Source organism: Dendrobates tinctorius, unplaced genomic scaffold (genome assembly GCF_039654945.1).
Source record: "Dendrobates tinctorius isolate UK_male_01 unplaced genomic scaffold, ASM3965494v1 ptg000071l, whole genome shotgun sequence".
NCBI lineage: Eukaryota > Metazoa > Chordata > Amphibia > Anura > Dendrobatidae > Dendrobates > Dendrobates tinctorius.
In genome coordinates this window covers 14,032,478-14,104,566 of record NW_027361739.1, presented here as the reverse complement: position 1 = coordinate 14,104,566, position 72,089 = coordinate 14,032,478, and the positions used below count along the sequence as shown (strand labels likewise).

At 44.9% G+C, this 72,089-nt stretch overlaps 1 protein-coding gene across 2 annotated transcripts; it reads left to right on the top strand.

Annotated features, from left to right (window-relative positions):
- Positions 1-22,203: 22,203 nt before the first annotated feature.
- On the top strand, positions 22,204-60,493 carry OSER1 (oxidative stress responsive serine rich 1). 2 transcript variants are annotated; one of them, XM_073582417.1, is made up of 5 exons: positions 22,204-22,433; positions 24,011-24,064; positions 53,310-53,436; positions 53,811-53,924; positions 58,986-60,493. In XM_073582417.1, exons 3-5 carry the CDS (start codon positions 53,354-53,356, stop codon positions 59,662-59,664), a joined length of 876 nt encoding a protein of 291 aa, XP_073438518.1. In that variant the 5' UTR covers positions 22,204-22,433; positions 24,011-24,064; positions 53,310-53,353; the 3' UTR covers positions 59,665-60,493. The 2 variants fall into 2 exon arrangements, with proteins under 2 accessions (XP_073438518.1, XP_073438517.1); XM_073582416.1 differs by lacking the exon at positions 24,011-24,064 and having other exon boundaries at positions 22,206-22,433.
- Positions 60,494-72,089: the final 11,596 nt, after the last annotated feature.

Here is a 72,089-nt window from a genome sequence, read left to right as displayed (position 1 = left end):
TGGTACTGACCCCAGGCCTCTCTTAAAGGGATCTCCGGTATGGAAGTTAGGGTAAATCCCTCAGTGCTCTGATTTTCACCTCAGGCTTCTATTAAAGGGATCATTGGTATGGAAGTCAGGGCAAATACACTCAGCCCTCTGGTTCTGATGCCAGGCCTCTCTTAAAGGGATCCCCAGTATGGAAGTTAGGACCGTTCCACTCAGCGCTCTGGTTCTGACTCCAGGCTGACGGGATGATGTGGGATATTAGTGGTAGGTGTCTGGTGGCTCTGGCTGATGTGGGATATTAGGAGTAGTAGTCCAATGGCTCTGGCTGACAGAATAATGTGGGATATTATGGGTAGTAGTCCGGGAGCTCTGGCTGATGGTATGATGTGGGATATTAGTGATATTAGTGGTAATAGTCCGGTGGCTCCGGCTGATGGGACAATGTGGGATATTATGGGTAGTAGTCCGGTAACTCTGGCTGACGGGATGATGTGGGATATTAGTGGTAGCAGTCCGGTGGCTCTGGCTGACGGGATGATGTGGGATATTAGTGGTAGTTGTCCGGTGGCTCTGGCTGATGGGATGATGTGGGATATTAGGGGTAGTAGTCCAGTGGCTTTGGCTGACGGGATGATGTGGAATATTAGGGGTAGTAGTCCGGTAGCTCTGGCTGACGGGATGATGTGGCATATTATAGTGAATGTGGCTATGTGGAGTGTGCGGGGCTCTACCCTCAGCTTTATATATATAGATATAATCATTATAATTTGTTATAACTAACCGTAGTTGGTTACTATGCCCGGGCAGCGCCGGGCTCTTCAGCTAGTAATTCCATATTATTTAGTATTAATTTATTGATAATGACATTTCCTTTAGTTATAGTATTACTGTAGTTCTTTCTAATCCTCCCGCCTGCCTCCCACCCCCCCCAAGCCATTTTCATTTTTCTGTCTACATACCTTTATGAGGGTTCTTTTTTTTGCTGGATGAGTTGTAATTTTTCATGACACTATTTATTTTGTATAATATATAATATTATATAAGATATGGAAAAAATGGGAAGAAATTCCAAATGAAGTGAAATAGTGAAAAAATCACATTATTCTGCTAATGATTTGGGTTTTGTTGTCACGGCTTTCATTGTGCGGTAAAAAAACTGATCGGCCGTGTTTCTCCATGTCAGTACAGTTACGGCGCTACTATTTTTTAATTTATTTTAGTGGTGAAAAAAGTGGTTTGTGTAGCCATTTTCTGAGGTCCATAACTCGATGGAGATGTGTGAGAGCTTGTTTTTTCATGTCTTGCTTTGGTTTTTAATGGTACCATTTTGGGGTGTATACGACACTTGGATTACTTTTTGTTACATTTCTTTGGGGGGAGGTGTAGTGACCAAAAAGATGCCAATTGTGGTGTTTTGGCTCTTTTTTTCTACCAGAAGAGTCAAAAAATGTTTTTATTTTCAAGTATAAGACCTAAACCATACCTTCCCACCGTCCCGGATCTAGCGGGACAGTCCCGATTTTGACCCTCAAACCCGCTGTCCCACCCGGGAGTCTATTTTTCCTGCAGTTCACTGAGATAAGTTGCATGCCCCCCATCCTCGCCCTCCCAGAGAGACCCACTGCAACCCCTCACAGCCAGCAATGATGTCGCTAGGCTGTTCTCTTCTGTGCACACAGGACCTGTGATGAGGTCACAGGAGGGGAGGAGTCAGGGGTCACATGATCGGTGGCCTCGGTGTAGGCAGGACTGTGCTGGTTGGGGAAGTTTATGTGTGGGGTCAGGAGGCACTTACATGGTGGATGTACCTGAGCTGTGTGTGTATGAGGTGTACGGAGCGGAGATGTGTAAGGAGCGGAGCTACGTGTGTACAAGGTGTACAGAGTGGAGATGTGTAGGGAGCGAAGAAGTGTGTGTAAGAGGTGTACGGAGCCACGTGTGTACGGAGCGGAGCTACGTGTATATGAGGTGTATGGAGCGGAGCCACGTGTGTGAGGTGTACGGAGCAGAGATGTGTACGGAGCAGAGCCGCGTGTGTACAATGCGTACGGAGCAGAGCCGCGTGTGTACGAGGCGTACGGAGCGGAGCCGCGTGTGTACGAGGCGTACGGAGTGGAGCCGCGTGTGTACGAGGCGTATGAAGCGGAGCCGCGTGTGTATGAGGTGTACAGAGCAGAGCCGCGTGTGTACGAGATGTACGGAGTGGAGCCGCGTGTGTATGAGATGTACGGAGTGGAGCCGTGTGTGTACGAAGTGTACGGAGTGGAGCCGCGTGTGTACGGGGTGTGCGGATCCACATGTGTACGGGGTGTATGGTGTGTACGGAGCGGAGCCGTGTGTGTATGGGTTGTGCGGAGCCGCGTGTGTACAGGGCGTACGAAACGGAGCCCTGTGTGTACCAAGTGTACGGAGCTGAGCCGTGTGTGTACGGAGTGTAGTTGTGTGTGTGCGGGGTGTACGGAGTGGAGCCATGTGTGTATGGAGCGGAATTGCGTTTGTACGACGTGTACAAAGCGGAACTGCATGTGTGTGAGGTGTATGAAGCAAAGCCGCATGTGTACAAGGTTTACGGAGTGGAATCATGTGTGTACAAGGTGTACTGAGCGTGGCCGCATGTGTACAAGGTGTACGAAGCAGAGCCGCATGTGTACGAGGTTTACGGACTGGAGCCATGTGTGTACTGAGTGGAGCCGTGTGTGTGCATGAGGCATGCAAAGCGGAACCGTGTATGAGGTGTGCGGAGCCATGTGTGTACAAGGTGTATGGTGGGGAGCATTCATACCTCCCAACCGTCCCGAATCCAGTGGGACAGTCACGATTTTGAGAGAGATTCTGCCCCACTGCCCCAGCCAGGAGCTTACTTTTCCTGCGGAGACAGGAGTACATAGCGGAGCCCGGAGGAGCACTTTAAAATTCGCACGTGACGTGCTAGAAGCTGACCGGAAATTAGGTAATTTCAGGAGGAGATTGTGACGGAACGATGTAGGCACTTCAGGGAATGCTTCAGATCCATCACTGTGTCCTCCTCCGACAGCGTGGACAGCAGGATCGCCTTGGACTCGGGGATGTCGGCCTTGTGAGCGGATCATGATATGTCCTGCATCGGGAGGCTCAGGTGGGCACTACAATGGGAGCCGGGCTGCTATAGTATCTTTATAGAATCTTTCTTTCTTTGTTTCTTCTCTCTCTTCTTTCTTTCTCTCTCTCTCTTCTTTCTTTCTCTGTTCTTTCGTTATTTCCCCTCTTCCTTTCTCTCTCTCTGTTTTTTCTTTTGCTCTGTTCTTTCTTTCTTCCCCTCTTTCTTTCTATCTCTGTTCTTCCTTTCTCTCTCTGTTCTTTCTTTCTCTCTCTGTTCTCTTTCTTTCTCCCTGTTCCTTCTTTCCTCTCTTTCTCTCTCTCTGTTCTTTCTCTCTCTGTGTTCTTTCTTTCTCTCTCTGTTCTTTTTTTCCCATCTTTCTTTCTCCCTGTTCTTTCTTTCTTTCTCTGTTTTTTCTTTATTTCCCCTGTTCTTTCCCCTCTGTTCTTTCTTTCCCTCTCTCTGTTCTTTTTATTTGTACACTCTTTCTTTCTCTCTCTGTTTTCTTTCTTTATTTCTTTCCCCTCTTTCTTTATCTCGCCCCCTCTGTTCTTTCTTTCCCCTCTTTTTTCCGCCTCTCTGTTCTTTTTCTTTCTTTCTCTCTGTTCTTTCTTTCCCCTCTTTCTTTCTCTCTCTGTTCTTTCATTCTTCCCCCTCTTTCTTTCTTTCTTTACCCTCTTTCTTTCTCTTTATCTCTGTTCCTTCTTTTGCTCTATTTTCTTTTTCTTTCCCCTCTTTATTTCTCTCTCTATAATCTTTCTATCTCTCTCTAATCTTTCTTTCTCTCTCTGTTCTTCCTTTCTTTCTTTCTGTTCTTTTTTTTCTCACTGTCCTTTTTCTTTCCCCTCTTTCTCTCTCTGCTCTTTCTTTACCCTCTTTCTTTCTCTCTCACTGTCTGTTCTTTCTTTCCCCTTTTTTTCTCTGTTCTTTTTTCTGTCCCCTCTTTCTTTCTCTCTTTGTTCTTTCTTCTTTCTCTCTCTCTATCTCTCTGTTGTTCTTTCTTTCTTTCTTTCCCCTCCTCCTTTCTTTCTCTCTCTGTTCTAGCTTTCTTTTCCCTCTTTCTTTCTTTCTCTGTTCTTTCTTTCCCCTTTCTTTCTCTCTCCTTCTGTTCGTTCTTTCCCCTTTCTTTTTTCTCTCACTCTTCTTTTTTCCTGTCCCCTCTTTCTTTCTCTCTCTGTTCTTTCTCTCTCTGTTCTTTCTCTCTCTGTTCTTTCTTTCCCCTCTTTCTTTCTCTCTCCCTCTCTGTTCTTTCTTTCTCCCTCTCTGTTCTTTCTTCCTCCCTCTCTGTTCTTTCTTCCTCCCTCTCTGTTCTTTCTTTTTTCTCTCTCTCTCTGTTCTTTTTTTGCTGTCCCCTCTTTCTTTCACTCTCCGATCTTTCTTTCACTCTCCGATCTTTCTTTCACTCTCCGATCTTTCTTTCTCTCTCTGTTTCTTTCTTTGTGACCTGTAGAAGCGCTGTTTAGCGTGAAACGGCCGTCGTCAGCACCTGCAACCGCACGCTGCTGTCCTCAGTCTCCTGGCCATGATGATTTAATCGCCTCTGAATAAAGTATGGAACTTTTTAAGGATTCGTAAGTGATATCCATTTTCTTTCTTCAATGGAATATATATATACATGTGTGTGTGTCACTGACATCTATACATCTATGTATTCTATGTGTTATATCTTTTCTATCTATTCTATTCTAACCTGTCACGCTGTGATATTACTGTATGCGGCACATGAATTGTCGGCTTTTCTTCTACCTATCTATGTAATATATATACATGTATATGTGTGTGTGTGTCACTCACATCTATATATCTATGCATTCTATGTGTATATATCTATTCTATCCTTTTCTAACCTGTCAGTGTGATTTTACTGTATGCGGTACATGAATTGCCGGTTTTTCAAAGGACACAGGTGCATAAAAATCAGATAGCACTCGCATGGTCCAAGTACTATGCGTTTTTTCTCTCGCACCCATTGGCTTACACGCACACTGAATACTCATGAGAAAATAAACGGTGATGGGAGCTACCCCATAGATTAACACTGGACCCAGTGCTATGTGATGTTTTCTCGCATAGCACTCACCCGTATTCTACGTTAGTGTGACGCCGGCCTAACCCATAGATCTGCATTGGTAAGTTTGATCAATGATTTTGTTCAAAATCAGCCATTCTGGTTTTTTTTTTTTGCAGACACTTGATCCACAAGAAAATGGACAAATAAAAAGCCCCATAGACTATAAAGTGCTTGTGTACTATCCATGAAAAATGGAAAGAACACGTACGAGGAAATCGGAAGATTGAAATTAGACTGGGTTGTAATACCAGAAAAAGGGTGGAAACAAAAACAAATTGTGTCCTGAAGACTTTAACCGTGATAAGAGTACGTACATGCTGCTGAGTCAGTTTTAATGAGCCTATTATGATGCTATTTTGTTCGAAGATGTTTCCATTTTAGTGATGAGCGAACGTGCTCGGATGAGGTGTTCTTTGAGCATGCTCGTGTGCTAACCAAGTGTATTCAGTGTGCTCGAAAAATATGTTTGTTAGGCAATCCCTGCATGTGTTGTGGCTGTCAAACAGCCGCGAGACATGCAGCCGCACGATGTCACAACGACGACTTTGCTGGAATGGCATCAGTGCGGAAGGTGACTACGGTATTTGTTATTTTTATTTTATATTTGGAAATATAGTATTTAAAGTACGGGTTTTCTGAGTAGTGGATAACTCAGGTAAAAGGGTTTTCAGGACTGAGAAATTGTGACAATGTGATGCGCACGCTCTCACGACTCCTCTGTATTTCCCCGTAACTATAAATATGAAATTTTCGTAGTTGTTGTCATGTGCCAAATAGAATCTCATCCAGCTTCTCAATGTTCCATTAAGAGAAGAGGAATGTCTGCCCGAGACCACAAATATGTAAATCGCATACATGTGGTCACATGACTGCCCAATCATGGGGCATGCAGGGAAATCACAATAGTGTGCACATTGCTCTGCCATGATTTGTCAGTCTTCAGTCACATAGAGTGTCTCCAGACTTTTGTCCTCAGCCAGGAAAAGCCCTTTAAGCTGGTCATATGAACAAACGAAAGCATTCATGTGTTTTCAACAAGGATAGGGGCATCTGGCAGCAGTTTATTTCTTTTGAAATCAAATATATTGTCCATCTGAATTCACCATCTCTCGGGAGGCCACCACATACGTCAGATGAGTGGCAGTTCAGCCGACTTTCATCCAATGGGTATGGGGGCCTTTATGTATAATTATTGGTTCAGCACTGTAATTTGTATGCCCCCTAGTGGCCTGAATGATACTCTGCACGCACAGATTTGCAGTTTATATTACAGAATACTGCGCGTTATTTCTTCAGCCGTTTACGCGGCCATAAATATCTGGTAGGAACATTTCCATGACGTGTCACCCTGAAGGGACCTTAGGACTGGGAGCCTGTATTACCCAGCTGGCACACACACTGCTGAGGCAAGCTGAACATGAGAGACTGACTTTCCATTAAGTAACAGCAGTTGTGACTGAGCAGCAGGTAATGAGGTGACTGGCGATCATCTTCCTGTTATAGAAACGTGACATGCCATTACAGTCATCTTGGCATGACACCTTGTGTAACTGGAAGTCGAGCCCTGAGTAATAACGTGTAGATTAGGTATGAAGTATAACAGGTCCAGTTGTGATTTGCTGAGAATTGACAAATGTCTTGTGCTGGGCATGAGGGGGATGGCACATGACAGAAAATTAGAGCAAACAGAAGAGAGAATCCCTGTCTTGCCAGCGTCCTCAGACCCTGAACACCGGTTGTATAGGGAGGGTATACAATCTATACAAGCGTGTTACCTCCATCGACAGGGCGGCACTGACTACTCTGAATGAACACATGGCATCCATGCCCACTTCCTTGCCAGCATTGGTGCCTAGACTTTAAGCTGAGCACCTACTGAATGGATTGAGTGGGTTCAGTCATTAGCAGTTTTTCTTCGAATCAAGACTTGAGTCGTCTCTGCCTATCTTGGGTGCAAATTCCCCCTGTAGGATGGCAGCTGGGTACTTAGATTTATTCATAAAATATTATGATAAAAGTAGGTACATAAGGCCAAACGTGAGATGAGAAGAAGTATAGACAGTTTTTTTAGGTGCTCTCCTAACAGTGATAGCTACTCTATCTGATAACAATGGCATCCACAAAGTTCCCTTATCAGTGACAGCTTTAAGCCCCTGTCACACATAGCGATCTTGCTAGCGAGATCGCTACTGAGTCACAAGTTTTGTGACGTAACAGCGATCTCACCAGTGAGATCGCTGTGTGTGACAGCTATCAGCCCACCTGCCGGGTATCGCTGATAACTATGGAAACCTCTGGACATTTTTGTGGTCGCTGGTCTCCCGCTGGCCAACACACATCACTGCGTGTGACAGGCGGGAGACCAGTGACCAGGAGCTGGTAACTAGGGTAAACGCAGGGTTTCTAAGGGGCGTGCAGCGCCTAGAAACCCGATGTGTACCTTAGTTACCAGCGCTCTGATGCAGGGAGCTGGTAACCAAGGTACACATCGGGTTTCTAAGTGACACACGCCCCTTAGAAACCCGTTGTGTACCTTAGTTACCAGCTCCCTGCATCAGCGCGCTGGTAACTAAAGTACACAGCGACGCCGCGCGCTCGGCGTCTCTGCTGCTGATCGCTGGTGAAGCTGTTTGACAGCTCACCAGCGATCATGTAGCGACACACCAGCGATCCTGACACATTGATATCATTGTCGGGATCGCTGGTGAGTCGCTATGTGTGACAGGGCCCTTAGATTCCTCATCAGGATAGTGCCACACTTCGACTTTGGCCATATCAGCTGACATCTACATAATGGTGCTTTCCAACCGAGTCTGATCTTTTACAACTTGCTTTTATGTAGTAGCGTAGGTGTCTCAATGCGATCTAGTTCACATCTATAGCTACACGAGGGAGCAGCGACACTGAACGACAGCTGACGTGGCCAAAGTCAAAGCTATCTTCGGTTAAGTTGCCGTGTAGCACTAGCCTGAGAGCTTGTTCACACAACTGTATTTTCGATCAGAGTGCTTTCAGTAAAAAAAAAAAAAAAAAAAAAAAAAGACAGCGCTTGCAGATGAGCGTTTTTTTTCCACTGACCGAATCTGCATGTGAAAAAAATTGCAGCATGTGCTAGTTTCTTCTGTAAATCAAATGAGACTTGGCCATTCAAGTCTATGATAGAGCAAATAAAAAAAAAAATCAGATGCCATACGGAGCCACAGTATAGTCTATGATTTTTACGGACATATTGCCATTCTGTAAAATAGGAAAATGTACAGTAAATGGTCTTGTAAATGATTAATCGCTGCTGCTCTAAAAAAAAAAAATGGATTCTACACGGATGACAAGTGAGAAAAAAAAATTGTCCACGTCTTCTGGATGACACTTTGAACAATTTTTTGATCCTACCCAAACAGTGCGAGCCTCAGTATCCTCATCACAGTGATTCCTTCTAATGCATTATTAAACTGACAGTCTCCGAGCCCCCATAACCATGACAGAGTGCCCTCATGATGCCTTCGTTCACACATTCAGTATTTGCTCTGTATTCAGTAAACCAGGAGAGGAACAATCAGAGGAAAAGTATAATAGAAACCCGTCACCACTTCGTGACCTAACATTCCTGACAGCATTAGTTCCCTCATTACAGCGAGAGCCACAGAGCCCCATAAGGATGACACCCACAATACCCCAAAATAATGACTGCTTCAGAGCTTTCATCACAGCAACAGCCTCAGTGCCCCATTAAAGTGACTATTTCGAATACTTTATTACGCTTATGTGGAGCCCCTGAGGGTTCAGTCGCCACAGAGGTACTGCACCTCCTCCTGAGGTGTGGTGCCCCACCATTTAGGTAAGGTGGAGACCCCCAAAGTTGTCATTGTTTACACTGATTCACATATCAAAAAGGTCTTTGAGTATAACAGGTATCCCTTTATGGTGCTAAGGCTGGAGTCACACATAGCGACTCACCAGCGATCCTGACAATGATATCAACGTGTCAGGATCGCTGGTGAGTCACTATGTGATCGCTGGTGAGCTGTCTAACAGACAGCTTCACCAGCAATCAGCACAGCGACGCCCAGCGCCCGGTGTCGCTGTGCACGCTAGTAACCAGCGCGCTGATGCAGGAAGCTGGTAACTAACGTACACATCGGGTATTCAAGGGACGTGCGTCCCTAGATACCCGATGTGTACGTTAGTTACCAGCTCCCTGCATCAGCGCGCTGGTAACTAACATACACATCGGGTATCTAAGGAACGCATGACCCTTGGATACCCGATGTGTACATTAGTTACCAGCAGATCGCTGGTCTCCCGCCTGTCACACGCAGCGATGCGTGGTGGCCAGCGGGAGACCAGCGACCAAAAAAAAGTCCTGGCCTTTCCTGCAGCGATCAGCGATACCGGCAGGGGGGCCGGTCGCTGATCGCTGTCACACACAGCAATCTCGCTGGTGAGATCGCTGTTGTGTCACAAAAATTGTGACTCAGCAGCGATCTCGCTAGCGAGATCGCTATGTGTGATGGGGCCTTAAATAGGAGTGAGAACAATATGTTTCTACCTTGCAGACACCATGTGTAGAACAAGTTGTTGATGGGAAGTACCACCACCAAATTTGCAAATTGTATAAGCTGGAAAGTCCCATAAGAACTTCAAAAATTATATAAGGAAGATCAGACTGTATCCAGGTTGGAAGAATAAATAACTGTAGCCACCAGGGCTATAAAAGACCCAAAGAGGGAGATGCTAAAGGGGCATTCTAAAATGACCATATTAAGGAGAGATACCTGGGTGTGTGACTAGGGCAACTGAAGGAACTAGCTTAAAGGGGTCCTCCAGAAATGTGATAAAAATGGAAGCCATCACATATTTTAAGTTACAACCTGTCTTATCAGGACAGGTTGAAGCCTGAAAAAAATACAGCTCGAGACGTGTCCATAGTCAGACTGAGGAGCAAGGTCATGAATAAACATATCTGATTTGCTCACCTAGCTGTGGAGTAGGGCTACAGCAGGAAAAAAAGAAAAACTTTGTCTGATTGAGCAGAATGGGGTTTGTTTTTTTCTGTTTTGCTTTTTTTTTTTATATTTTGTGCATTATACAATTTCTTTTTATACACTTTTGCTAGCGTATTTGCTGACCATCCTTTAATATCTATGGGGAAATACTGTTATTGGTTGGTATTTTTATGTTTTTCATATCAATATCCTATGTCGTTATTGTCACAGTGGGACTGTGGGATAGCAAGTGTGTTCCTATACTGACCCTCAGGCTAAGGGTTCCCTATCTATCCCTGTCCCCAGGATTACCCCTGAAAGTGGATATGCCTGGTCCTTACTATGCACCAAAACAGCACTAGTCAGTAAAGCGTGTGGGGGAAATACAAACAAGACAGACAAAACAGAAGCACAAATACACCGCACGCTCTCACAGAAATACACTAAACAATTAAAGAGGAAAGCCAGTGAGGCAAATAAGCAACATGAAGATATCTAGGGAAAAAAGAAAGGGCTAAGCAAACACAGCTCACAACTTTAGAAATAACCACTAGTAACCAGGATATGTCCACCTTTCCAAACCAGGATAGAGAAACTATTGCTGGTGTGGCGGCCCAGGAGTACGGTCCACAGTGGCCTTACCTCCCTCCTAGGGAGAGTGATGTCATGCCTGAAAGCAAGGAAAGGAACTCTTTATCAGGTAACATAGTAAAATAGTAACATAGTTATTAAGGTTGAAGGGAGACTTTAAGTCCATCTAGTTCAACCCATATCCTATCCTAACTTGCCCTAACATGTTGATCCAGAGGAAGGCAAAAAAAAGTGCATGACCTTACTTTTATCCCCATTAAAGCTCATTTGCCATTTATCAGCCCAAGCTTCTAGTTTACATAAATCCTCCTGTAATATAAAATTGTCCTCCTCTGTATTGATTACCCTGCAGAGTTTAGTGTCATCTGCAAATATTGAAATTCTACTCTCTATGGTAGTTCCAGCATACAACACAGTTCCTACTCCAGGCCAACAGAGGGAGCTCTAAACCCATCTTCAGGGGAGCTGCTCTTTCTGGTCAGGGGGAGGTAGTTAATTAGAGTGTGGACAGGGAAGCAAGAGGACGTGTGGAGAAGAGCTGGAGATTTGAGCTATAGCAGAGCTCATCTCCAAGCTTAAGCGCCAGAAACCGGACCCCGGAGTCCGATGCTGTGTGGATGCTAAACGTCCCACAACAGAATCCAGAGGAAAAGAGGCTGCAAATCCTCTGTTCCCAACTACGACTCGACGACACAGCAGCACGTGTAAGCCGGAGATGCCATAGTGAAGCGGTCACTGAAGAAGGCTACAGCTGCCTGTCATGCAAGTGGAGTTCTACCTAAGTAACAGACAGAAAGAGGAACTTGAGTGGAGTTCACAACTTCAAGTACCTCAGAGAATAGCGCTAGAGAGGAGACCTCACAACCCACCTGTATAGAGAGATTCCCAAATTGCTTTCAGGCTAACCGACTCCACTACTAACTGTTACTTGAGCCCTGGACTGTACCTACAAAGCACCATAAAAGGTAAAAGAGACTTCACTCTGTTGTGTCCTTTGAATTTTCTCAGCAACACCTTCTCAGCACTGCTACATCTCTTGCTAAATACTACATCACCATCTTCGTCAACATCTTTCATCTGCCCTTGAACAACAGTTCTGCCTGTGGAGAGCTCTACCAACTCTGCTGCATCACCATCTGTCCCAGCAGATCTGCACTGCAGCGCTGGTCACTTCTGATCAGATACCACAGATGGCGTCACAAACACTAATTACAAAAACTCTTTATTTTCATATCCCTTGTAAATATACCCCTTTTTTTGGACGCCCAGGGCCACAGATCGGGCCACCGCTGCTGTGACACTGCCCCTTTAAGAAGCGGCCCGATACCGAGTACCCCACGGTCCTGGCGGGCGCCCAACTGGCATCACTTGTAAAGCAGAGCCAGATTAAATAGGGAAATAGAAGACATGACTGGTTCTCCCACAGCATGTGACTAAAAGAATGGGGTCTCACTGCGACCTGCTGGGTATTGCAACCATGACAAGCAAATCACAAAACAATGCAACTGGTTCTGACTTTTTGCAACTTGCATGATGCAGTACATTGCAGGTCCAGGGCGCAACTGAAAACACATTCACATGCTTTACGTTGCAATGTAGCAGCAGAGAGATCTTTAACCCCTTCCTGACATCAGACGTACTATCCCGTCCATGGGACCCGGGCCCCTATGCCCATGGACGGGATAGTACGTCTACCGCGATCAGCGACGCCCACGTGGTGAGCGCCGCTGATCGCGGCCGGGTGTCAGCTGATTATCACAGCTGACACCCGGCACAATGTGTCAGGGGCGGTCACGGACCGCCCCTGACACGTTAACCCCTTGCACACCGCGATCAAACATGATCGCGGTGTACTGGGAGTTAAAGGGAAGCATCGGCAGGGAGGGGGCTCCCTCCGTGCTTCCCTGAGCCCCCCACGGCAGCGCAATGTGCAATGCTGCTGCGGGGGGCTCCTTTCCTCCAAGATGGCGACGGGGGCCTGGAGGAAGCTGGCTTCCTCAGTGCCTGCAAAGCGCAGGCAAGAGGAAGTCTTCTTCAATGCCTGTGACAGATTGCTGATCTGTCACAGTGATCTGTGATGTGACAGATCAGCGATCTGTCACAGGACAGAGATGTCCCACCTGGGACTATGTAATAAACTAAAAAAAAAATAAAAAAAAAGTGTAAAAATAATTTTTAAAAAATCGCCAAATAAATTAGTAAAAAAAAAAAAAAATATTCCCCAATAAATTCATTTTTTGAAAATAAAAAAACCCCAAAACAATAAAAGTACATATATTAGGTATCGCCGCGTCCATAACGACCCGCCCTATAAAACTGTCCCATTAGTTAACCCCTTTAGCGAACCCCTTAAAAAATAAAAATAAAAAACAAAGCAAAAAATAATGATTTATTATCATACTGCCAAACAAAAAGTGTAATAACGCGCGATCAAAAAGACGCATATAAATATCCATGGTACCGCTGAAAACGTCAACTTGTCCCGCAAAAAACGAGCCACCACACAGCATCATCAGCGAAAAAATAAAAAAGTTATAGCTCGCAGAATAAAGCGATGCAAAAATAATTCTTTTTTATATAAAATAGTTTTCATTGCATAAAACCGACAAAACATAAAAAAACGACCTAAATGAGGTATCCCTGTAACCGTACTGACCTGAAGAATAAAACCGCTTTATCAATTTTACCGCACGCGGAACGGTGTAAACGCACTCCCCCAAAAGAAATTCATGAAACGCTGGTTTTTGTTCATTCTGCGTCCCAAAAATCGTAATAAAAAGCGATCAAAAAATGTCACGTGCCCGAAAATGGTACCAATAAAAACGTCAACTCGTCCCGCAAAAAATAAGACCTCACATGACCCAGTGGGTCAAAATACGGAAAAATTATAGCTCTCAATATGTGGTGATGCAAAAACTATTTTTACAATAAAAAGTGTCTTTTAGCGTGCGACAGCTGCCAAAAATAAAAACCGCCATAAATAGTAAATCAAACCCCCCTTTATCACCCCTTAGTCAGCGAAAAATAATAAAATTAAAAAAATGTATTTATTTCCATTTTTCCACTAGGGTTAGGGCTAGGGTTAGGGCTAGGGTTAGGGCTGAGATTAGGGTTAGGGGTGTGTTGGGGTTCGGGTTGGAGTTAGAATTGGGGGTTTCCACTGTTTGGGCACATCAGGGGCTCTCCAAATGCAACATTGCGTCTGATCTCAATTCCAGCCAATTCTGAGTTGAAAAAGTCATATGGTGCTCCTTCCCTTCCAAGCTCTGCCATGCGCCCAAACAGTGTTTTACCCCCACATGTAGGCTATCAGCCTACTCAGGACAAATTGCAAAACAATTTTTGGGGTCCAATTTCTCCTGTTACCCTGTTTATCCTGTTAAAATAAAAAATTGGGGGCAAAAATATCATTTTTGTGGAAAAAAATGATTTTTTTATTTTCACATCCGAGCGTTATAAACTTCTGTGAAGCACTTGGGGGTTCAAAGTGCTCACCACACATCTAGATAAGTTCCGTGGGGGGGTCTAGTGTCCAAAATGGGGTCACTTGTTGGGAGTTTCAATAGTTTAGGTACATCAGGGGCTCTCCAAACGCAAATGACACCCGCAGACCATTCCATCAAAGTCTGCATTCCAAAATGGCACTGCTTCCCTTCCGAGCCCCGACGTGTGTCCATACAGTAGTTTTCTCCCACATATGGGGTGTCAGCGTACTCAGGACAAATTGGACAACAACTTTTGGGGTTCAATTTCTCCTGTTACCCTTGGGAAAATAAAAAAATTGGGGACTAATTGATCATGTTTGTGGAAAAAATACAATTTTTTTATTTTCATGCCCGGGCATTATAAACTTCTGTGAAGCCCTTGGGGGTTCAAAGTGCTCACCTCACATCTAGATAAGTTCCTTAGGGGGTCTAGTTTTCAAAATGGGTTCATTTGTGGGGGGGTTTCCACTGTTTAGGTATATCAGGGGTTTTCCAATCGCGACATGGTGTCCGATCTCAATTCCAGCCAAAAAACGTCAAATGGCGCTGCTTCCCTTCCGAGCTCTGCCATGCGCCCAAATAGTGATTTACCCCCACATGTGGGGTATCAGCATACTCAGGACAAATTGCACAATAACTTTTAGGGTCCTGTTACCCTTGGGAAAATAAAAATTGGGGTGAAAAGATCATTTTTGTGGAAAAAATATGATTTTTTAATTGTACCGCTGTACGTTATAAACTTCTGTAAAGCCCTTGTGGGTTCAAAGTTCTCACCACATATCTAGATAAGTTCCTTGGGGGGTCTAGTTTCCAAAATGGGGTCACTTGTAGGGGGTCTCCACTGTTTAGGTACATCAGGGACTCTCCAAACGTGACATGGCGTCCGATCTGAATTCCAGCCAATTTTGCATTGAAAAAGTCAAACGGCGCTCCTTCCATTCTCAGCTCTGCCATGTGCCGAAACAGTCGTTCCCCCCACAAATCAGGTATCAGCGTACTCAGGACAAATTGCACAATAACTTTTGCAGTCCAATTTCTCCTGTTTCCCTTGGTAAAATAAAAAAAATTGAACCTGAAGTATTTTTTTTGTGAAAAAAAGTTAGATGTTCATTTTTTTTTAAATATTCAAAAAAATTCCTGTGACGCACCTAAAGGGTTAATAAACTTCTTGAATGTGGTTTTGAGCACCTTAAGGGGTGCAGTTTTTAGAATGGTGTCACTTTTGGGTATTTTCTATCATATAGACCCCTCAAAGTGGCTTCAAATGTGATGTGGTCCTAAAAATAAAATGGTGTTGTAAAAATGAGAAATCGCTGGTCAACTTTTAACCCTTATAACTTCCTAACAAAAAAAAATTTTGGTTCCAAAATTGTGCTGATGTAAAGTAAACATGTGGGAAATGTTAGTTTATCAAGTTTTTTGTGTGCCGTATCTCTGTGATTTAAGGGCATAAAAATTCAAAGTTGGAAAATTGCGAAATTTTCAAACTTTTTGCCAAATTTCCATTTTTTTCACAAATAAACGCAAGTTATTTGAATGAAATTTTACCACTAACATGAAGTACAATATGTCACGAGAAAACAATGTCAGAATCACCGGGATCCATAGAAGCGTTCCAGAGTTATGACCTCATAAATGTACAGTGGTCAGAATTGTAAAAATTGGCCTGGTCATGAACGTGCAAACCACCCTTGGGGGTGAAGGGGTTAAAGATGTTGTTGCATCTTCATTCTTCAAGATGGCACAGCTCTCCTGCAATGCTGCTTGCTGAGGGAGGTGGGTGCAGTGCGGTCTTGATGATTCATAGTTCAGAGTCCACAGGCATGGTTGATCCACTAGCCTGAGCTGTGTGCTGTCCCATACTACTAGCAGAGACAGCTTTGAATGTACGACCTGTGTCATGACCAAAACCATCTGTGCACCTTGCTTTAGACTTGCTGTTGTGTGACTATTTTACAAAAACAAATATCCAAATCATGGACAAGTTGATGAAAGTGACAGTCACATGCGACTTTGAAGTCTGTAGCAAATGAGTCCCGTGAAACTTGTAACCAGTGACAGAAAATGTAAAACATTTCGAAACATTTGCAACTCTGTGTCACTGTCACAGTAGGTTGCAGGTTGTAAAATGAAAACCAAAAGATGCACTGACACATTACGAGACCGCAATGACACACAAAACACGTCACCATGTAACCCTGGCATTAGTCTTCCATCAGCAGTCACTGGTGGAGACAGGCAAATGAGGACTCCTGTGCAAGAACAATATATGGGCTCTTTGAGGTCCAATGACTCATCATAATGCAAAAATCCACTTGCTTTCCGGGAGGTGGTCTTGAACCCCCTTAAAGGGGTTGTCCGGGCTTTTCACATAATCTCAGTACATATCTGGGCTGCAGAATTATGACAATAAATAATTTACTTTCTGTCACTAGATTGCACGGTTTTCTAGATATTCTGAACAGAACGTCCAAGGGGGGGGGGGGGGTTGTTATGGCATTGAAATGAGAAATAGTCGTAACCTCCTACTCTACTCCAAACCTGCCCTCTATAGCAACAACTCCACCCTCCATAGCTACAGGCCCTCCTCGTCCACATGAAGCAGCCCTCATCACACAGTAATGAATTCTTCCCCTCCAGCAGTATCACTGCAGAGAGCAGAGAGCTACTCCTCCCCCAGACACACACTGAACAGTGATCTATGGAAAGTGAAACTAGTGAGGAGGGAAAATCATCCTGTATTCTGGGCCACTCCATGATTACAATACATAACTCATTATCAGTAATTCCTTCCCTCACTGTCCCAGGCTGCTGGCAGCAGTGAGAACAGAGTGTGTGATGGCCAGTGATGGGGGTCTGCAGCTTCTAATCTGCACAGGGGATGGCAGTCACTAATGTAATCTGTTACACACACCCCCTTGGACGTTCTGTTCAGAATATCTAGAAAACCGTTCAAACTAGTGACAGAAAGTAAATTACTTATTGTCATAATTCTGCAGCCCAGTTTCCTCCTCATTGTCTTTTTCAAGCATCTATTAAAAGGAGCTTGTCAGACGATTCATGTTATTGTGGCGCCCCTGAGGCTCAGTCGCCACAGAGGTACTGCACCTTCTCCTAAGGTGTGGTGCCCCACCATCCAGGTAAGTTGGAGGCTCCGTACCACGCTCCAACACTCGCACCCCACACAATAGAGTAGTTCAGCAAAACCACATTGCGGCTCCTTGCTTAGAGAGAAGCAGAGCACCTTTGGTGGTTCCCTGCTTGGAACACTAAACGTGCTGGGAGGTGGGTGGAGTTGAGAATACACATAAAAGAGCGGGAAGGTTTTAGGATTAGGAGTCAGTCAGACGGGGAGTCGGAGAGAGGAAGCCACTCGGAGAGGAGTGGGGATCCCTGGAAGAGGGATGGAAAGAATGCTGCTGCTGCCTCAGTGATCTGAGCTAGCTGGCACGGGAAAGGAAAGAAGGAGAAAGACATTGAACCGAAGCCTGAGCTTCCATAGGAGGGAAAGACAAGTACGGAACGTAGGAGTGAAAGGGAACACAGAGGACGTGGGTTAGAGGAAGAACCCTGCCTAGAAGTTCTAAGCACAAGGCCGGGGCCCGGTCCCCGAGGTTGTATGGACACTAATGGTTCTGCAGCAGACACCGGTGGAGTAGTGGGCTGTAAATGCACTACTCCCATCTAAGGCTTGAGGGCACTACAGCAATTTGGATAGGGAGCCGGGACTCAGGAGTAGAGAGTCCCCGAAGCAGGCTACAGCTGTCTGCCGTACAAGTAGAGTTCTTGGGAACATCTGTCAGGAGGAACTCCAGTGTAACTCAGTACTAGGAGATCTTCACACTTAAAGGCGCTATAGAGGAGACGTTCAGAAAAGGCACATAAGTTGGCGGAGTGTTGGAAGGGAGCATTCCATCTTGCCTGGAGGTTGACTGAGTCCCTGACCCGGAGGACACGGCACAGAAGCGGGCACTACAGACTGTGAGTAAAGCTTTGGAACTACATGCCCTGGTGTCCTCCAATCATTCCTGCGTCCGTTCGCCTGGCACTGCTACATCCCATGCGCCAAACACTACACCATCTAAGTGACTCTTCACCTATCCTGCCCTGAGACAACAGCCCTGCCTGTGGAAGGCTATAACATCATTGCTGCACCACACCATCTGTCCCGGAGGATCTGTCTGCAGCGTCAGCTTAACACCTCCCTTGCCGAACACCACAGGTGGCGTCACGAACTATTCCATTAACTACATTCCACCATTTCTGTTCCCCACCATTGCTTGGGCGCCCGGGGCCACAGACCGGGTCACCGCTGCTGTGACACATCCCGCTGACACCGGCCCGGTACCGAGTACCCCACGGCCCTGGGAGGGCGACCCATTATCCTACTTACCACAGGCAGCTTGAATCAGACGTAGGTTGTGCAATTGCAGCCTGGTATGTTTTCTCTGTAACGCTTCACATAGTTGGAGAACCCTTTCAAGGAACATAGAAAGAGAAGTGACTCGTCCAGTTAAGCCCCAGGAGAGACCTGCAAGTCATCTGGAGGAGAAGCCGGCAGAGGACTGCGCCGGACTAGTCAGACATCTTCCCATGGTCCCTGGATGGATTTTCAAATGCTGTTTTCTCAGAAACGGTGCAACACTTCAGAAAGAGACGATTCCAGTAACATGTTCCCATTAAAGATGCCACATCTTAAGAGTGGATAAGGCCTCGTTGCATGCTACTGATTACTGACAGTTCATGACAGAGGTATGGTTGAGTTGACGTCCTGAGCTGTGCGTTGGCCCATGCTACTAGCAAAGGCAGCTTTGCCTCTGCAGCATCGGATGAGTATCGGGGCACTGAAGCTGAACGGTTTCAGCAATTTAGCCCCCTTAGGGCTCGTACACACAACTGTATTTTCAGTCCAACTGTTATCCGGTAAAAAAGAAACAAAACTAATCTCATGCAGACCACTGTGATTCAATGGGGCAGTGCAGAGGAACAATATGTTTTACTGACTGAATCTGCATAAGAACAAAAATCACAGCCAGCTTGATTTTCCTCTGAAAATCAGATGAGACTCACTTATTCAAGTCTATGTGTGAGCAAAATAAAAAAAATGTTGCCATACGGAGACACAGTATGGGTATGTTTCCACGGTCCGGACTGCAGGTGCTTTAGAGCAGTGGTCCCCAACCTTTTTTGCACCAGGGACCGGTTTCAAGCAAGACCATTCTTCCAAGGCCCGGCAGGGCGGGGATGGAGGTGTGGCAGGGGCGGGGCTTTGGTCATAAGGGGGCGGGGCTATGGACACGGTTGTAGTGTAGCAGTGCATACTTATAATTAAATAACATTTATAATGTGACTCCACTCACCATAGGTTTTGAATGAGTGCTCCATCACCCCCTTCTCCCCATCATTGCCTTCACCCCATCACTCCCCTCTCCCCATCATTGCCTTCACCCATCACTCCTCTCTCCCCATCATTGCCTTCACCCCATCATTGCCTTCACCCCATCACTCCCTTCTCCCCATCATTGCCTTCACCCCATCACTCCCTTCTCCCCATCATTGCCTTCACCCCATCACTCCCTTCTCCCCATCATTGCCTTCACCCCATCACTCCCCTCTCCCCATCATTGCCTTCACCCCATCACTCCCTTCTCTCTATCATTGCCTTCACCCCATCACTGCCATCTTTCCATCATTGCCTTCACCCCATCACTCCCTTCTCCCCATCATTGCCTTCACCCCATCATTGCCTTCACCCCATCACTCCCCTCTCCCCATCATTGCCTTCACCCCATCACTCCCTTCTCTCCATCATTGCCTTCACCCCATCACTGCCATCTTTCCATCATTGCCTTCACCCCATCACTGCCATCTTTCCATCATTGCCTTCACCCCATCACTCCCTTCTCCCCATCATTGCCTTCACCCCATCATTGCCTTCACCCCATCACTCCCTTCTCTCCATCATTGCCTTCACCCCATCACTGCCATCTTTCCATCATTGCCTTCACCCCATCACTGCCATCTTTCCATCATTGCCTTCACCCCATCACTCCCTTCTCCCCATCATTGCCTTCACCCCATCACTCCCTTCTCCCCATCACTCCCTTCTCCCCATCATTGCCTTCTCCCCATCATTGCCTTCATCCCATCACTCCCTTCTCTCCATCATTGCCTTCTCCCCATCATTTCCTTCACCCCATCACTCCCTTCTCTCCATCATTGCCTTCACCCCATCACTGCCATCTTTCCATCATTGCCTTCACCCCATCACTCCCTTCTCCCCATCATTGCCTTCACCCCATCACTGCCATCTTTCCATCATTGCCTTCACCCCATCACTGCCATCTTTCCATCATTGCCTTCACCCCATCACTCCCTTCTCCCCATCACTCCCTTCTCCCCATCATTGCCTTCACCCCATCACTGCTGTCTCTCCATCACTCCCCTCATGGCCTTCTCCTCATGTCCCCATCTCCTCCAGGGCCAGGCTACACAAACACAGACCAACACACACACACACACAGACATACATGTACACACACAGACATACACACACACCACCTCTCTCCTCTCACCTGTCGCAGCATCGCCCGCACTTCCTCGCTCTGACACAGCTGCGGCCGCACTCTCCTCTCTGTGTCAGTCAGAGACAGGAAGCGCGGGCGGCGGGCAGGAAGCTGGACGGGTCCTTGCAGCTCCGCTCCTGCTATTCCCTCTTGCAGGCAGCGGAGCTGCTTGGATCGCTCCCTGGCTGCCGCTAAGAACTGCTGCGCGCCGCCCCAGCCCCCGCTACGCCACTGACCGCCCCTGGCTCCCCTTGTGTCCGCGGACCGGCAAGGGCACTGCAGCGGCCCGGTGCTGGGCCGCGGACCGGCGGTTGGGGACCCCTGCTTTAGAGGAGCGGAAACCCAACTCCGCCCAAAGCGCGGCCCCCTTTCTACGCACGATGATTGCACAAGTGTTCATTGAACACACGCGGAATCAGCTCCATAGACTGTATTATTTATCTTGCGTAGACTGAGCGTCTCCACAAGATAAATAGACATGCTGCGTTCTATAAAGGTGCGCCTCATGTGCATATATGCGGGTGTGTGACCTGCGTTTTAGTACACATAGTGGAGACGGGATTTCTTAAAATCCCCTCCACTCTGCTGTAACATCTGGACGCTGCGGCTGTACGCAGCATTCAATCTGTAGCTAATCCTGATGTAATCCTCCGGCCCGTGGAAACATACCCTATAACATCCGATTTTATGGATACATTGCAATCCTGTAACACAGCAGACTGTAAATGGTCCTGTAAATGAGTAATAGCTGCTGTAAAAAAAATGTATTATATACGGACTGCACACGGATGACAGGTAAGTAAAAAATGTCCTACTTTCAGAACGATTCTTTATACTGTCTTGTGACCCGAGCCTAAAGCCCAGCATTTACAAGCTGTACAGCAACTTGTAAGCGTGCGCTCCATGCCTAGACTGGCCACTACTGACAGACTGGAGAGGAGGCTAGAGACATGGGCAGCAACCAGAAAATCCCTCCATTCTTGAGAACATAGAGGACTGTTACTAAGATGTAAGTCCGCTTTTCTTCCTCGAGCACTTTTACCCACTCAAGATGAGACGACCCCTTTGTCGAGATTAATGAACCTGTCATAAAAAATGTGTTGCCTATAGCAACCGAAGTACAACTTTTAGTTTGTAGTTTCCTCATTAATACTGTAGTGTGATTGGTTGTTTTTTCAGATAGGTTTCCCTAAATCCGTCCCACTGTACTATAGCATGGGCCTGACTCGCGCGTTACACTACTATAATGCCAGTCCTCGGGTGACTTTAAAACACAGCGAATAACAGACAACAGTCTGAGCTACATCCACCTTACAAATAGCCACCAAAAATGTCTGGATGCAACAAATTTGCAGAATAAAACCGATTACTATGGTGTCAAACGTTAAAAATGGCCACTTTCCAACGTAAACAGCAATATGGCGCCCACTCCATGCGTTCCACGCCTGACACGCAAGCTAGTCACATGACCTGATACGCACATCGCTCGGCACTCTAGCCTGTGTTTTGTCACGTCTCTATGGCCGCAGGCCGATGACGTCATTGGCAGCAGGGTTGCAGAGTCACCGCCGGGTGTTCTGCGCAAACAAGGAGTCTCCGACGAGGACGGTGCTCAGTGTTTGCCTCACGGTCACCGGAGAGAACGTGGACGGAGAGAGGGAGCTGGCCCTCATGGTAAGTGAGGAGACTGGTAAAAGCGCGGGAAGACTGGGCAGTGGTAACTGCCTGGGGTCGGGGGTTAGTGTGGGTGCGCCTGAGGGGAGTTCAGGGGTCTTTCCCTCTTGTTCCCGAGTCTGGTGACTGCTTCCCGTGGGGACAAGAGGTTGCTGCTGGCCCTTTAATAGAAATCCATTGTGATTCTACCCTTAACCCTTCGCAGCCAGTTTGTTTTTTTCCGCTTTCGTTTTTTCCTCCCCTTTCTAAAACCATAACTTTTTTTTTTTTTTTTTACATTGCCGTCCATATAACCGTATGAGGGCTTGTTTATGTGGGACGAGTTGTAGACGCCATGTACTGGGAAATGGGAGAGGGGAGGAATCCAAATGGGGTGAAACTTTAAAAATCACTTACTCCATGGTGTTTTTTGGGGTTTATATTTACGGCGTCCATTGTATGGTAAAAATAACCCTGACTCCTGAGTCTCCAGCTCAGTGCGATTACAGAGATACCAAACTTGTCTAGACTTTTTTTTTTTTTTTTATATATACATGAAAGCGGTAAAAAATGTTTTGGTATGTCGCCATAGTCTAAGACCTGGCACCAGTTTGATTTTTCCATCTATTGAGCTGGGAGAGGGTTTGTTTGCGTGACGAGCAGACGCTTTTATTGATATGACACTTTAATCTGTATTTTTTTTTTTTTTAAGAGAGCGAAGCAGTGACCAAAAAACTTTTTTTTTCCTCGTTATGGTGTTTAAGGCTGAGTGCAGACGGGGTTTTGAGCCCTGCGGATTTTTCCGTGCAGAATGGAAGAAAACCGCAGGTCAAATGACCTGCATTTTTCCTGCGGATTTCTTCCATTTTTCACGCGGTTTTTGTGCGGTTTTCCATTGCGGTTTTCCCCCTGCGGATTTGGAGACAGGGGAGATAGAAAACCGCACAAAAGAAGTAACATGCTGCGGATTTTGTACCGCAGGAAAACCGCGCGGAAAAATCCGCAGCGTCTGCACAGCGTTTTTTTTTCCATTCATTTTAAAGGTACTGGACATCACAATGCGGATATGCAACGTTTCTGCCCGGTAAAATCCGCTGCGGAAACGCTGCATATCTGCATCGTGTGCACACAGCCTAAAGGGAATCTGTCACCCTTTTTTTGGACTATAAGCTGCCGTCACTGCCATCAGGGGGCTTATCTACAGCATTCTGTAGATAAACCCCCGATATAACCCAAAAGAGAAGAAAAACACGATATATTATACTCACCCGGGGGTCCGGTCCGGTGCCTCCCACCTTCTAGTGATGACGTTCTCCTTCTGCCGCGCTCCTGTGCAGGCATACTATATCTGCCCTGTTGAGGGCAGAGTAAAGTACTGCAGTGCACAGGCGCCGGGAAAGATCAGAGAGGTCCGGCGCCTGTGCACTGCAGTACTTTACTCTGCCCTCAACAGGGCAGATATAGTACGCCTGCACAGGAGCGCGGCAGAAGTAAGAAGGAGGACGTCATCGCTAGAAGGTGGGAGGCACCGGACCGCGACACCCATCCGACCAGACCCCGGGGTGATTATAATCTAACTTGTTTTTCTTATCTTTCAGGTTACATCGGGGGCTTATCTACAGCATCTACGCATCTCATAGGGCAAAAATGAGGTGACATTCCCTTTAATTGATTTTATGTTTTGATATGACTTTGAGATGTGGTGCAATAAAATGATATATATTACATATTTATTTATGGTGGGTAATCTGAATATTTTTGAAATTTTTTTTTTTCTGGTCCTCTTAGAGAACTTTTAGCCTGCGATCGTTATTCTATTCAGTATGTTGCCACATTCTTGCAGCATATGGTGTAAATCATTGTCTCATTTGAAGCTCTGCACATAGCTGACCTTTTAGATGGCAGGACCCTTCTGTCATAGTAGCCGATTGGAACCCTGTGATCGCATCATGGGGCACCAATCGGAGCCGGGATGCGCGATGCTCTACATTTAAACACAGTTGCTTGAAATTGACAGCTTAACCTATGGCCACAGTTATTAGGCCAGGTTCATATTGCGTTAGTGCAGTGCGTTCAACGGACTGCGCTAACGCTACTCTGTTTTCTGATCGCGTTAGGGTATGTGCACACGGTGCGGATTCTGCTGCGGCTCCGCAGCGTTTCTGCACCTGTGGGTCCGCAGCAGATTCTGCTGCGTTGTACAGTACCTTTATTTCCTATGGAAATAAAAAAAAGCTGTGCACATGCTGCGTTTTTTTCCGCGTGGTTTTGCTGCGGTTTACAAACCGCAGCATGTGAATTGTTTGGTGCAGAAACGCTCCAGTTTTACACCTCATCCATTATGAGGTGTAAAACCGCAGATAAACTGCTGGACTTTTGTCCTGCGGATTTACCTGCGGTTTTCTCTACAAAATCCGCACACCCAAAAAACTACGTGTGCAGACCGCGTCCGAGGGTCCGTCACAGAATGACGGGACATCGCTAACGCATGCCGATTATGACATTCGTTAGCGATGCGCTCGTCTATGGAAGTCTATGGTTGCGTTAACGGATGCATTAAACGCAGCCCCCATACGCAATACGAGTCCAGCCCTTAGACACAGAAACTGGCTATTTAAGGAAGCATTGCAATCAGATTTTTTTTATCCTTTTAATATACTGCAATCATCATATTATATAGCACTGTGCACTTACAATTGAACATTTTGCCTTTCTACCCAGTAAACTGTCTGTTCCATTAGGTGTTTGACTTCACATGATTATAAACTATCTGAATCCTTCGACGTTCTGTGTAGGAAAAGGAAGTATTTTTCCTTGTATGAATTATCATTAATACCACAATTTTGCTCACTGCAAAGTCCCTGGCAGCCTAACTCCACCTCCTTTTCAACTCCCTGCCCAGCTGCTCCTTCCCCTTGCCAGGGACTTTGAAGTGAATAGAATTGTAGTTCTAGTGATGACTCATGCAGAGAAAAGAGACTTCCTGTATCTACATAGAGCATAGAGGGATTCAGCTAGTAAGTTTTTAATCACTTGATGTCATACACGTATTGGAAAAGAGATATATCTGGGTAGAAAGGCAAAATGTAAGTACACAGTGACATATAATAACTGCAAGGATAAAAACTTTGATTGGAGTGCTTCTTTATTATACACAATACATGCTGCGTTTGGAGAGAGCTCAACTCCTGAGTCCTCTGCACACGCAATCACTCTTGCAATCATGTGCATGATATTGTGCTGAGAAGTTAAAGGGGATCTCCAGACTTTCATGTGAAATAACTGAAACGTTCTCTTATCAATGGGAAAAAATGGCTAACAGCTGGAAATGCAATACTCTTTTGCAAAATCCTCTGCAGTTCTGTGTGCTTTCCTGCAGCGATGACCTGACGTACATCTACATGCATACTGCCGTTAATCACTGGCCTCAGGGGTGGATTAAGGGTAGCCAGGGCCCGGGGCAGTTCAGACTCTGTGGGCCCCCCTCGTCACGTGACGGGGGTCACGAATCGTAGAGCCACACTCTACATAGAGAATAATGGGGCCTCCAGCACCGACCTCCACCCGCAGAGCCACACTCTACATAGAGAATAATGGGGCCTCCAGCACCGACCTCCACCCGCAGAGCCGCACTCCACATAGTGAATAATGGAGCCTCCAGCACTGACCTCCACCCGCAGAGCCGCACTCCACATACATGGCTGCTCTCAGTGCTCTGTGCTGTGCGCACAGGACCTGTGATGAGGTCACAGGAGGGGAGGAGACAGGGGTCACATGATCGGGGGCCCTGACACCTTACCTCCTGTGATCTCATCACAAGCCTTTGCACGCTACCAGCAGCATCAGCGTTCACGCTACTTGTAGATGCTGCTGGTAGCAGAGCACATAATGCCGCCCCCACGGTCACTCACTTTTAGGTGGGGAGAAGATGGAGTGCCATTGCAGCAGCCAGCAGGAATGTGGTGGGGGCCCCCTTAGAAGCTCTTGTGGTGGGGGCCCCGGGGCTGAAGCCCCGCCTGCCCTGCCTATAATCCGGCCCTGCGCGGTGGCGGATTATAATGGGGCAATTTACTGGCCTGGGCTGTGGGCCCCTTAACCCCACTGGGCCCGGGGCAACTGCCCAAATTGACCTCATTATAATCCGCCACTGACTGGCCTATGTCATGTGCTCTGCATGATAGCATTGGCTGCTAGTGTTATGTGGCTGTACATGATGTCATTACTGAGTGGACAAACACAATGACGGCTGGGGACCACCAGACTTGAGCTGTGTGGAGGATATTAATCAATGTCACAGCTGTTCAAACAAGTTCAGTAAAATTCAGGATGCCCCTCTAAAGAGACTCCGTCAGCACAAAATGACTGTTCAAAGGACAGGCGCTCGGTGGTTCATGGTGGGGCTAAACATTTAACTACACCTTCCCACCTCCTTGTTATCCATCTATCTCCGCCTTATGAAGCCAGAGCTGTCAATCAAATAAGTGTGGGTGTGGGGCGGGGATGGTGGGAAGATGTATTTAAGTATTGGTCTCGCTGTGAAGCTGTCATTCTGTGCTGACAAAGTCCCTTTAACCACTTGTCGCTCCACATCCGTGTGTCTGCTGTTGCAGGGGGTTTAAAAAGTATTCTACTCCCTTGGCGCTTTTTGTTTATTTTGCTACCTCACAACCTGGAATTTCAGATTTTTTTTTTTCTAGGGAATTGCAAACAACAAATAGGACAAAATAACTATAGACGTCAGTATGCATAACTATTCCCCATAACCTCCCCAACCTAAAGTCAGTACTTTGTAGAGCCTCCTTTTGTTGCAATTACAGCGGCAAGTCAGTTTGGATAAGTCGCTCTCTATGAGCTTTCCAAATCTTGCCACTGGGATTTTTGCCCATTCCTCAAAGCAAATCTGCTCCAGGTCCTTCAAGTTAGATGGTTTCCTCTGGTGAACACAATCTTCAAGTCTGACCATAGATTCTCAATTGGATTAAGGTCTGGACTTTGACTAGGCCACTCCAAAACATTTACATGTTTCATTTTAAACCACTCGAGTGTTGCTTTAGCAATATGATTTGGGTCATTGTCTTGTTGGAAGGTGAACCTCCGTCCCAGTCTCAGATCACTGACAAAACAGAAGCCTGCAGAGACACCATCACGTTTCTCAACGCAAGCAATGACTAGCCAGGTCTTTCCCCGGGAAGGAACAACCACGGGAAGGGCAGTCTCCAATGAAGGAAACCACCTATGCCAAAACATGGTATCCATCCACAGACAGCTGTTTCGGGGTATTGCCCCTCATCAGTGTGGAGTAGGAAACTGGCCAGTAGGAGCAATGCCTAGTAGAACACTGTGAAAAATGAGGATGAATGAACTCATGGAGATCAACATCCAACACTGCGGAGACACCATCACGTTTCTCAACGCAGTGATTCTAGAGCAATGCCCCCATCCCTTATGGGAAATATGTAAAAACATGCAAAACACAAGCCGCGGAGACACCATCACATGTTTCTCAACGCAAGCAATGACTAGCCAGGTCTTTCCCCGGGAAGGAACAACTACGGGAAAGCCACTTTTTTTGGTTAAAATATATTGTTCCCTAATTTCCACCTCTGAAACCTGAGTGCGTCTTATAGTCCGAAAAATACGGTAAATATATGTAAGGTATTGGTTGATATTCTGGCCATACTATGTAAGCTGTCTAACAGCGCCAAGGTTCCTTACACTTGCCAGTCCTACTCTATCATGAAAACCACAGAAAGAGGAAAAAATCCTCCAATATTCAGAAAAACACCAAAAACAGGCAGAGATGCTTACCTGTGTAAACAGGCCTCAATACATCTGCACTAAACAGGGTGCAGTGGACCCAAGTAAAATGGCAACTGCACAGGTGCAAAATACCAAATGAGACAGCCAGCCTACAATCGGGGATTGGCCAGAATATCATCCAATACCTTACATATATTTATATGTTTTTTTGCACTTTATATCTTTTTCAGGGTTCAGTTGGGCCCAAAAGGTTCTGTAAACTGTGGCCTCTGTTCACACGGGATGCCTTTGCGTTCCTAAATCGCAGTTAGCGTCCACATGTTTGGCATTTTTTGTTGCGATAACAGCCCGCCTATTTTATAGGTGCGTGTCTCCAGAAGCATGAGCTGGGCCCTACATTGTGCTGCTCACTGCAGTGTACTGGGCACTACAATGTGCGGGCACTACAATGGCAGTTTACAATTTTCCCTTGGCAACATCCGCTGCCGTTTGGAAAACACCCATGGAGTCAAAGTCATCATTACACCCGTAAATAAACTCCGAAAGGGGTATAATTCCTGTCACTTGAGGGGGGATTCTGCTCTTCTAGCATTTAGGGGCTCTCTATATGGAATCCGCAACCTGTTCTGGCAAAATCTGCTCTCCAGGAGGCAAATGGCACACCTTCCCTCACTTGTCTCGTGCCATATGGCTAAGCAATACTGTACAGCCACATATGGCGTATTTTCACATACAGCAGAAATTGTGGGACACATTTTTATGCCATTTTTACCAACTTCCATGAGTGAAAATGTAAAATCTCGGGCTAAAACAAAATTTTTGTGGTGAAAATGTAGTTTTTCACTGCTCAATGGTATAAAATTCTGTGACACACCGGTGGTGTCAATATGATCATTGCACCCCTAGATGAATTCATTGAGGTGTAGTTTGTAAAATGGGGGGGGGTTCTGCTGTTCTGGCACCTGAGGGGCTCTGCCAAGGTGACATGGCACCCTCAAACCAGTCCAGCAAAATCTGAACTCCAATATGGCACTTCTTCCATTCTGAGCTTTTGGCAAATGCTGAACTTAAAAAATTAAACATCAGAGTTGCGTTTTTTCAGTCTCCGCACTTCCTCCAGAAATTCAATAAAAAGCAATTAAAATGTTGCACGTCCCCCCCCAAAATGGATTCAATAAAATCTATAGTTTTCCTCTAAAAAACAAGCCCTCACTCAGCTGCATAGATAGAATAAATATAAACTTACAAGTCATAGAAAATATTTCTGGTTTCTTCTCAGAATTAACTACCGTACATATATATATATATATATATATATATATATATATATATATATATATATATATATATATATATTCTTCGGGTGCACGGCCCCTGGCAGAAAGTCCTATTTTCAGCCACAATTTCAATATTCATTCCAAAAAAAAGGCAGCACTCCATAGTAACTTTTTTCAAAGTGGTAGGTGGGTTTTATTGAGCCCACATATCAAGGCAGCGTTTCGGCTCAACTGAGCCTTTCTCAGGCTCAGTTGAGCCGAAACGTTGCCTTGATATGTGGGCTGAATAAAACTTTACCTGCGGATTCAGCTAAATCTATGCGGAAAAATCCGCAGCCAAATCCGCAACGTGTGCACATACCCTTAGTGTTCACATTCACTCACTGTCTGCAAGCACAGGAAGTAAAGTAAAGATTAGGGTTTGAAACAATAAAAAAAAAAATATTTAAAGATTGGGGCTGATGCTTTAGCCATAGGCAGTTACCTTTCCACTGGGAGCTTCATAAATACTAATTTGGTGGGGGTCACCAGCCCTCCCAGCTGTAATATTACTGCCAAGTATAGCGGTGGCCAATCATGCTCCCATGACTATTCAAAGTGTATGGCACTTACGGAGACAGCAGAGTACTCTGCCGGTTTATGTGGGATCCCACTTAAGCAGTCATTTGTTATTCAGACGATTGGTAATAAATTCTTATGGCTGGAGTACCTTATAAAGTTGGATGCCAAAATATGGACTTTATTACTTGTGTATATATTTTTTTTTATCAAAAAAAGAGGTTTTACCTGACTTTTTATCTGTTGGTTCCAACTCTGGTTTACTTGCTTTTTTGTACTTTTCAATTTGCAATATAGGTACTCAATAAAAAAAAGTCTTTATTTATTTCACATACCGCCCTCTCCTGGATAACCTGTGTGCATGCACACATGATGAGTAGTGTGCGGCTGGCTCCCACCGCTATGCTACTGATTAGTTTGTGGCCACAGATGACTCGGACTTCTCAGCTGAACTAAGCAACGTGATCCCCAAACAAAGGCAGCAGATGCACTCACTTAAACTGCCCTCACTGATGTGTTAATGAATACTGCAGGCAAATACCGTTGTCGTGCCAAGCCTTATTACACTGGTAATTGTACAGTACCATCTCAATTTCACTGATCTCGACACTTGCATTTTCCGGCCCCCCCAAGAAACAGAAATCTTAATGCTGGCACTAGGATGTTTGTCGCTGTGATGCCAGGCACTGCCCAGTGTCCCTAATGCACCAGGCTCTGCAAATTCTCACGCTAGAGGAATTGTCTGGAAATTGAGCTGAGTTGTCCATTTTGGGGCAACAGCTGATACACATCTGATTGTGAGAAGCAAGGGACAGCTGTGAAAGTGTGCAGCTCCACTTTGTCCAAAATTGATTGTACTGATTCAGTGTGGCTACATAGAAATGGCTAGCGCATCCATTAAGACAATGGTCTCCAACTTTCGTATCTTAAGAGCAACATTCAGCTCTGAGAGATTTTCCTGAGTCACATCCAGAGGCCCCTGACAAGGTACATCTGCGCGCTCTCCCACCATAGACGAACCCATAGGGCCATGTTACCAGTACAATGACAGCCAAAACTTCACCACAGAATATGCACAAATACCTTGTATCCCCCTTGATTATAAGCAGTATACATCTAGTGGTTCCTTTCCCTCATTATCCCCCATCCAGCTTAAACCCCCCTTTTCACTGGCATTATCAGCCTATGTCCAGCTTACCATATAGCTCTGGCAGAAATTAAGAGACCACTGCCCAGTTTTATAAAAATCAGCTTCTCTACATGTCGGACAGCCATTCCAGACATGTCTGTGTTAGTTGAATTCCAACCAGAGCACACCTCATTCTACTTAATGTGCTTCTGATTAGGTGATCACCTGAACTAAATCTTATTTAACGAAGGAAAGTATAAAAAAAAAAACCCTGCTGTGGTGTTCACAATCCTCTTGCAATAGGACAAGCTGGATGGCAAAACAAGTGCTAGTAATATCACAAAAGTAATAGGAATGAGAAATTAACTTTTAACAATGCCAAAGGAGTTCAAAATAAGTGAGGTAAAGACGGACTCCATTCTGGCTTTACTAGCAGAGAGATACAGTGAGCGTCATGTTGCCTCCATCCTTAAAATTACTAAGATGGCAGTCCATTACAACAAGGTCAAGCAGCAGACATTGGGGACAACGAAGTTACAGACCGGCAGAGGGTGAAAACGACTCTCCACTGACGTGGATGACCGTCATCTTATTCGAATGTCACTCAGCAACCGCAGGATGACCTCAAGTGACCTACAAAAGGAATGGAAAATGGCAGAAGGGATGAAGTGCACGGCAGTAACAGTTCGTAACAGGCTACTAGAGGCAGGGCTCAAGTCAAGTAAAGCTAGAAAAAAGCCTTTTATCAATGAGAAGCAAAGGAGAGCCAGGCTGACGTTTGCCAAAGACCATAAGGATTGGACCATAGAGGACTGTAGTAAGGTAATCTTCTCTGATGAGTCTAATTTTCAGCTTTGCCCAACACCTGGTCGTCTAATGGCTGGACAGAGACCTGGATAGGCGTACAAGCCACAGTGTCTTGCACCCACTGTGAAGTCGGTGGTGATCTGGGGATGCTTCGGCAAGGCTGGAATTGGGCAGGTTAATCTTTGCGAAGGACGTATGAATCAAGCCACATACAAGGTTATCCTGGAAAACACTTGATTTCTACTGCTCAGGCAATGTTCCCCAAATCTGAGGACTGTTTTTTCCAGCAGGACAATGCGCCATGCCACACAGCTAGGTCAGTCAATGTGTGGATGAAGAACCACCATATCAAATCCCTGTCATGGCCAGCCCAATCTCCAGACCTGAACCCCATTAAAAACCTCTGGAATGTAATCAAGAGGAAGATGGATAGTCACAAGCCATCAAACAAAAAAGAACTGCTTACATTTTTGTACCAGGAGTGGCATAAGGTCACCTAAAAGCAGTGTGAGAGACTGGTGGAAAGCATGCCAAGATGCATGAAAGCTGTAATTAAAAATCATGGTTATTCCACAAAATATTGATTTCTGCACTCTTCCTGAGTTAAAACATTAGTATTGATGTTTCTAAATGATTATAAACTTGTTTTCTTAGCATTATTTGGGGTCTGCAAGCACTGCGTTTTTTGGTTATTTTGACTATTTCTCATTTTCTGAAAATAAATACAAAATTTAGTGCTTGGAAATTCGAAGACATGTTGTCAGTCGTTTATAGAATAAAAGAGCAATTTACATTTTACTCAAAAATATACCTAGAAAGAGAAAAATCAGACAAACTGAAAATTTTGCAGTGGTCTCTTAATTTTTTCCAGAGCTGTATATATTCTTGTTAGTATTTGCACATCCAGATCTGTTCTGCATAGTGATCCTCACAATCTGGAGACCTTTTATATAGCTGTTTCTCCCAGCTGGCAGACATATGTGAGCCACACATCATGAGCCACTAGCCACATGTTGAGGACCCCTGCATTAGGAGATAGCAGGGCATCTCCCTAGTGCCACTGCCGCCTTGACCTAGTGGTTGGACCCCGCTGGTCATACAGTTATGCCATCTGTTACTGGTATGTATCCAATGTTTATAATGAGACAGCCCGTCAATAAGCAGGTGCATACTATGTGGAAATGTAAATGTATCTGATGAAGTGTTTCGGCTTGTCATGGATGAATCGACAAGGAGTATTTCTAGTTACATAACCGTAATGAGGATTACCTAATGAAAGCTGTATATTTACAGCCGTGACTCACTGACTTTTCTGCTATTTCAGAAAAAAGCCAAGTGGTTGGATAGTAGTGTAGGAATGTGTACTCACAATGCCGTGTGCGTCAGTGATATGTATAAAGAGGTCTTCCTATTTTATGGAAATATTGTATTCTGAAAAGGTCTGCAACTTTTCGCAACTGTATGGTGAATTTAGATGATTTTATCACACTGTGGAAACTTTTTATATTTTTACCCCCAGTCTACCACTCCCACCCATACCCCCCCCTTTTTTTTTTTTTTTCCTAATAATCCGTTAGTTATTTATGTCGCAAGTAGAATCAGGAGTTGGGCCCGCACTTTGCCCAGATAGCATGCAGTATATAGAACCCATGATCACAGGTTCAAGTCCTCTAAGGCCACTGAAAAAAAAAATTAAATAAAGAAAAAGTTAATAGTAAAAAAAAAAAACGAATTGCCCTTTTTTCCCTCGATGCTTTCTAGAAATCCCATCCACTTATGCTGTAACATCTAGCCGATGCGGTTTTGTGTCAAACCCGCAGCAATTCCTGAACGTGGGAACGTACATATTAATATTCCACTACTTTTACCAATGGCTGCTTGGGGAAATGTATAGCTGACCACTGCGCTTTCTGAAGCAAGACACCTTTTTAATTTTAATAGATGTGGTCTTCATGTAACGCATATGAGGATGACTTACATGTCTCCCTATCTTATTTGACACTCAGATGTAGCATATTGCACGTCAACAAACAATGCCAGCTGATCCTAATGGAGCTTAAGGCTGTGTGCACACGCTGCGGATTTTGCTGCGATGTACAGTACCATGATTCCCTATGGGAATCAAAAACCGTAATGCAGACGGTGCGGAATTTTCCGCGCGGATTATCTTCGGTTTTCAATCTGCAGAAAGAATTGACATGTCTTCTGCGGATTCTGCTGCGGTTTGCCATCTCCTCCATTGAGGAGATGAAAAACCGCAGGGCAAAACCGCAGGTAAAACCGCAGGTATTTTGACCTGCGGATTTTACATAATCCGCGCGGATGAATCCACACCTAAATCCGCAGCGTGTGCACACAGCCTAACCCCTTAGTGACAGAGCCAATTCGCAGCTTAATGACCAGGCCAATTTTTACAAATCTTACCAGTGTCACTTTATGAGGTTTTAACTCCAGAACGCTTTAAGGGATCCCGCTGATTCTGAGATTGTTTTTTCGTGACATATTGTACTTCATGTATTTATTAAGGTGCTTGAACCTCTAGGTTCAAGCAACATATTGTAATCCGATTTCTTATATTTATAGTGCTTTTTTCAAAGCACTATCATGTAATCCGAACGCTGCTAACTTATTATTATTCAGTTGATTTCCTCAATTAATGTGGCCCGAACCGCTACACGCACAGACTCCGTTGAGGTGTCGTTTTGAAGCCAGCGTCCACGAGTGGTGTGCTAAGTATTTTTCGTGTCGATCGGATTTGTAGTTTTTGCGCAATTTGCGTTTGAAAAAACATTTTCCCGTCATTGGAATGCATTGTCTCAATGCATTTCAATGGGAAAATTTTGTCATAGGGAAAACATGGGGCTGTCGTGAGGTGGCAGTTAAGCTCATTGATATGCGCAGGCACACCCAGTTACTATGCCAACACCTACAAACTTTACATGACCCCAGCGGGACAGAGTTTCTGACAGCTAATATCAGCTCTTAAAGTGAAACTGAAAGCACAAATGCAAATCTGATCGATCCTGGCCTACAAATCGGAGGCTGAGCTGCCCCGCCCACCAAATCGGACCCAGAGGGGCCCCTTTAAGAGAGACCTGCCTGCTGCCCCTGCAAGACTTTCAACTCAGGATCCGTTTTAACTGTGGGGGCGGCTCGGCCTCTGATTCGGAGGCCGGGGTGGCTCGGCCTCCGATTCGGAGGCCGAGCTGCCCCCACAGTTAAAATGGATCCGGAGTTGAAAGTCTTGCAGGGGCAGCAGGCAAGTCTCTCTTAAAGGGGCAGCCCAGGCACCATTTCAAAGCACTATCTGTACTTCCTTCAGGAAATACACATCTATTTATTCTACTTCTTCTCCGCATTTTCTGCAATTAATGCGGCTTGAACCGCTCGGCGCAGAGACTGCTTTCAGGTGGCATTTCGAAGCCCTCGGTGGGGACAGGTGTTATGCCGCCCTCACCAGGAGGCGGGGCTTCGGCCCCGACGTCACTCCCTCCGGTACGGCGGTCCCTCGGGGGTCCCCGTCGGGTGCGCACGCGCAGCTCTCGTCCCCGGGTCTTCTCCTCCATGTCACGTTTGCGCTTGCGTGCTCCTGTCAGGGCTGTATAGGGCTCGGTCCTCTCTATGGTAATGGAGGACCTGACCCGGAACCAGTAGTAGTCATGTGCTTTCTGGCTAGGTCCTGACCCAGAACCAGTAGTAGTCATGTGCTATATCAGACGACCTCCCCCTATGGGAGGTGCCTGATTATTGTTGTGCTTCCTGGCTGGGTAAGCTGTGTCCCAGCCTGGCTGTGCGCTGTTCTCAGGTCCTCTGCTCTGTCTGCTATTCTGTGGTGCTCCTAGCACTTGCTCTGAACCCTTGTTGCTTCATGCTCAGTTGTGCCTTCTGGCACATCCTCTCGTATCCTGTCCCTTGTTTCTCGCTCAGTCGTGCCTCCTGGCATTCACTCTATTCCTGTGTTCTGTTACACCTCCTGGCACGACTGCTGCCTCATTCTGTACTCTGTCGTGCTCCTTGCACGCGCCCTGCTTTGTCTACCTCCTTATTTGTTACTCGCTACACGCCTTAAGTGCCCACGTGTACCCGCCTTGCACTATCCCGTATTCAGCGCACTCCCGTGTATTCTCCTGTGTTCCCTAGTATCCTGCACCCTCCAGTCACACAGTCTCGTATCTCCTGTGAGCCGGCCGCCTGGTGCCAGCTGTCGTGGTTTCGTATCCCCTGGGGCTTGCTCATGACACTCCCTGTATAGGGGGTGGTCCTCACTAGGCTAGCTCGCCCTGGGAGGGTTGGTGCCGCGACCCAGAGGGTCCACTCCAGGAGACGCTAACAACAGGTGTGCTATATGTTTTTGGAGTCGATCCGATTTGTAGTTTTTTTTTTTTTTTTTTTAAAAATCACATTTTAAGCAAAAATTTTCCCATAGGAATTAATGGCGACCTTTCCATGACCCCCAGCTGACATGGATTGAAGCCACAGCGCAGGTGCAGTGACCTTACAAAGATGGCAGCTATGCAAATGCAGCTTCCACACATGACCCATATTAGCTAATAGAAGCTGACAGATCACTGATTCAAGGTCTTAAAGGCGCAGCGCGCCAATAGCTTCTGAAAAAAGCCCCACCCAGTGATGGCTAACCTTGGCACTCCAGCTGTTGTAAAACTACAACTCCCAGCATGTCCTTGCAACCGACCGGCAGCAGTTGAGGCATGCTGGGAGTTCAGGGCTGTGGAGTCGGTAAGCCAAACCTGCGACTCCGACTCCTCAATTTCCCTTCCACCGACTCCGCGACTCCAACATATATTGCTTATATTTAAGTGAAAAATTTATTGTAGTACAATGTGAACATCAGACATTTAATCATTTTTATGTTAAAATAATCAAGACATTTAGATAGAACATAATATATATTTATTGGAATACAACTTTAGAACACAAAAAACTGTAATAAATTGTAAATATGTAATACACTATGTAATATCGATTTTATATATATATATATATATATATATATATATATATATATATATATATATATATCACTATGTAATAAACTATGTAAGTGGCAAAAAACAGTTTTCAACAAAAACATACTAAATAACATTTGTGCAGTCTATGAATTTGTTCTAAGAAATTGAATTGCCTCCATGAGATCCTCCTTCATAGATGACCTCAAATCTGACCTAAGAATTTTAAGGCCAGAGAACAACCTCTCTACACTAACTTGGATTGGAGGCAAAGCCGTAACCACATGGGCAACATCTCTAACAGTTTCCAAGTATAAAGGAATTGCCTCATGCACAGTCAGTTTTGATGAACGGTTGAATTTTTCTTTGAGAGCAAGTGAAACATTTTGCTGAAATATGGTCAATCTGCTTGCTATAGGAGACGGAGTGAAATCTTTTTCCTTGCAGCAACGCTTTGCCTGCTCCATATCATCCAAATACTTGTCAAAGTCAAACTCCTCATCTGATGAGGATGAAGATATGGCAGCAGTAGCACTGTCAGGACCCAAGTCCTCTTGCGCCTGGCAGTCCTCCTGTAGGCCACTCATCCTAACTGCTACCTCAGTCAGAGCTTCTTTTCCTTTAGTGAGCTGTTGATCATCAAGCAATATACGATGACTTGGGTCCACATAAACAGCTGCCAGAAAAATTTTATTTTCCAATAGATGTGTCTCTCTCCGTTTCATTGAAGCAGAAATGCCATCTGCGATTAAATCTCCTCTTTGGGACAGGCAAAATAGCAAGTTCTTCCACTCCCTTATGAAAATGCCAGGAGTTAAATCCTCAGCTTTTAATTTTTTAGTCACGGTAAATAGGTGATTAAGCAATTCCTTCAGTTCAGCCACCTGTGTCCATTGACCTTCATTTAGGGTTACCTGAGGGTTCGCCATATCTAGAAGAAACGGTTTTAGCCAGGATCAAAACTAGGGGGGGCAGAACCTCATACTGTTCCGCAGAATCTCATACTGCACACCTCAGCTGCTGCAGAACCTTATACTGCACACCCCTACACTTGAAAATAAAGTCTGCACCTTAAGATGTGGTGAATGCAGTCTATTTATTCCAACTATCAATTGATGTTGATGTGTTCCTGAAGACGAGCAATGCCTGTCCTGGGCGTCATTTGGGCAGATATGAGGTGTACCTGACTAGTGCTAAAAACGTCTGTGTGCTACCCGGCTTTCCTTCTTTTTGGTACAGATAAGATATGGATAGATCAGATTTCTAATCTGCTTTTGCTATTGAAAACATCTATGAGCTCAAAAACCTTTCAGGTGATGCAGTTTTTTAAAAAGCTGATCTGCTTTTGCAGCTGAAAAACATATCCTCAAAAAACGCAGCAAAAACGCTGTGTGTGAATGTAGCCTTAGATCAGGAATAGAACAGCCATTTATAGGACATTTCATAACTTTCCCAAATTCCTATGAAAAAATATTCAGCACATTATGCATTGAACTACTGTACCCAATTTATTATATATTTTAGGAGTCGGACCATTTTATTCCGACTCCACCAAAATGAGCTACGACTCCGACTCCACAGCCCTGGTTGTAGTTCTCCAACAGCTGGAGTGCCAAGGTTCGCCATCACTGCAGTCGGACGCCAAAGTGGCTTTAGAAGCCCAGTGTGCCAAAGTGGCAGCATGTGTCAACATGGCCAAAGTGGCTACCAAGTGACCAAAGTGGCTACTGAGGTGCCAAATATGCTAAAGTGGCTACCAAGTGGCTAAAGTGGCTATCGAGGTGCCGAATGTGCTAAAGTGGCTACCGAGGGGCCAAAGTGGCTGCCGAGGTGCCGAATGTGCCAAAGTGGCTACTGAGGTGCCCAATGTGCCAAAGTGGCTACCAAGTATCCAAAGTGGTTACCGAGGTGCCGAATGTGTCAAAGTGGATATACACAACATTCATATTCTAACTTTACTTTCTTACAGTCGACACCTGATACACTGCTGTAAAGCTGGCAGCGCTGTTCAAGCACCATGTATTTCCTTCAGGAAATGCCCATCTAGTTCAATATGACTTGCGTTTATTTATGAAAAAAACGGAAATATGGTAAATTTTTAAAATTTTGCAATTTTCAAACTTTTAATTTTTATGCCCTTTAAATCAGAGAGATATGTCACACAAAATAATAAATAACATTTCCCACATTTCTACTTTACATCAGCATAAATTTGGAAACAATTTTTTTTTTTTTGTTAGAAAGTTCTTAGGGTTAAGGCTGTGTTCACACGTGGCGTTTTTTTTTTTTTTTTGCGATTTTGCCGTGAAAATGCAAAAAAAAGCATCCCATGCAATCCTATGGCATTCCGCACATGCTGTGCTAATGCGGATTTTTCCGCAACAGAATTGCATCTCGGAAAAATACGCAGCATGCTCATTCTTTGTGCGGAATCGCGGGAAAATCCGCACTCATAGGAATGCATTGTTCTGCTTACTTTCCGCATGTGGCTGTGCCCACCATGCGAAAAGTAAGCAGAACATTTGCAGATGGTACCCACGGTCTGGAGGAGAGGAGATTCTCCTCCAGGCTCTGGGTACCATATCCCTGTAAAAAATAGAATTAAAATAAAATTGTCATATTCTCACCTTCCGTTGTCCCTCGCAGCGTCACCAGGCCTCAGCGATGCTCCCGGCAGGTCCTGTTCCTAGTGATGCATTGCGACAATGACCTTTGATGTCGCGGTCTCGCGATACCGTAGCGGTCTCGCAATACCGCGACATCCTCAAAGGTCATTATTGCAATGCATCACTGGGAACGGGACCTGCCGGGAGCATCGCGAGGATCGGGAACGCTGCGCGGGACGCCGGAAGGTGAGAAAAACACCATTTTTTATTTTTAACATTAGATCTTTTTACTACTGATGCTGCATAGGCAGCCTCAATAGTAAAAAGTTGGTCACACTCGTCAAACACTATGTTTGACGAGTGTGACCAACCTGTCAGTTTTCCAAGCGATGCTACAGATCGCCACAAAAAACTGGGAAAACTTATTGACACGAGTATAAGCCTAGGGTAGAAAATACAGCAGCTACTGGTGAATTTAAAAAATAAAAATAGATACCAATAAAAGTAAAATGAATTGAGACATCAGTATGTTAAATGTTTTTGAATATCCATATTGAATCAGGAGCCCCACATAATGCTCCATACAGTTCATGATAGCCCCATAAGATGCTCCATACAAAATGCACCACATATAACGCTACACAAAGGTTAATAATGGTCCCATTAGATGCTCCATAGAATAATATGCCCCATATGCTGCTCCATAAAGTTTATGGCCCAAAAGGATGCTCCATAGATTATGCCCCCATATGCTGCCCCCATTAAATGCTCCATAGATTTATTCGGTCTCCCATGACAGCACCACGGGAGAGAGGGGATCCGCCCTTCAGGAACAGGAAACCTACAGATACAAAAGGGCGGCACCTCTCCCACGCATCAGTTGGTTTCCTGTTCCTGAGGGGACGGGATCCTACAGAAGACCGGATCCCAGGCCGACCGGCCTGTGCAGGTAGCGAGGGGGTCTCCTACCTCGGCCTGGTGCGGAGCTCCTGGAGGACGCCACGGTGGCCAGGATGGGTGGCATGTGCAGCAGGGAGCAGCGTCCAGAGGAGGTCCGTCTCCGTAGAAGAAGCCGACGCCGGTAAGTATGCCCCCCGGGGTCTCCCAGCTCCGGCGGCGCAATCGCGGTGGGCAGGGGGGCCGGCGCGGCTGCAGGGTGCTGAGGCCGGGGAGCGCTGCATACTGGAGTGCCCGGGCGTCCCGCGTGACTTCCGGTCACGTCGGAGTCGCGGTGACGTCAGGTGGCGGAGCCTGGGGGTGCTTCCGAGTCGGCGGCGCCACTGCGCAGGCGAGAGGACCCAAGATGGCTGCGCCCATCGGAGAGACGCCGGCTCTCCTGCCAGGAGCGGCGCCAGCTGGGGAGGGGGGCCCTATTAGGGGGAGGGCGCGACAGGAGGAAAATCTGCTGTCCGGAGGAGGGGTATATAGGCAGGACCCTAGATGGGTGCCTTGCCTTGGCCACATTATTGCGAGTAGTAATGGAGAGCGATCAGGAGCGGCAGCAGCAACGGCGGCTGCAGCAGCGACAATCATCACTGCCGCCCCTGGATGACCTTCGGCAAGTCAAACAGAAGAAGAAAGAATCCCGTGACAGTAAGGAGCGTGCGGGATGAAGTGACCAATCCAGTCATAAAGGCTCCTCTAGGCGGACAGGAGCATCGACTGAGAAAAATCCCCCTCATTCTCCGGGGAAGAAAGCTACGAGTAAAACCAAACACAGGGAATGCGCACTATGTGCATGCCCTTTACCAGACTCATGCCCCAAAAGGTTGTATCCCCCCTGTATCCAGCAGACAGTGGCGGAGGAGTCGCCCGTGGTAGCTGCGAGTTTAAGGGACATAGTCAGGGCAGAGATGAAGGAAACCCTAAAATCCCTGTCCCAACCAGAAAGTTTAAAGGGTGGGGACCCAGTGGAGTCCGATTCCTCAGCAGAATGGAGGAGAAGTAAGGACTCCCATGTTTCATCTCCCTCGTCGTCCTCCTCAGAAGAGGACTCTGGTCGGTTTTGTCTGCCGCTTGACCGAGTAGACAAGCTAGTAAAAGCAGTCAGAGGGACAATGGAAGTGGAGGAGCCTAAGCCTCAGTTATCCATGCAGGAGGTCATGTTCGGGGGGCTGGAGCAGAGGAAGCGAAGAGTCTTCCCATTGAATTAAAAAATTCAGGATCTGATCTGCAGAGAGTGGAAAAAAACAGATAAAAGAGGGTCACTACCACCAGCCCTCAAGCGTAGATATCCCTTTGACGATCCGACAGTGAATACTTGGGACAAGGCCCCCAAATTAGATGCAGCCATTGCAAAGGCATCAAAAAGATCCTCACTACCCTTTGAGGACATGGGGTCCCTTAAAGATCCGCTAGACAGGAAGGCAGATACCTTCCTTAAAAATACCTGGGAGATGGCAGCCGGTTCGTTAAGACCAGCAGTAGCATCAACATGCACGGCCAGGTCCATGATGGTCTGGTTGGACCAGTTAGAGTCGCAGTTAAAACGGGGAACGTCTAGACGAACTGCTTGAGAAGGCCGGGGACGATAAGAAAAAATTCCCAAATCTTTGGTCTGCGTCCTACCGACGTCCATTTAATAGGAGATTCGGTCAGGGGAGAAGGCACAATCCTTCACCTAATAGAGACCGTCCCAGATGGGAGGATAGAAGAAGAAGAGGTACGGGCTTCATGTTCAGGCGCTCGTCGAGAGAACGAAAGAGACAGAACCAATGACTAGCAATTCCCGTGGGGGGTAGACTGTCCCAGCATGGTTACAGATCACCAATAGTGACTGGGTGCGCAATGTAATATCCACCAGGCTTAGGTTGGAGTTCACTCATGTCCCACGAGATACCTTTAAGCCAACTCCCTTAAGATCTTCACCCCTCGAACAAGCTGCTTTAGAAGCGGAGGTCTTGAGCCTGTGCCAGAAAAAACGTCCTGATAGAGGTTCCAGAATCTGAGAGAGGTAGAGGGTTCTACTCTCCCTTATTCCTAAGCCAAAAACCGGATAAAACTTTTAGAACGATTATTAATTTACGTTTCCTTAATGAGTTTTTGGTTAATCGCACCTTTAAAATGGTATCCATCAATTCAACAATAAAAATGCTGTTTGAAGGGTGTTTTATGGCAGTCGTGGACTTGAAAGTCGCGTACTATCATGTACCTATCCACGCAGATTTCCAGCAGTTCCTGAGAGTGGCGGTTTCAATAGACTGTATAGTCAGTAATTATCAGTATAGAGCCCTTCCCTTTGGTCTCTCAGCAGCGCCCCGGGTATTTACAAAATAAGTGGCCGAAGTTATGGCTCATTTACGGGAAGTTGACATCTTACTTGTCCCATACTTAGATGATTTTTTGATTGTGGGAAATGCGGTGGGCCATTGTCTATCCCAGATAGAGAGAGCTAAGTCCAGATTAGAGAACCTCAGATGGATAATAAATTACGAGAAATCCCGATTTCAGCCCTTAAGGGTCCAGAAGTTTCTAGGCTTGCTGTTAAATTCAGAAACTCAGCAGTGTCTGTTACCATTAGATAAATTACAACAGATACAGCAGCAGTTTCTTCGGGCAATTGATAAACCCTCCATGACCCTCAGGCAGGCCATGTCTCTGTTAGGCTCTCTAACCTCATGTATCCCAGCAGTCAAGTGGGCACAATTCCACACTAGGGCCCTTCAGAAAGACATCCTGGTTAATAGCAGGGCCTTAGAAGGCTCCTTACAGGGTCAAGTATTGTTAAGCCCCTCGTCTCTTACATCTCCTAGGTGGTGGCTCGATGACGGAAACTTAGCCTCGGGGGTGCCCTGGGTGATGCAGATAACCCGCATTATAACCACCGATGCTAGTCCTTTTGGTTGCGGGGCCCATATGGGGGACATAGTGGTACAGGGACATTGGGACTCCGATGCTGAGACCTCATCTAACCAGAGGGAGCTATTGGCGATTGAGTTGGCAGTCAAAAAACTCATTATGTACCTACAGGGCCATCATGTGAGGATACTCTCGGACAACGAGGTAGCAGTAACCTATGTCAACCACCAAGGTGGAACTCGCTCCGACGCCCTGATGCGGATAACGGAACGTCTCCTTCAGATAGTCGAGAAAAATTTTCGATCTTTAACTGCGCTCCACATCAGGGGAAAAGACAACGTCAAGGCAGACTTTCTAAGCCGCAGGGCCCTAAAGCAAGGAGAATGGGCTTTAAACATGGATATTTACCACCAGATTGTCCGCAAGTGGGGTCAGCCGGAGGTAGACCTCTTTGCCACCAGAGAAAACAGGAAAGAAAAATCATTCTGCTCTCTGAATCCCAGGGAAAATCCACTGGCAGTGGATGCCCTCCTGATAAGAAGGGACTTTTCTCTAGCATATGCCTTTCTGCCATTAAATCTCCTACCTCTGGTAGTAAGGAAGATCAGGGAAGATCAGGCAAGGGTCATATTGCCCCCTTTTGGCCCAGGAGGACCTGGTTCGCATGGTTGAGGACCATGTCTGTATGCGAACCCTGGGTACTGCCGAACCTTCCGGATCTCCTCTACCAGGGGCCAGTCAGCCACCCACAGGTAGCGGGACTCCATTTGAGGGCGTGGTGTTTGAGAGGACACTATTAAAGGATAGAGAGTTCTCCAAAAATTTAATTGATACCCTCCTAAAAAGCAGAAAACAAACTACCACAAATATCTATGCTAGAACCTGGAGGCGATTCCTGTCCACCATTCAGTTTGATGCCAGGGACGGAATTCCCACGAAACAAATTCTGGAATTTCTCCAGAGGGGTCTCGAATTGGGTCTCTCTACAAGTACATTAAAAGTACAGGTTTCAGCCTTAGGGGCCCTGTTTGCATGTGATATTGCCAATAACTATTGGGTAGCGAGGTTCATCAAAGCAGCGGCTAGATCGAGACCCATACACAAAGACAGATGTGTACCTTGGGACTTAAATTTAGTCCTTACAGCCATGACAGAAAGACCATTTTAACCTCTACATTCGGCCTCATTAAAGGTTATATCACTTAAAGCAGCCTTTCTGGTAGCGATAACATCCGCATGTAGAATAAGCAACATACAGGCACTTTCCAGATTGCCCCCTTACACAGAGTTCTTAAAGGATAGAGTAATTCTAAGGCCGGACCCGGCATACCTTCCCAAAGTAGCATTACACTTTCACAGGACACAAGAGATAGTTCTGCCTTCTTTCCTCCCTAATCCGACCAATCCTAAGGAACAAAATCTTCAGGCATTAGATGTTAGGAGATGCTTACTTAAATATTTATCAGCCACGGATCCTTGGAAGAAGGAGAATGCATTATTCCTATCCTGCCAAGGTCCCAGGAAAGGATGTAGAGTATCAAAACGCACGTTAGCAAGGTGGATTAGGGAGGCTATCTCTCTTGCTTACACAGCAGGTGGCGGTCCGGCTCCACAGAATTTGAGGGTGCATTCCACTCGTGCCATGGCATCATCTTGGGCAGAGAGATCGGGAGTGTCAATTGACCAGCTATGTAAGGCGGCTACCTGGTCATCTCCTTCCACCTTTTTTAACCACTATCGGTTAGACATGGGTGCCTCCTCAGATCTCACCTTTGGGCTAAGGGTGCTGCAGGCTGTAGTCCCTCCCTAAATTAGTTTTACATCTCTGTAATTCTCTCGTGGTGCTGTCATGGGAGTCCGAATAAAGTATTAAGTTACGTACCGGTAACGGTATTTTTCGGAAGCCCATGACAGCACCCTTAGTTCCCTCCCTTGTTCACATATAGGGGTGCACTCCTTTAGAAGATTGTTCACAAAATTACCTTATGTGGGAGATGGTGTAAAAAATTTTTTTGGTAAATAGGATAGATAGGTTGTATATATTATATGCTGTGTACTAACCATGGTAGCCTCTCAAGCTCTGTAATCCAACTGATGCGTGGGAGAGGTGCCGCCCTTTTGTATCTGTAGGTTTCCTGTTCCTGAAGGGCGGATCCCCTCTCTCCCGTGGTGCTGTCATGGGCTTCTGAAAAATACCGTTACGTAACTTAATACTTTTGCCCCCCCATATGCTGCCCCCATAAAATGCTTCATAGATTATGCCCCCATGTGCTGCCCCCATAAGATTCTCCATAGATTATGCCCCCATGTGCTGCCCCCATAAGATGCTCCATAGATTATGCCCCCATGTGCTACCCCCCATAAGATGCTCCATAGATTATGGCCCCATGTGCTACCCCCCATAAGATGCTCCATAGATTATGCCCCCATGTGCTACCCCCCATAAGATGCTCCATAGATTATGCCCCCATGTGCTGCTGCATTTAAAAATAAAAAAATGACATACTCACCTCTCCGTCGCTGGGGGCCAGGTGCCGGTGTCACTGCTGGTACCTGAGATATTCACCTGTCTGGGGTCCATTGCTGCTTGCTGCTGTCTGGCACGTCATCTGTCAGTGACGTTCAGACTGCAGGGGGGCGGAGCGCACTAACCACGTCACCCTGCCCTCTGCTGTCTGAACGTCACTGACAGATGACGTGCCAGACAGCAGCAAGCAGCGATGGACCACGGACAGATGAATATCGCTATACTTACCCGTCCTGGCGCGGTCTCTGCGTTCTCCCATGGTCTCCCTTCCTGCCTTGTGACCGCCTTTAGCGGTCACATGGTACTGCTCATTAAACTCATGAATATGCGCATGTTCATGAGTTTAATTAGCGGTACCGTGTGACCGCTGAAGGAAGGGAGATCGCGGAGAAGCTGAGGGCTGCAGAGACCGCGCCAGGACGGGTAAGTATGACCTGACACCCCCTCCCCCTCCAACCCCCTGGTGTATATGACTCTAATATAAGCCGAGAGGGGGACTTTCAGCCCAAAATAATGGGCTGAAAATCTCGGCCTATATTCGAGTATATACGGTAATTACGCTTGCAAATCGCTAGTTTTTCCGCGGGAAATAGGCGGGAATTAAAATGCAGTTTTCTTGCATATTTTCCGCGGAATGGAATTCCCACAGAAATTTCCGCAGCAATTGGCTGTTTCACTTTTAACAGCCAATCAGAGCGATCGTAGCCACATGGGTGTGTTGGGCTTAGGGTTGGAGTTAGAATTGAGGGGTTTCCACTGTTTCGGCACATCAGGGGGTCTCCAAAAGCGACATGGTGCAACCATTGATTCCAGCCAATTTTGGGTTCAAAAAGTCAAACGGTGCTCCCTCCCTTCCAAGCCCCGACGTGTGCCCAAACAGTGGTTTACCCCAACATATGGGGTATCAGCGTACTCAGGAAAAATTGCACAACAACTTTGGTGGTCTAATTTCTCCTGATACCCTTGGGAAAATAAAAAATTGGGGGCTAAAAAATGATTTTTGTCTCTGCGTTATAAACTTCTGTGAAGCCCTTGGGAGTTCAAAGTGCTCCCCAGACATCTAGATTAGTTCCTTGGAAGGTCTCGTTTCCAAAATGGGGTCATTTGTGGGGAGTTTCTACTGTTTAGGCACATCAGGGGCTCTGCAAATGTAACGACGACCGCAGACCTTTCCAGCAAAGTCTGCATTTCAAAACGTCACTACTTCCATTCTGAGCCCTTACGTGCGCCCAAACAATGGTTCACCCCCCACATATGGGGTATCAGCGTACTCAGGACAAACTGGACAACAACTTTTGGGGTCCAATTTCTCCTGTTACCCTTGTGAAAATAAAAATTTGCCAGCTAAAAAAATCATTTTTTGAGGGGGAAAAAATGATTTTTTATTTTCACGGCTCTGTGTTATATACTTCTGTGAAGCACTTGGGGGTTCAAAGTGCTCACTACACATCTAGATAAGTTCCATAAAGGTGTCACTTGTGGGGGGTTTTCACTGTTTAGGCACACAGGGGCTCTCCAAACGCGACATGGTGTCCGATAATGATTGGAGCTAATTTTCCATTCAAAAAGTCAAATAGCGCTCCTTCCCTTCCGGACCCTGCCGTGCGCCCAAACAGTGGTTTATGACCACATAGGTATCTGTGCACTCAGGAGAAATTGCCCAACAAATTTTAGCATCCATTTTATCCTGTTGCCCATGTGAAAATGAAAAAACTGAGGCTAAAAGAAAATTTTTGTGAAAAAAATTTTTTTTTTTTTTTTTACGGATCAATTTGTGAAGCACCTGGGTGTTCAAAGTGATCACTATGCATGTAGATATGTTCCTTGGGGGGTCTAGTTTCCAAAATGGGGTCACTTGTGGGGGAGCTCCAATGTTTAGGCGCACAGGGTCTCTCCCAGCGCGCGACATGGCAACCGCTAGATATTCCAGCATGTTTTCCATTCAAAAAGTCAAATGGCGCTCCTTCCCTTCTGAGCCCTGCCATGTACCCAAACAGTGGTTTATGACAACATATGAGGTATCGGTGTACTCAGGAGAAATTGCCCAACAAATTTTAGGATCCATTTTATCCTGTAGCCCATGTGAAAATGAAAAAATTGATGCTAAAAGAAAATTTTTGTTGGAAAAATTAAAACGTCCATTTTTTCTTTCCACGTTGCTTTAGTTCCTGTGAAACACCTGAAGGGTTAATAATCTTCTTGAATGTAGTTTTGAGTAGCTTGAGGGGTGCAGTTTTTAGAATGGTGTCACTTTGGGGTATTTTCTTCCATATAGACCCCTCAAGTGACTTCAAATGTGAGGTGGTCCCTAAAAAAATGGTTTTGTAAATTTTGTTGTAAAAATGAGAAATCACTGGTCAAGTTTTAACCCTTATAACTTCCTAACCAAAAAATTTTTTTTCCAAAATTGTGCTGATGTAATGTAGACATGTGGGAAATGTTATTTAGTAACCACTTTGTGTCACATAACTCTCTGTTTTAACAGAATAAAAATTCAAAATTTGAAAATTGCGAAATTTTATAAATTTTTGCCAAATTTCTGATTTTTTTTCACAAACGCAAAAATTATCGACCTAATTTTACCACTAACATGAAGCCCAATATGTCACGAAAAAACAATCTCAGAATCGCTAGGATCCGTTGAAGCGTTCCTGAGTTATTACCTCATAAAGGGACACTGGTCAGAATTGCAAAAAATGGCCTGGTCATTATCCCCGTAGGCGTCATGAAAAGTCGTGCCAGAACGACCCATGAGGCCTATGTGGCGTCATGACTTTAAAGCCCCCCTGCGGGTCGAGTGACCTAGGTCACTGAAAGGTCACCCGACCCGCAGATACAGGGGGCTTTGTTCTTCGCCCCCACGTGGCTACGATCGCTCTGATTAGCTGTTTCACTTTTAACAGCCAATCAGAGCGATAGTAATATTTCATCAATGATAATTGATGAAATATTACAATCCAGCCATGGCCGATGCTGCAGTAGCATCGGCCATGGCTGGAGACACCGATTCCACCCCCCCCCACCGGCGATCGCCCCCCCCGCAACTGAATTGAATGACATCTGCCCCCCTCCCATTCCCTCTGCTCCCCGCCAGCCTCCGATCCCCCCCTCACCCCCCCCGGTACCTCCTGAGTCCCGTCCCTCCTAGTGTCTCTCGGGTCCGGATGATGGGCGCCGCCATCTTGGAAAATGGCGGGCGCATGCGCAGTGCGCCTGCCCGAATCTGCCGGCTGCAGATTCCATTCTTTCATTTTGATCACTCTCACAGTGATCAAAATGAAAGAAAAAGTAAATAAATCCCCCTCGATTATCACCCCCATAGGTAGGCACAACTAATAAAATAAAGAAAATATTTTTATTTTTCCGTTAGGGTTAGGGTTGAAAAGAGGGTTGGGGTTAGGGTTGGAAAGAGGGTTAGGGGTTGGAAAGAGGGTTAGGGGTTGGAAAGAGGGTTAGGGTTGGAAAGAGGGTTAGGGTTGGAAAGAGGGTTAGGGTTGGAATTAGGGTTAGCGTTGGAATTAGGGTTAGCGTTGGAATTAGGGTTAGGCTTGTGGTTAGGGATGTGTTGGGGTTAGAGGTGTGTTGGGGTTAGGGTTGGAGTTAGAATTGAGGGGTTTCCACTGTTTAGGCACATCAGGGGGTCTCCAAACGCGACATGGCGCAACCATTGATTCCAGCCAATTTTGCGTTCAAAAAGTCAAACGGTCCTCCCTCCCTTCCAAGCCCCGACGTGTGCCCAAACAGTGGTTTACCCCAACATATGGGGTATCAGCGTACTCAGGAAAAATTGCACAACTTTTGGGGACTAATTTCTCCTGTTACCCTTTGGAAAATAAAAAATTGGGGGCTAAAAAATGATTTTTGTGGAAAAAAATGATTTTTTTCATTTTCACGTCTCTGCATTATAAACTTCTGTGAAGCACTTGGGGGTTCAAAGTGCTCACAACACATCTTACATACGTTCCTTGGAAGGTCTAGTTTCCAAAATGGGGTCACTTGTGGGGGGTTTCCACTGTTTAGGCACATCAGGGGCTCTGCAAACGTAATGACGACCACAGACTATTCCATCAAAGTCTGCATTTCAAAACGTCACTACTTCCATTCCGAGCCCTGACGTGTGCCCAAACAATGGTTCCCCCCCACATATGGGGTACAGCGTACTCAGGACAAACTGGACAACAACTTTTGGGGTCCAATTTCTCCTGTTACCCTTGTGAAAATAAAAAATTGCGAGCTAAAAAATCATTTTTTGAGGAAAAAAAATTATTTCATGGCTCTGCGTTATAATCTTCTGTGAAGCACTTGGGGGGGGGGGGGGGTTCAATGTGTCAATGTGCTCACCACACATCTAGGCAACTTCCTTTTGGGGTCTAGTTTCCAAAATGGGGTCACTTGTGGGGGGAGTTTCCACAGTTTAGGTAGATCTGGGGCTCTGCAAATGTAACATGATGCCCGCAGACCATGTCATCAAAGTCAGCATTTCAAAATGTCACTACTTCCCTTCCGAGCCCTGACGTGTGCCCAAACAGTGGTTCCCCCCCACATATGGGGTACCAGCGTACTCAGGACAAACTGTACAACAACTTTTGGGGTCCAATTCATCCTGTTACTCTTGTGAAAAAAAATTTGCTGGCTAAAAATCTTTTTTTTTTTTTTTTTTGAGGAAAAAAATGATTTTTTATTTTCACGGCTCTGCGTTATAAACTTCTGTGAAGCACTTGGGGGTTCAAGGTGCTCACCACACATCTAGATAAATTCCTTGGGGGGTCTAGTTTCCAAAATGAGGTCACATGCGGGGGGTTTCTACTGTTTAGGCACACAGGGGCTTTGCAAATGTAACATGACACCCTCAGACCATGCCATCAAAGTCAGCATTTCAAAATGTCACTACCTCCCTGCTGAGCCCCGGCGTGTGCCCAAACAGTGGTCCCCCCCCCCCCCCACATATGGGGTACCAGTGTACTCAGGACTAACTGTACAACAACTTTTGGGGTCCAATTTATCCTGGTACCCTTGTGAAAATAAAAAATTGCGGACTAAAAATATATTTTTTAAGAAAAAAAAATATTTTTTATTTTCACGGCTCTGCGTTATAAACTTCTGTGAAGCACCTGGGGGTTCAAAGTGCTCACTATGCATCTAGATAAGTTCCTTGGGGGGTCTAGTTTCCATAATGGGGTCATTTGTGGGGGAGCTCCAAAGTTTAGGCACACAGGGGCTCTCCAAACACGACATGGTGTCCGCTAACGATTGGAGCTAATTTTCATTTCAAAAAGTCAAATGGCACTCCTTCCCTTCTGAGCCCTGCCGTGCGCCCAAACAGTGGTTCCCCCCACATATGGGGTACCAGCGTACTCAGACAAACTGGACAACAACTTTTGTGGTCCAATTTCTCCTGTTACCCTTGTGAAAATAAAAAATAGCGTGCTAAAAAATAATTTTTGAGGAAAAAAAAATGATTTTTTATTTTCACTGCTCTACGTTATAAACTTTTGTGAAGCACTTGGGGGTTCAAAGTGCTTCCTAGACATCTAGATAAGTTCCTTAACGGGTCTAGTTTCCAAAATGGGGTCGCTTGTGGGGGAGCTCCAATGTTTAGGCACACAGGGGCTCTCCAAACGCGACATGGTGTCCGATAACGATTGGAGCGAATTTTCCATTCAAAAAGTCAAATGGTGCTCCTTCCCTTCCGGGCCCTGCCGTGCGCCCAAACAGTGGTTTATGACCACATATGAGGTATTGGTGTACTCAGGAGAAATTGTCCAACAAATTTTAGGATCCATTTTATCCTGTTGCCCACGTGAAAATGAAAAAACTGAGGCTAAAAGATAATTTTTGTGAAAAAAAAGTACTTTTTTTTTTTTTTTTTTTTTTTACGGATCAATTTGTGAAGCACCTGGGGGTTCAAAGTGATCACTATGCATCTAGATAAGTTTCTTGGGGGGTCTAGTTTCCAAAATGGGGTCACTTGTGGGGAAGCTCCAGTGCTTAGGCGCACAGCGACTCTCCAAATGCGGCATGACAAGCGCTAAATATTCCAGCATATTTTCCATTCAAAAAGTCAAATGTGCTCCTTCCCTTCCGAGCCCTGCCGTGCACCCAAACAGTGGTTTATGACCACATATGAGGTATCGGTGTACTCAGGAGAAATTGCCCAACAAGTTTTAGGATCCATTTTATCCTGTTGCCCATGTGAAAATGAAAAAAATTAATGATAAAAGAAAATTTGTGTTGCAAAAAATAAAATGTCCATTTTTTCCTTACACGTTGCTTTAGTTCCTGTGAAACACCTGAAGGGTTAATAATCTTATTGAATGTAGTTTTGAGTAGCTTGAGGGGTGCAGTTTTTAGAATGGTGTCACTTTTGGGTATTTTCTGCCATATAGACCCCTCAAAGTGACTTCAAATGTGAGGTGGTCCCTAAAAAAAATGGTGTTGTAAAAATGAGAAATTGCTGGTCAACTTTTAACCCTTATAACTTCCTAACAAAAAAAAAAATTGTTTCCAAAATTGTGCTGATGTAAAGTAGACATGTGGGAAATGTTATTTAGTAACTATTTTGTGTCACATCACTCTCTGGTTTAACAGAATAAAAATTCAAAATTTGAAAATTGCGAAATTTTCGCCAAATTTCTGTTTTTTTCACAAATAAACACAAAAATTATCGACCTAATTTTACCACTAACATGAAGCCCAATATGTCACGAAAAAACAATCTCAGAATTGCTAAGATGCGTTGAAACGTTCCAGAGTTATTACCTCATAAAGGGACACTGGTCAGAATTGCAAAAAATGGCCTGGTCATTAAGGTCAAAATAGGCTGGGTCATGAAGGGGTTAAGGTCAAAATAGGCTTGGTCATGAAGGGGTTAAAGCAGTCAGACTGGCATGCCCGACCACAAGAGGTAGTAATTGTAAATACTATTTCAGCATTTCAAAAAGGTTTGGATGCTTTTCTCACAATAAAAAATGGCATTGTAGAGTTTGTAGAACTGGAGCAGAAGGTGAAACTTGATGGACCGGAGTCATTCTTCAACCTACGTAACTAAGTGAAGGTGACAGCCCCCTTGGACAAGGCTGGAGATATGCCAGCTGTCATTTCTGTCCACTTAGATGGCAGCTATTTGGGTGGCACCCTGTTCCTTCTGGGTTAATGGGCTGATTGGATTTATCGGTCCCTGTCTGATCATTTAGAGAGTGATTTGTCTTAATGTTCTGGCTAACAGGCAGTCAATAAGAGAGCGCTTGTTTGCCGCTGGCTTAAACTAGAAGGATTCATCTCACGAGACCGCCAGCATCTGTCACGTCCTAGGCCTGAACACAGAGACATGTTCATCCCATGCAGTGGCTGCTTCGGGTCTGTGTACGGCGCAGTACAAGATGCAGCATTGTTTTAATCATTTTATAGCAGATTCTGTATGAAATAGAGACTTCTTTGTCTCACCTCCCTCCCTGCTGTTGTATTCTAGATCTCGATTGCAGTTCTTGCCTTCACATCTGCCTGCGAGAGTCAATGATGGAGTCAGAAGCCAAAGACGGCGGCGATGAGGACAACCTTCAGAGTGCGTTTAAAAAGCTACGGGTCGATGCTGAAGGGTACGTCATTCCACTGCTCTCCAGCCTTCCTCTCTGTTGTGGGCAGAGCGGAGTCCCTTTTGCCTGGGAGGCATCACAGCGTAGCTAAATATACCAAGCTGCGTCATATCAGCATACAGATGATATAGAGATGTGGCTGAAAAGCACAGAGAGGTTCTGCACAGATAGTGTGACATAATAAAATGATACGGACATTTGTAAAAGAAGCTGTTGCTGTAAACTGGAAGTCCCCAGCCTGCTGAACTACTACTGTCAGAATGCATTTCTTCATGGATATTGTTTTTCTGCAAGTGCTACAAAATTTGCCCCTCTCTACATCTGTTTTAGCTATGGCGGAGAATCCAGACATTAACCTAAGGCTTTTTGTATTGCAGATGCACAACATCGTTGCGTGGAGCAGATGGCTCTGTTTCAAGATCAGGCGGGAGAACAAACCTCGAAGATGTCAAACCGAAAGTGTTGGGTTCTTTGAAGGAAAGTTGGCATGGGTAAGACTGCACTAAAGTGTAGTGATGGCTGGTTACTGGCTGTACAGCTTCTGTTATCCATTAATGTCAGACTGTTTGTGCGCCCTCATGTGGAGAGCTTGGTTAATGTCTCTAACACCACTTCTACATGCGTAGCTCAACTGGTGCAAAGTCTGTCCACCTTGATGAATCATCTTGATCATTTTCCCCTAGAATTTTGTATGCACCGTTGCCCGTCATTAGTTTTATCAGCTGTCAAATTTACATGGATCCTGACAAAACTTTGTGTGATGTCAGTGAGCATAAGAAGGGACAGTCACGAACATCTATGGGAGCCCTATAAATACGGCTAAGTGCACATGTCCTTCCTTACACATCTATTCTCCTGGATCCAAACCACAAACATTAACCCTTTGTGATAGTAAACAAATAGCTGAGTATTTTTTATTCAAGTGTTACCTATAAGGCTATGCAGAACCCATGCTTAGTATTAACTACAATTGAGGTATTATCTAAATAGTTTAAGTGTTTTACTGTAATCCAGTCTAGCCGACGTGTGTCCTGTGATAAGGACGCAGCTTGTGTAACTTGTTGGCGTTGATGGGACATTGTCTGAATAGCTGCAGATTGAATAATCCAGAAATGATCAAGTACTTTGAGGTCACTTACTATTTGGGAAATCTCTGCAACCCTTTAATTGCCGAGGATGTACCGTAATTGATAGTCTAAGCCATGCCATTTCTTTTACAGTTTTTTGTTTGATAGCCAAGACCCTGATCATATATAGAGAATAGGCTGGCTTATCTGATTGCTATCTATATGGTGGGGATGTGAGATCTCCTTCGCTCCTTGTACAAAGTCAACTTGATAATGCCCCCTCTAGTGGTAGACTTGTGCATATCTTTTTTTTTTGAATCAGATCTTTTTTATTAAACATTCAGGAATCAATACAGAAAGAATATGACATCTTATATAGCTAGTAAAATTTACATTGAGAGCAAATATTATTTAAAGGGTAAAACTCTTCCTGTGTAAGAATAAATAAAAAGAAGAAATCTCAAAACACAGATATTTGCATAAAATTGAGCCTATAAACAACATGGCTCCACAAATAAACAAAAATCAAAATTATACATCAGTGCCTCATTTCAGCGGGAAAACCATCCCCGCCAGCCGCGCCACTCCGCATCATATTTCGCCCCCCCCGCCCCCCACGGATATCAGGTCCAATCCACCCCAGCTCCCTCCCACCGCGCCACTCAAAATCTACTTCGCCACAAAGGGCACTAGACTTTATTTTCACCCCCCAAGCATCCCCTCATCGCAAGCACAACAGCAACTGGTCCAACATCGCATCCCGTACCAGTGCGCCCGAGGGGAGACCCGGTGACTCCATCCATGGCTGCCAAATTTTGTAAAACTTTCTTAATGCATTTCTTTTTAAATAAGCCCCCCTTTCCAATCTGATGACATTATTTAGTTTATTTTTAAGCTCTGACAATGTTGGTGGCATAGGATCCAACCAATGATATGCAAGTATCTTTCTTGCCTGATACAGGATGCGTGCTATTCCCAGGGCCACTGCAGAGTCCGGGTCAACCCCCTCCTCCCACAAATTCAACAAACATAGACGAGGTGACGGTCGTATTGTGATATGGTATACTTGGGCTATAGACTTGTGCATATCTAATTTAACTCGACACCTGTTATGTCCAATTCACCATATGAAAAATGTAAAAAAAAAAAAAAAAAAAGCCATTTTTTTCCCTGTTCAACTTGCTAACCTCCTCCATCCCCCCCTTACCCCAACAAAAAGGAGGCAAAGTTAATGCTGCTAAAAACAAGCTTCTTTGATGACAAAATGAAAGACATTACTCTCAAAACAATTATGCAAAAAAAAAAGGTGTGTAACCCTCTTCTCGACATGGGACATCTAGTTATGTACTATTTATTATCCCAGTGTATAGTGCGAGCTTAGGAGTTGAGCCTGGACTATACCCAGCATTTATTACACATCCTCTTTAAAAATGACTATCGTCTTTAAAAGTCTGGTTTATCAAAATCTAAAATTAATTCAAATTGTAGATTCAGTAAAGAATAAAAACACAGAAGAATTGCTTAGTTTGGCACACTTTCCTAATAAAAAGCAATCAAGATGTTGTATGTACCCATCATAGTATTAATAAAAAACTTTCACTCGCCAGCCAAAAATCAAGTTGCCGTTATACAGCTCCTTCAACGTAAAAATAAAAATGTCACCAATCGCGGAATATGACAGCATAAATCAATTTTTTTTTTCATTGCGTAAACGAAAAAACAAACTTTTTTTTTAAAGGTATGATATCACTGTAATTGTACTGACCTGAAGATTCATGCTGCCAGGTCATACATAAATATTGATAAGGAAAATAAAAGAATAGAAGAAAAAAGTTTGGGCTCTTGGAAGAAAAGGAAAAAAATTAAAGGGCAAAAAAAATAAAATTGTCTTCTGTGAAATGGTTAACAGTGACTATTGATGTATATACAGCTCTGGCAAAAAAATAAGAGACCACTACACAGTTTTATAAAAATCAGCTTGTCCACATGTCTTACAGCCATTTCATTTCAGTGTCGGTTGAATTCCAACCAGATTACACCTCATTCTACTTAATGTGCTTCTGATTAGGTGATCACCTGAACCAAATCTTATTCAACGAAGGAAAGTATAAAAAACCCTGCTGTGGTGTTCACAATCCTCTTGCAATAGGACAAGCTGGATGGTAAAACAAGTGCTAGTAATATCCCAAAAGTAATAGGAAAGAAAAAATAACTTTTAACCATGCCAAAGGAGTTGAAAAGAAAAGTCTTGAGTGAGGAAAAGAAGGTCTCAATTCTGGCTTTATTAGCAGAGTGATACAGTCAGTGAGCGTCATGTTGAATCCATCCTTAAAATTTGAAAGCTGGCAGTCCATTACAACAAGGTCAAGCAGCAGACTTTTTGGACAACAAAGCTGCAGACCGGCAGAGGGTGAAAACGACTCTCCACTGACCGGGGATGACCGTCATCTTTTCGAATGTCACTCAGCATCTGCAGGATGACATCAAGTGACCTACTAAAGTAATGGCAAATGGCAGCTGGGGTGTGAAGTGCATGGCAAGAACAGTTTGAGCAGGCTCCTAGAGGCAGGGCTCAAGTCATGTAAAGCTAGAAAAAAGCCTTTCATCAATGAGAAGCAAAGGAGAGCCAGGCTGAAGTTTGCCAAAGACCAGACCATAAGGATTAGAGTAAGGTGATCTTCTCTGATGAGTCTAATTTTCATCTTTGCCCAACACCTGGTCGTTTATTGGTTAGACGGAGACCTGGAGAGGAGTACAAGGCACAGTGTCTTGGACACACTGTGAAATTTGGTGGAGAATCGGTGATGATCTGGGAATGCTTCAGCAAGGCTGGAATTGGGCAGGTTAATATTTGCTAAGGACATATGAATCAAGCCGCATACAAGGTTATCCTGGAAAAACGGTTCATTCCTTCTGCTCAGGCAATGTTCCCCAACTCTGAGGACTGTTTTTTTTTCCAGCAGGACAATGCGCCATGCCACACAGCTAGGCCAATCAATGTGTGGATGAAGGACCACCATATCAAATCCCTGTCATGGCCAGCCCAATCTCCAGACCTGAACCCTATTGAAAACCTCTGGAATGTAATCAAGAAGAAGATGGATAGTCAAAAGCCATCAAACAAAAAAGAATTGCTTAAATTTTTGTACCAGGAGTAGCATGAGGACACCCAAAAGCAGTGTGAAAGACTGGTGGCAAGCATGCCAAAGATGCATGAAAGCTGTGATTAAAAATCATGGTTTTTCCACAAATTATTGATTTCTGAACTCTTCCTGTGTTAAAATATTAGTATTGTTGTTTCTTAGGCTGGGTTCACACGTAGCGGAAATTACCGTGCGAGTTCCGGAATTCCATTCCGCGGGAGAATCGCATTTTAAATTCCCGCGATTTTCCCACGGAAAAACTAGCATTTTGCAAGCGTCAGCTTGCAAAATGCTAGCGTTTTCCAAGCGATCTGTAGCATCGCTTGGAGAACTGATTAACAGGTTGGTCACACTCGTCAAACAGTGTTTGACAAGTGTGACCAACTTTTTACTACTGAGGCCGCCTATGCAGCATCTGTAGTAAAAGATAAAATGTAAAAAATAATTATAAAAAATGGTGTTATTCTTACCTTCCGACGTCCCGCGCAGCCTTCCCGCCTCTCTCCACGCTCCCGTTCCCAGTAATCCTTTGCGAAAATGCCCGCGATGACTTTCGTTCTCGCGGGATCGCGACGTCTCGCGAATGACCGCGAGACTTAGCAATCCCGCGAGAACGGACGCCATCGCAGGCATTTTCGCAAAGGATTACTGGGAACGGGAGCGTGGAGAGAGGCGGGATTTTTTACAGGGATATGGTGCCCGGAGGACAGTCTCCTCTCCTCCGGACCGTGGGTACCATCCACAATTCTGCTTACTTTTCGCATGGTGTGCACAGCCACATGCGGAAAGTAAGCAAAACAATACATTCCTATGGGTGCGGGATCGCCGCGATTCCGCAAAATTAATGAGCATGCTGCGTTTTTTACCGTGAAGCGATTCCGCTACGGTAAAAACCACAACATTAGCACAGCATTGCGGAATCCCATAGGAATGCATGGAATGCTTATTTTTCGCATTTTCGCAGTTAAAACCGCTGCGGAAACGCGAAAAAAACGCCACGTGTGAACTCAGCCTTAAATGATTATGAACTTGTTTTCTTAACATTATTTGGGGTCTGCAAGCACTGCATTTTTTTATTTTGACCATTTCTCATCTTCTGACAGTAAATACAAAATTTAGTGCTTGGAAATTCGAAGACATGCTGTCAATAGAATAAAAGAGCAATTTACATTTTACTCAAAAATATACCTATAAAGAGAAAAATCAGACAAACTGAAAATTTTGCAGTGGTCTCTTAATTTTTGCCAGAGCTGTAAGTGATTTTCACATCGAGGAGGGTGTTCAGGTAATTTTATACAATATCTGACTATTTATTTATAACTTTATTTTTTTTTTTTTGTAGATCATCAAGAAAAACCACTAGGGGAGCTGGAAGAACACCACGAAGACGACGCTCGAAATCCCCAGTCCTTCACCCCCCAAAGTTTACACACTGCAGCACAAAGACCACGTGCAACTCCCAACTAAAGCACAAGAGCCTTTGTGACGCCGTGGAAGCTGGGGCTGCTGGCAGCTGTCTAGCTGTTAGCGACCCTTCCTGCACTACCATCAGTGGCTATAAAAGATTTAGCTTGGAGCCTTCAGAGGTGTCCGCATCGGAGACTACATCTCAATTGGGCAAGTCGGATTCTTCCATTTTTCTGGATAAGAGTGGAAAAACAAAGGCCAGCCTCCCTACAGATTTCCACTCAGTATCTAAGCTTGGCACGGCTGCAAAATGTACTTGCAATGGTAGTGATTGCCAGTGTGACAACTGGCAAAACATGAAAGTGTACTCCTTTTCTGGCTTGCGGGACATGCTTACAGAATGCGAGAAGACGGTGAAGGAGGACTACTCTCAGTCTTTACAAAACAGAACTCAAATGTCCGGAAACGGCTCCTCTGGATCTCCCCGCTCCTGCTCCGAACAGGCCAGAGCGTTGGTTGATGATGTAACTATAGAAGACCTCGCCGGATACATGGAATATTACCTGTATATTCCAAAGAAGATGTCACACATGGCCGAGATGATGTATACCTGATGGCTGACGTTGATGCATGGGAGAAAAGTAACGCATGTAGGTCACCTCTGAGGGATCTCCTTCTGACCCCTTAACGGACCTCCTCTCATCACTATTTTGTGGACAATAAAATCCTATCATTGAAGTACGTAAATGGTTTGAAAACGTATAAGAATCACCAAAAAAATAACCAGCCACTTAAAGGGGTTATCCAGCTCTCATCACTTTCACTTTGGGAAGTGTCATGTGCTGCAGACCAGCCATCTGTCTGCAACTTTCCAGGTCTAGAACAGGACGTGTGCATGATGCCTGGCAAATGGCCATCCAGCGTCTCTCAACTCTTGATGTGGAAGTGAATCTAACTCCCTTTAAATGATATTCTAGCTTTTTGCCATGCCATAATGTCTCTGTTGGCCATTCTCCTGTGCCAGTGGCCACACTTGATGTCACCAGCTGAGTAGTTGCATGGAAGTGGCTGTCTCCACATATTGCTAAATTCTAGGAGTGGGTATTCCCAGTGCTGATTCCAAAATTCTTAAAATACGATTGTGGTGGTGGTGGGCAGGGGTGGGTTGATTGGAAGAAAACATTTTCATGCAGTATCATGGGCAATCCTTATGTTCATCGCAGTGTTACATGAATGTCAGTCACGTTAGGTAACATTTTGTGTGTTTGACAATAGGAGAAGTAGGCTCAGGATTGTGAAGTGAGAACGGCTTATATTTAAAGTAAGGCAAAGAGGTGCCCCCTGTTGCAGTGATCGTTCCAACCAATGTATTGAATTGTTTTTGAGCTTGCAGTTATGGCTCGGTAGATTATTGTTGGCTAATAAACATTCATTGAAATTAAATCCGCGTCTCGTACAGTGTCATTTACTCAGTTTCTTTGGAGTCATGATAAACTGAATAGTGCATAGAAGATGGTGAAAGGATGTGATTCCCTTTTCTGCTTTACAGCCCCATTGTACACTCATTCAACAGTGAAACTGCAAAACCAAAAAAGAAAAGTTGTGGAACTTACAGGATAGATGGACTTGTTTTTGATATGCAAATGATGAAAAAATGGAATCTAAATATTGAAAAAAAAAATCTCAATTTATTCAGCATAGAGTATGAGCGCCATGTGCAGAAATTTGCAATTATACACCTTTGTGGCTCTCAGTGAAATTATTAATGAGGAATATTCTGCCATGCGGAATTCACTTGGTAATGGAAGTCGTCAAGATCCGTTGCTGGCAGTTCCCTTTGCTATTGTTGACCAATGATGTCCAGATTTGCTCAATGGGAAACAATGGCATTCCTCTCATGGTCTCCAGACCAATCAATGGCTATCTTTGTGTCCAAAGCTCGTAGCCCAAGGTCATGCCAACACCTTCTGATGGCTTGTGCACACGTCTAATTGTACTTGCAATACAGAATGCATCACCATATGTCATAGAATCATAGAATGGTAGAGTTGGAAGGGACCTCCTGGGCCATCTGGTCCAACCCCCTGCTCAAAGCAGGATTCGCTAAATCATCCCAGTTAGATGTCTGTCCAGCCTCTGTTTGAAGACTTCCATTGAAGGAGAACTCACCACTTCTCGTGGCAGCCTGTTCCACTCATTGATCACTCTAACTGTCAAAAAGTTTTTTCTAATATCTAATCTGTGTCTCCTCCCATTCAGCTTCATCCCATTGCTTCTAGTCTTTCCTTGTGCAAATGAGAATAAAGTTGATCCTTCTACAATGTGACAGCCCTTTAGATATTTGTAGACAGCTATTAAGTCTCCTCTCAGTCTTCTCTTTTGCAAACTAAACATTCCCAAATCCTGCAACCTTTCCTCATAAGACAGGGTTTGCAGACCGGTCACCATTCTGGTCGCTCTTTTCTGAACTTGCTCCAGTTTGTTGATGTCTTTTTTAAAATGTGGTGCCCAAAATTGGACACAATATTCCAGATGAGGTCTGACCAAAGAGGAGTAGAGGGAAATAATTACTTCACGTGATCTATACTGTATGCTTCTGTTAATACATCCTAGAATTGCATTTGCCTTTTTTGCTGCTGCATCACACTGTTGACTCATATTCAGTCTGTGATCTATTAGTATACCCAAGTCTTTTTCACATGTGCTGTCACTTAGCCCTATTCCTCCCATTCTATATATGCTTTTTTCATTTTTATTGCCCAGATGTAGTACTTTGCATTTCTCCCTGTTAAAAACCATTCTGTTAGTTGCTGCCCACTTCTCCAGTTTATTTAAATCTTTATGAATCCTCTCTCTCTCTTCTCTAGTATTAGCTATCCCTCCTAGCTTTGTGTCATCAGCAAATTTAATCAGTTTACCCTCAATTCCTTCATCTAAATCGTTGATAAAGATGTTGAACAATACAGGGCCCAGGACAGAGCCCTGTGGTACCCCACTTGAGACATTCTTCCAACTGGATGTGCAGCCATTTACGACCACTCTTTGGGTCCGATCACTAAGCCAGTTATGAATCCACCTAACAGTTGCCTTGTCCATTCCATACTTAGTCATTTTTTCAATAAGGATTGTATGAGAGACTTTGTCAAATGCTTTGCTGAAGTCAAGATATACTATATCTACAGCATTTCCTTGATCCACCCAATCAGTAATACCATCATAGAAGGAAATTAAATTAGTCTGACATGACTTATTAGTTACAAACCCATGCTGACTCTGTTTAATCACTTCATTCTTATCCAGGTATTGACATACATGTTGTTTAATAATTTGTTCAAAGATCTTTCCTGGTATAGAAGTCAGACTCACCGGCCTATAGTTGCCTGGGTCCACCTTCTTCCCCTTTTTGAAGATAGGAACAACATTTGCTCTTCTCCAGTCTTCTGGCACTTCTCCTGTTCTCCAAGAATTTTCAAAGATTATGGAGAGGGGTTCAAAAATTTCTTCTGCTATCTCCTTCAGTACTCTGGGGTGTAATTCATCTGGACCTGGAGACTTGAATTCATTTAGGTTAGCTAAGTGTTTCCTCACTATCTTTCTGTTTATAGATATCCTGGATTCTTCTATTCCCTTAATAGGACAGTGAATAACAGTTGATGTTACATTTCCTTTCTGAGAGAAAACAGATGCAAAATAGGAATTTAAAAGTTCAGCCTTCTCAACATCCTGTCTTACCATTTCATCATTTTCATCCTGTAAAAATCCTATAGCATCTTTGACTTTTCTTTTACTTTTGACATATCCCCAAAATCCTTTATTATTGCTTTTGACATCTCTTGCAAGCCTCAATTCATTTTCAGCTTTAGCTAATCTGATTTGTGCCCTGCAGGTTCTGCAGACAGCATTATATTCTTCTTTAGATATGCCTCCCTCTTTCCATTTTATAAACATTTTTTTCTTCCTTTTTAGCATGTGCTTAAGTTCTGTGTTCATCCATCCTGGTTTCCTTAAATGCTTCCTATTCTTCCCTCTTTTCGGAATTGTTAACAACTGTGCTTTGAGAATTTCATTTTTCAAGATTTCCCATCCTTCCTGGACATTTTTGTCTTTAAGGATATCCAGCCATTGGATCCCTCCAATTCTCTTTCTGAATCCCTTAAAATCTGCCTTTCTGAAATCTAACCTTGACGTCTGAGTCTTCACAGGTCTTCCGCCTCTAGTTATCCAAAATTCTAAACTAGCATGGTCGCTACCTCCTAGGGTCCCAGCCACTTTTACCTCCTCAACCATTTCCTCCCTGTTTATAAGGATTAGATCCAAGGTAGCAGTTCCCCTTGTTTTCTCCTTTACCTTTTGGAAGATAAAGTTGTCAGCAAGAGAGGATAAGAATTTCCTTGACCTGTTAGTTTTGCCTGAGAGAGATTCCCAACAAATGTCTGGATAGTTGAAATCTCCCATGACAACTATGTCATATTTTTTGGAGAACTTGGCCATTTGATGCATAAAGCGTTCATCCATATCTTCAGCTTGCACAGGCGGCCTGTAGTAAATGCCTACAATGGTGTCCTTTCCATTGTTCTGTCCTTGTATTCTTACCCAAACAGTTTCCACAGAACTCCCAGTCTCTGAAGCTTCAATCTCTGTGCAGATATACGCATTTCTAACATACAATGCGACACCCCCTCCTCGTTTATCAAGTCTGTTTCTTGCAAATAAGTTGTATCCTTCTAGTCTTGTATTCCAATCATGTGTATTGTCCCACCAAGTTTCAGTGATTCCAATGACATCATATTTCTTTTCCTGTGTTAGTAGTTCCAATTCTCCTTGTTTGTTGCCCATGCTTTGTGCATTAGTATAGAAACATTTTAGTTTGTGATTGGTTTCTCTTTCTCCAATATTTTTATTAATTAGATTCTTTCGTCTTTGTTCTTCCTTTCCACTTCTAATAGCAGAGTTCTCAATAGCATTTGTCAGGTGTATGGCTTTTTCTGGTCTTTTGCTTCCCTTCCCATGTTGTTCTAGTTTAAAGCTCTCCTTACAAGTGTAGCAAGGCGACTTACAAATACCTGCTTTCCAGTCTTCGTAAGGTGCACCCCATCTCTAGCAAGTAGTCCATCGTATAAGTAGTTCACTCCGTGATCCAGAAATCCAAATCGTTGCTGACGGCACCATCGACGTAGCCAGTTGTTCACCTGCAGAATCTTATTCCACCTCCTTGTTCCATGGCCATCCACTGGGAGGATGGAAGAGAAGACCACCTGCGCTCCCAGTTCTTTCACTTTCTTGCCTAAGTCTTCAAAGTCTCTGCAGATGGTTTCCAGGTCGTTTCTTGCGGTGTCATTTGTCCCCACATGTAGTAGCAGGAATGGGTAGTCATCTGTAGGTCTGAAGAGTCCTGATATCCTGTCAGACACATCTTTAATTTTTGCACCTGGAAGACAGCACATTTCTCTTGAAGTTATATCCGGTCTGCAGATAGCGGCCTCTGTTCCTCTCAACAGGGAATCCCCCATGACCACCACTCTCCGTTTCTTCTTCACAACATTTTTCTTTCTCCATCCAGGAGGACTCTGAAGGCGTACAAGGTTGCTGTTTGTTGGCAAAGTCTTATCCTGATGTATTTCTTCATCGTTTTCCTGCGTGAGAGCCTGGTACTGGTTTCTGAGCGGTATGGGTGCTGACTGCCTCCTGATCCTCCTGCTTCTCTGGGTCACATGTCTCCATTCCTCTGTTTCTTCAGGTGCACTTCGAATTTCTTCTCTTTCTGTATCATGAAGAGATAATTCTGCTCTGTCCAAGAACTCTTCACCTTCCTTAATGATCTTCAACGTAGCTAACCTCTCTTCGAGATTTTGCAACTTTTCCTCCAACAGGGTCACAAGCTTGCATTTGTGGCATGTGAAGTTTGGCTTTTCCACTGGTAAATCTGTGAACATGTAGCAAGAAATGCAGCTCACCAAATGGCTCATGGCCTCTTCCATCTTGAGATTTCTTAAAAACGATGAAAGATGAGCCAAAATTCGCGCGCCGATCGGCGCGCGGTTTTTCCGATTTCCTCTTTTCAGCTGCAACGGCCAAAACCCAGTGATCGTTGAGCTCGCGGAGACTCTTCACTTATCCCAGAAGGCACTGGGAATATGCAAATGATCTCCTCAAGACTCTTCCCCTGGTTTTCCGATTTCCTCTTTTCAGCTGCAACGGCCAAAACCCAGTGATCGTTGAGCTCGCGGAGACTCTTCACTTATCCCAGAAGGCACTGGGAATATGCAAATGATCTCCTCAAGACTCTTCCCCTGGTTTTCCGATTTCCTCTTTTCAGCTGCAACGGCCAAAACCCAGTGATCGTTGAGCTCGCGGAGACTCTTCACTTATCCCAGAAGGCACTGGGAATATGCAAATGATCTCCTCAAGACTCTTCCCCTGGTTTTCCGATTTCCTCTTTTCAGCTGCAACGGCCAAAACCCAGTGATCGTTGAGCTCGCGGAGACTCTTCACTTATCCCAGAAGGCACTGGGAATATGCAAATGATCTCCTCAAGACTCTTCCCCTGGTTCATTGTTTGATTGAACATGAAGAGACCACTTGGACAACGCCATGAATGTGAGACCATTACAACTATTCTACTTCTGGGATAATGGTGTAGGAGGTATAATGTACATTATCCAGATCCCTCTAATCTTCATTCCAACTACATATATAGCTTGCCGTTACACTGATTTAGTTGTGGAACCAGTCATACGGCCATTTCTCCAAAGTATCCCAGATGCTGTTTTTCAACACAAGAATGCCAGGCCACATGTTGCATTATAATGCTACTGTGAGCAGCCTGTGTGGCCAAAACCTGCTACCACGACCTGCAGTGTCTCCAGACTTGCTTCCTATTAAGCACATCTGGGACACCAGTGGTCAGGAACTGCCAGCAGTGTGTATTGATAATTTTTCCCATGTGCATTCAGCAAGGCAGAACATGTCTCAGACATCCACTAATAATCTCTTTGATAACAGCCAAGGTATATAACTGCGGGGATTTCTATGTGGTTCTCACACTCTATATTGAATAAATCCAGATGTGCTGAAAATGATTCCACTTTTCCACCATTTGCATATCAGTAACAATCTGTCCATCTTTTGATTTTCATGACTCCCATGACTTCCTTCTTGGGGTTGCAATTTACTCCTTTGTCCAAAGCCCAAAGCTGTGGACTGTAAACTTTGTGTGTCTGAACACTTCTCACTCTGCTTTCCGAGGAAAGCCTAAGGCCGGGGTCAGACTTGGGAGAAACTCTGATGAGTCTCGCACATCAATACCCACACATCAAACGGCAGTTTGTAATTTTCATTCAGCAACATCCACTACTGCTTGTTTCTGGAAAACACCCATGGAGTCAAAATAGTCACTATATCTGTAGATTCCCAAAGGGGTATAATTTCCAAAATGGGGATCACATGAAGGGGGGATTTTGTTTTTTTTATAGCAATTAGATGCTCTGTATATGGCGTACGCAAACTATTCTAGGAAAATCTGCGCTCCAGGAGGCAAACGGCACTCTGTCCCTCACAAGTCTCTCCGAGTGGCTTAGCAGTACTGCACAGCAACATGTGGGGTATTTCCACAGGAGAAATTGTGGGACAAATTTTGGTGCCATTTTTACCCATTTCCCAGTAGGAAAATCTAAAATTACCACAATCTTGGTGGTAAAAGTGTGTAAATTATTTTTTCTTCACTGCCCAATGGTATAAATTTCTGTGACCCACCTGTGGTGGTAATATGATCACTGCACTCCTAGATGAATTCATTGAGAGTTTTTTTTTGTAAATTGGGGTCACTTATGGGGGGTTCTGTTGCTTTGCCACCTGAAAGGCTCTGCCAGTGTGACATGGCACCCTGTGACATGGCACCCTCAAACCATTGCTGCAAAAATATGCACTGTAATATGGCACTCTTTCCCTTCTGAGCTTTGCACTGTGACTCAAAAGTAGTTTTCTGTGTACTCGGCAGAAATTGTACAACCAATTTTGGGGTCCATTTTCTCCTTTTACCCTTGTGAAAATGCAAAATTTGATGCTAAACTTTTTTTGTGCAATTTTTTTTTGTTTTTTTTATCAGCTCAGTTATAAACGTCTGTGAAGTATCCAGGGTTTCAAGGTGATCACCACACATCTACATAGCTCCCCGAGGGGGTGTACTTTCCAAAATGGTGTCACTTGTGGGGCGTTTCCACTGTTTAGGCACATCAGGGGGTCTCCAAATGGGACATGGTGCTTGATAATAATGACAGCAAATTTTACATTCAAAAAGTGAAATGGTGCTTTTTCCCTTCCAAGCCCTGCTATGCACCCAAACTGATTTTTTTTTTTTTTTTTTTTCCCTCCACTTGGTTATCGGCATGCTCAGGAAAAATTGCGCAACAAATTATATAGTTCATTTTCTCCTGTTACCCTTGTACAAATAAAACAAAAAATTAGGTCTAAAGGAAAATTTTTGTGAAAAAAAGTTAAATATTTATTTTTTTCTTCCATATTCCATTAAATCCTGTAAAGCACCTGAAGGGTTAATATATCTTGAATGTGGTTTTGAGGGGTGCAGTCTTGAGAATGGTGTCATTTTTGTGTATTTTCTGTCATATAGGCCCCTCAAAGTCACCTCAAATGTTAGGTGGTCCCTAAAAAAAAATGGTTTTTCAAATTTTTTTGTAAAAATGAGAAATCGCTGGGCAAATTTTAACCCTTATAACCAAAAAAAATTATGCTTCAAAATTTGTGCTGATGTAAAGTAGACATATGGGAAATGTTATTTCCATCTAAATCTCCATGTGACGAGATAGATGAAACCCCCATGGATACATTCACTATATTGAGGCAGTAAAGTTAGTTTGGACTCCGTCTGGCCTCTGTTCAGCGGTGTCCTTTTCAGAAGTGCATAAAACTGGCCGACGGCACTTTTATACAATTCTATAAAGACGGACACCACCAGATCACAGGTCCTATGGTGTCCACACTGCCTTCATCTGCCTCATTATTGGGAATCTTCCACCGGGAGCTCTGTCTGAATCACGTTTTTGAGATTCACCGTATTTTTTGGATTATAAGACACCCTTTTTTCCCCAAACATTTTGGGGCAAAATAGGGGTGCGTCTTATAATGCGTATATATCTTACCAGCCGCAGTGGAGCAGGGTCCCAGGGTTGCTGCTGGAGGAGGTTACTGAGTACTGAGATCTCATCTCCTGAGATCTTGGAGCCGAGATCTCCATCTGCGCATGCTCCGGCAGCCACTTCACCCGGAGTCCACCGCACAGTAAACCATGCAAACTCTGGGCTTTCACAAAATAAGAGCCCCTGCACCACTGAACACCCGCAGCGGCGCACATTGGAACACCCCTAATCCCGACCTGCAGCAACGCTCTACTCTTGCCTCCAGCAGTGATCATTCATCGCAGCCACCTCCCCGGTAAGCAATAAGACGCATGGATTATAAGAAGCACTACCATTTTAGTAAAAAAAAAGTTCCTATCTTTCTCCTCAAAATTTGGGGTGCGTCTTATAATCCGCAACATAAGGTACATGGAAACCCCAGTGTAAGTGCTCAGCGCAAAGCGCAGGATAAATGTGTGCCAAGCCTTACTGCAATCTTTGGGAGGCAGAATGAAAAAATCAACAGTATGTTAAGAATTAGTTTTATTTGTTTTTTTTCTGACCTTCCTTGTGCGGTATAAACAATATGGTGACTTTATTCTTCAGGTAGAGGCGATTACAGCGATACCAGATTTATATCGGGTTTTATGTTTGGCTGGAGTTACACACTTAAAGACGCTTTGTATTACAAAAACTAGTTTTTACATCACCATATTTTGAGAGCTATTATTTTTCCATATTTCGGCAGTAAGTATGGCTTGCTGTTTTGTGGGACAAGCTGACGTTATTATTGATACCATTTTCGGGGGCACGACATTTTTTGATCGCTTCCTATTCTGATTTTTGGGAGACAGAATGAACAAAAAACAGCAATTCAGGAATTGTGTGTGTTATATATATATATATATATATATATATATATATATATATATATATATATATACGGTGCCTACAAGTAGTATTCAACCCCCTGCAGATTTAGCAGGTTTGATAAGATGCAAATAAGTTAGAGCCTTCAAACTTCACACAAGAGCAGGATTTATTAACAGATGCATAAATCTTACAAACCAAAAAGTTATGTTGCTCAGTTAAATTTTAATAAATTTTAAACATACAAGTGTGGGTCAATTATTCAACCCCTAGGTTTAATATTTTGTGGAATAACCCTTGTTTGCAATTACAGCTAATAATCGTCTTTTATAAGACCTGATCAGGCCGGCACAGGTCTCTGGAGTTATCTTGGCCCACTCCTCCATGCAGATCTTCTCCAAGTTATCTAGGTTCTTTGGGTGTCTCATGTGGACTTTAAGCTTGAGCTCCTTCCACAAGTTTTCAATTGGGTTAAGGTCAGGAGACTGACTAGGCCACTCCAACACCTTGATTTTTTGCCTCTTGAACCAGGCCTTGGTTTTCTTGGCTGTGTGCTTTGGGTCGTTGTCTTGTTGAAAGATGAAATGACGACCCATCTTAAGATCCTTGATGGAGGAGCGGAGGTTCTTGGCCAAAATCTCCAGGTAGGCTGTGCTATCCATCTTCCCATGGATGCGGACCAGATGGCCAGGCCCCTTGGCTGAGAAACAGCCCCACAGCATGATGCTGCCACCACCATGCTTGACTGTAGGGATGGTATTCTTGGGGTCGTATGCAGTGCCATCCAGTCTCCAAACGTCACGTGTGGTTGGCACCAAAGATCTCGATCTTGGTCTCATCAGACCAGAGAACCTTGAACCAGTCTGTCTCAGAGTCCTTCAAGTGATCATGAGCAAACTGTAGACGAGCCTTGACATGACGCTTTGAAAGTAAAGGTACCTTACGGGCTCGTCTGGAACGGAGACCATTGCGGTGGAGTACGTTACTTATGGTATTGACTGAAACCAATGTCCCCACTGCCATGAGATCTTCCCGGAGCTCCTTCCTTGTCCTTGGGTTAGCCTTGACTCTTCGGACAAGCCTGGTCTCGGCACGGGAGGAAACTTTCAAAGGCTGTCCAGGCCGTGGAAGGCTAACAGTAGTTCCATAAGCCTTCCACTTCCGGATGATGCTCCCAACAGTGGAGACAGGTAGGCCCAACTCCTTGGAAAGGGTTTTGTACCCCTTGCCAGCCTTGTGACCCTCCACGATCTTGTCTCTGATGGCCTTGGAATGCTCCTTTGTCTTTCCCATGTTGACCATGTATGAGTGCTGTTCACAAGTTTGGGGAGGGTCTTAAATAGTCAGAAAAGGCTGGAAAAAGAGATAATTAATCCAAACATGTGAAGCTCATTGTTCTTTGTGCCTGAAATACTTCTTAATACTTTAGGGGAACCAAACAGAATTCTGGTGGTTTGAGGGGTTGAATAATAAATGACCCTCTGAATAAACTTTTTACAATTTAAATAAAATTAAACAAAGAAATAACATTCTTTTTTGCTGCAGTGCATTTCACACTTCCAGGCTGATCTATAGTCCAAATGTCACAATGCCAAGTTAATTCCGAATGTGTAAACCTGCTAAATCTGCAGGGGGTTGAATACTACTTGTAGGCACTGTATGTGTGTGTGTGTGTGTGTGTGTGTGTATATGTATATATATATATATATATATATTATAGTGGTGTAGTGACCACTGTGTCCACTAGGGGGCGCTGTCTGGGTGTCCCAGGACGGACGGATAGCCATGTCCAGAGTGGTAACCAGAGCAGGGTCCTAAATGACCATTATGTATCCCAAGGTGCGTGGCCTTGGGATGAAGGCTTATGTGCTGGTCAGCAGAGCTGATCTTTCGTTCCAATGTGTTAGGGAGAAGCCGTCATGTGATTTGATGAGAAGGGTGGGATCAATCACCTACAAACCCACCTAGGGGCGGGTGTCTAGAACACCATAGTAAAGTATATGTGTATGAATGCTTGAAGGACCTGTGATGAAGTCATAGCCATGTGATCCGGTGGGCGTGGCTACAGACCATATAAGGTGGCCAGGGTAGGTCACATGAGTGAATGCTTGGACCCGGTTTGTCCGTATGGATTGTCTAGTCTGGGCTGACGTGGCTGCCTTCCTGACAGCACATGGAGAGGCTGTGTATAATAGCTGCATATGTCTTGATAGTTCCCTGGAGGGAATGAACGTCTGCAGTGAGAAGCCGCTATGAGAAGGTAACCCGAACAAGGGATGTATCTGAGGCTAGGGAGCCTGTGTACCTGACAGCAAAGCCTGTGTGTCCACGGGATTAACAGAGGGGAGCTCTGTCATGGACGCTATGCTGTTGATATGAACTTTCTATTGCTGTTTGATGGTTTATGCTGCATAATAAACCGAATGGACTGAGTTTATGTTGAGAAACCTGTGCCAGACCTGATTTATCGGTTGCCTAGCGAGTATCCCCTACCTGAATAACAAGCGCTATCTAACAATAGGTGGAGAATACAAAGGGCAGAATTGTATCCTTGTTGCTAGGGGCAACGGATGAGGACTGCAAAACTCAGTTGCTAAGGGCATCGGTTCCAAAAGCACATGTTGCAGTGCTGGCAACGCTGAGCCAGGAGGACGGACGGTCTTGAAAACCGTGTGATATGCTGACTGGGGGCAGTGGAAGAGACTTATAGGACACCTCTGCAGTAGAGGGGTCTGAGAACCTGCATGGCCGGCAGGTGACGGTCATGAAAGCCGTGTGATGTGCTGACCGGGGTCAGAGAAAGAGACTGTGAATTGAAATAGGGTGCCTCTGTGGATAAGAGGTACCCGAGAATCTGTATAGCCAACACAGGTAACGGAGAGGTGTCCGTATTGTTCTGACCAATGTCAGTGAGAGAGACTGTACCTGAAGGGTTCAGTGTGCAAGGTCCTGGAGGGTCGGTGTTGGGAGGTTCTGGGAGAAGAATCGGATCCCTGGAGCCACTGCTGTGACCTTGGACCTGGAGAGGCGTGAGTGTT

Excerpts from the sequence above, each read along its gene's own strand:
- OSER1 (XM_073582417.1), top strand. The coding sequence starts at position 53,354 with ATGATGGAGTCAGAAGCCAAAGACGGCGGCGATGAGGACAACCTTCAG. Across the intron at positions 53,437-53,810 it reads CTACGGGTCGATGCTGAAGG|ATGCACAACATCGTTGCGTG; the intron begins GTACGTCATTCC and ends TTTGTATTGCAG. Across the intron at positions 53,925-58,985 it reads TTGAAGGAAAGTTGGCATGG|ATCATCAAGAAAAACCACTA; the intron begins GTAAGACTGCAC and ends TTTTTTTTGTAG.